Source organism: Oncorhynchus keta, chromosome 6, assembly GCF_023373465.1.
Source record: "Oncorhynchus keta strain PuntledgeMale-10-30-2019 chromosome 6, Oket_V2, whole genome shotgun sequence".
NCBI lineage: Eukaryota > Metazoa > Chordata > Actinopteri > Salmoniformes > Salmonidae > Oncorhynchus > Oncorhynchus keta.
The window spans coordinates 6135620-6207404 of record NC_068426.1 but is presented as its reverse complement, the minus strand read 5'-3'; the positions used below and the strand labels follow the sequence as shown (position 1 = coordinate 6207404).

Genomic DNA, 71785 nt, shown 5'->3' with positions numbered 1-71785 from the left:
CTCTAGTCCTCCCCAGTAGAACACTGTTGTAGTTCAGTCAGTCAGCTCTAGTCCTCCCCAGTAGAACACTGTTGTAGTTCAGTCAGTCAGCTCTAGTCCTCCCCAGTAGAACACTGTTGTAGTTCAGTCAGTCAGCTCTAGTCCTCCCCAGTAGAACACTGTTGTAGTTCAGTCAGCTCTAGTCCTCCCCAGTAAAACACTGTTGTAGTTCAGTCAGTCAGCTCTAGTCCTCCCCAGTAGAACACTGTTGTAGTTCAGTCAGTCAGCTCTAGTCCTCCCCAGTAGAACACTGTTGTAGTTCAGTCAGCTCTAGTCCTCCCCAGTAGAACACTGTTGTAGTTCAGTCAGCTCTAGTCCTCCCCAGTAGAACACTGTTGTAGTTTCAGTCAGCTCTAGTTCTCCCCAGTAGAACACTGTTGTAGTTCAGTCAGCCAGCTCTAGTCCTCCCCAGTAGAACACTGTTGTAGTTCAGTCAGTCAGCTCTAGTCATCCCCAGTAGAACACTGTTGTAGTTCAGTCAGCAGTCAGCTCTAGTCCTCCCCAGTAGAACACTGTTGTAGTTCAGTCAGCTCTAGTCCTCCCCAGTAGAACACTGTTGTAGTTCAGTCAGCTCTAGTCCTCCCCAGTAAAACACTGTTGTAGTTCAGTCAGTCAGCTCTAGTCCTCCCCAGTAGAACACTGTTGTAGTTCAGTCAGTCAGCTCTAGTCCTCCCCAGTAGAACACTGTTGTAGTTCAGTCAGTCAGCTCTAGTCCTCCCCAGTAGAACACTGTTGTAGTTCAGTCAGTCAGCTCTAGTCCTCCCCAGTAGAACACTGTTGTAGTTCAGTCAGTCAGCTCTAGTCCTCCCCAGTAGAACACTGTTGTAGTTCAGTCAGTCAGCTCTAGTCCTCCCCAGTAGAACACTGTTGTAGTTCAGTCAGCTCTAGTCCTCCCCAGTAGAACACTGTTGTAGTTCAGTCAGTCAGCTCTAGTCCTCCCCAGTAGAACACTGTTGTAGTTCAGTCAGTCAGCTCTAGTCCTCCCCAGTAAAACACTGTTGTAGTTCAGTCAGCTCTAGTCCTCCCCAGTAGAACACTGTTGTAGTTCAGTCCTCCCCAGTAGAACACAGCTCTAGTCCTCCACAGTAGAACACTGTTGTAGTTCAGTCAGTCAGCTCTAGTCCTCCCCAGTAGAACACTGTTGTAGTTCAGTCAGTCAGCTCTAGTCCTCCCCAGTAGAACACTGTTGTAGTTCAGTCAGCTCTAGTCCTCCCCAGTAGAACACTGTTGTAGTTCAGTCAGTCAGCTCTAGTCCTCCCCAGTAGAACACTGTTGTAGTTCAGTCAGCTCTAGTCCTCCACAGTAGAACACTGTTGTAGTTCAGTCAGTCAGCTCTAGTCCTCCCCAGTAGAACACTGTTGTAGTTCAGTCAGCTCTAGTCCTCCCCAGTAGAACACTGTTGTAGTTCAGTCAGCTCGTCCTCCCCAGTAGAACACTGTTGTAGTTCAGTCAGTCAGCTCTAGTCCTCCCCAGTAGAACACTGTTGTAATACAGTATGATTTACTGTTACTGCTACTGGTGGATCACTGACAAGCTGGCTGTGAGTGTGTGTAACTGAGTGTGTTACTGTGTGTGTATAACCTCACCTGTACCCGTAGCTCAGTGAGTTGTGAGAGGAGGTCCTGAAAGGCATGTCCGTCTGCTGCAGGCAGTTCAGAGGACAGCACAACCCCTACGTAGGACCCGGGTATCCCCGCCATGGTGTCAGGAAACATAAAGATCCCAGAGGTAGACAGAAGCACTGGGGTGTCTGGAGTCAGGGGGTACAGCCAGTCACACACCTGCAACACACACACACGTTAGGAAGGAGCACAGGGTGTCTGGCGTCAGAGGGTACAACCAGTCAGACACCTGCAACACACACACACACACACACACACACACACACACACACACACACACATACACATCCTCATCTGCACATCTATCACTCCGGTGTTAATTGCTAAATTGTCATTTCTTATCCACCACGGCCTATTTATTGCCTTACCTCCTTTGCGCACACTGTATACCGATTTTTCTATTGTGTTATTGACTGTAAGTTTGTTTATTTCATGTGTAACTCTGTGTTGTTGTTTGTGTCGCACTGCTTTGCTTTATCTTTGCCAGGTCGCAGTTGTAAATGAGAACTTGTTCTCAACTAGCCAACCTGGTTAAATAAAAGGTGAAAATAAATACATTTAAATAGAAACACACACACACACACACACACACAAACACGTTAGGAAGGAGCACTGGGGTTACTAGGATTACAGTGTGTATGCCAGAGGTATTCAGTGTGACCCTCGTCAGGGTCCAACCAAAACAACAACATGGACGTAGACTATATCACTGGTTGGCAGTTGGCATCGTCAGGGCTGGGAAACTGCTATTTGTTCGTTCAGACCCTATCCATGGTACATTACCACAGCCTGCAACACAACAGAACAGCAGAGTCATCTGTTAACTGGCCCCTATTGTACTGCTGGGACACTGAGCTACCCAGAACACAACAGGGTTAGACACCACAGGCCAGTCAACCCACATGCCTGGGTTTAACACGTCTGACTAGACCACATCCCAAATGGCACCCTATTCCCTACATAAGGGTTAGAGCAGTGGACTAGTAACCGAAAGGTTGCAAGATCAAATCCCCGAGCTGACAAGTTTCAAATCTGTCGTTCTGAACAAGGCAGTTAACCCGCTGTTCCCCTGAACAAGGCAGTTAACCCACTGTTCCCCTGAACAAGGCAGTTAACCCACTGTTCCCCTGAACAAGGCAGTTAACCCACTGTTCCCCTGAACAAGGCAGTTAACCCACTGTTACCCCTGAACAAGGCAGTGAACCTGTGTTGTTGCTGTTCCCCTGAACAAGGCAGTGAATGAGCTGTTCTCCTGAACAAGGCATTTTAACCCAAACTGTTAGGAAGGAGCACCCTGAACAAGGCAGTTAACCCGCTGTCCCCTGAACAAGGCAGTTAACCAGCTGTTCCCTGAACAAGGCAGTTAACCCGCTGTTCACCCTGAACAAGGCAGTGGGAACCCAGGGTTAGACACCAGGCCAGTCAACCCACATGCCAGTCAACCCATCCCAAATGGCTGTTCCCTGAACAAGGCAGTGAACCCTGACAAGTTTCAAATCCCTGAACAAGGCAGTTAACCCGCTGTTCCCCTGAACAAGGCAGTTAACCCACTGTTCCCCTGAACAAGGCAGTTAACCCACTGTTCCCCTGAACAAGGCAGTTAACCCACTGTTCCCCTGAACAAGGCAGTTAACCCACTGTTCCCCTGAACAAGGCAGTTAACCCACTGTTCCCCTGAACAAGGCAGTTAACCCACTGTTCCCTGAACAAGGCAGTTAACCCACTGTTCCCCTGAACAAGGCAGTTAACCCACTGTTCCCCTGAACAAGGCAGTTAACCCACTGTTCCCCTGAACAAGGCAGTTAACCCACTGTTCCCCTGAATAAGGCAGTTAACCCACTGTTCCCCTGAACAAGGCAGTTAACCCACTGTTCCCCTGAACAAGGCAGTTAACCCACTGTTCCCCTGAACAAGGCAGTTAACCCACTGTGCCCCTGAACAAGGCAGTTAACCCACTGTTCCCCTGAACAAGGCAGTTAACCCACTGTTGTCTTTTGGGTTAACGGATGATCTCTGCATGTGTGGTTCCCACCGTGAAGCATGGAGGAGGAGGTGTGATGGTGCTTTGCTAGTGACACTGTCAGTGATGCATTCTGCAGCATTCTGCAGCGATACGCCATCCCATCTGGCTTGCGCTTAATGGGACTATAATTTGTTTTTCAACAGGACAAGGACACAAAACACACCTCCAGGCTGTGCAAGGGCTATTTGACCAGGAAGGAGAGAGATGGAGTGGTGCATCAGATGAACTGGCCTCTACAATCACCCAACCTCAACCCAATTGAGATGGTTTAGCATGAGTTGGACCGCAGAGTGAAGGAAAAGCAGCCAACAAGTGCTCAGCATATGTGGGAACTCCAGGTGAGAGTGTAACACTCACAATTCCAGGTGGCTTCATCATGAAGCTGGTTGAGAGAATGCCAAGAATGTGCAAAGCTGTCACCAAGGCAAAGAGTGGCTACTTTGAAGAATATAAAATATATTTTGATTTGTTTAACACTTTGTGTTATTTCATCGTTTTGATGTCTTCACTATTATTCTACAATGTAGAAAATAGTAAAAATAAAGAAAAACCCTTGAGTAGGTGTGTCCAAAATTTTGACTGGTATGTTTTTACGTGGTCCTTGTAACCGGATTTAGTGACCAACAGTTTTTTTTACAAGGTCCGTAATTTCTCCGGATTTAGCGATCAATAGTTTTTACTGTGTAATTGGTTCCACGAGTGGAACCTCACCATCATCAGGACTAGAAAAACTTCTCATTCAGCAGAACCTCCCACCATCCTCCTCTCATCTGCCTAATGGAGATGCATGCATTGTGATCTCACCACTGGGAGAGAATTCTAGAATTCCATTTGGGTCTGGGAATTCTTCGTTGTCATAGAAACACCAAACAAAGACAAATGGACGGCAGGTTGCCTAGCGGTTAGAGGGTTGGCCCAGTAACTGAAAGGTCACTGGTTCTAATAACCAAGTTGACAAGGTGGAGAATATGTTGACGTGCCCTTGAGCAAGGCCCATATCACTAATTTGCTCCTGGGGTGCTATACTGCTATGGCTTGTAAAACAACACATGACAATAAAACTATGGTAGACCATCCCACGTGTGTGTCTGTCTGTCTGTCTGTCTGTCTGTCTGTCTGTCTGTCTGTCTGTCTGTCTGTCTGTCTGTCTAATGCTTGAGCACTGGGTTGACACGGTATCAATCTATGGCATCTGCCATTCGTCTCACTAATCCTGAACAAAGAGATATGGTTACACTTTGGTTAGTCTCACTCATCTGGAATAAGAGATATGGTCTATGATGTTGCTTGTTCTGAGACAAGGGGAAACAACTTCATCTGTAAACAACAGATCTTATCTGGAGATCGAGATCTGGGGCATATTCAGTAGGGCACAACGTACCAAAACCTTTTCAAAACGTACAAATATGAGGTTTCAGACCATTGGGTGACTAATGAACACAACCCTGAACAAGACTGAATCCAGACAACCTCGACCAGCCTAAAACAGTTAGATGAAACTACCTCAAGCTGCCACAACCACAGTCACCCTCAACCCTTTTCTCTACTGCTCTTCTACAAACAGGAGTTTCTTTTCAATTCATTATGCAGTTACTCTCCATACACCTGGTAATACGATAGGTGTGTTGGAGACAATATACTATTTTCTATTGGTATTTTAAACACACGCACACACAAGCCAACACCCACCCTCACCCTCTCTCTCATACACACACGCACACACAAGCCAACACCCACCCTCACCCTCTCTCTCACACACACACACACACACAAGCCAACACCCACCCTCACCCTCTCTCTCATACACACACGCACACACAAGCCAACACCCACCCTCACCCTCTCTCTCTCTCACACACACACACACACACACACACACACACACACACACACACACACACACACGTGGTTTCCTCACGTGTAGGAAGGCTGATGCTCCTCCGTTGTCTTTGAGCTGGCTGCTGAACCTGATGATGTGTAGATAACCCGGGTACGATGGGGCGCTCACCTGGCCATCTGACGACACGAAAAACATCTGCACCCCCCGAGGGAGGAACAAAAGCTCCTCTCCGTCCCCCCCTACCCCTCCCTCGGGCTGTGGAGGTCCCCCCACCATCTGCCCCCCCAGCCCCAGACCCCCTCCTCCGGCTGGGCTATAAGCCAGGCTGTGGTGCCCGTCGGTGGGCCGGGGGGTGTAGGCTGGGGGCTGCTCTCCTGGGAGCCCCAGGGACAGGGCAGGGAGGATGGGCAGGGAGGGGGCCATGGTGATGCATGTAGCCCCGGCAGAGAGGCTGTCTGTTGGGGTAGCCCCGGGTGGCAGTGTGGGGTAGAGATGGGGGTTGGAGGAACCAGGCAGCGGCACCAATGGCCCCAGGGTGGGGTAGAGGCACTGGGAAGAGAGATCCACTAGATCCACCAACGCTGGGCCTCCCTGGCCCGCCGTCCCCACCCCTGCTGTCTCCATGTTTGCTAGTCGGGTGCTGATGTTAGTTAGAGTCTCCCTCATCTTCTGCTGCAACTGCCTGGCCGTGTCCCAGGGGGCTCCCTGGTTCTGTGGCTCCCTGGTAGGGACCTCCAGGCCCAGGGTTAGGTGCTGCCGGCCCCTCCTGTACAGCTCCAGGGCCTGGGGCCCCTGCCCTGCCTGGTCAGCCGCCAGGCCCCTGGTCAGACACTCCAATGCACGGTCATACTGGTCCCTTATCAGCAGCAACTCTGCTGGCTCTGTCAACGACATGTCTTACTGCAGGCTGGAGATCTAGACAGAGGAAAGGAGAGGGGGATGAAGAGAGGAAGAGAGGGAAAGAGGGGAAATGAGAGGGAGGAAAAAAGGATGAGACAGGGATGAGAGGAGAAACATGGGAGGGAAGACAGCACAATGTGAGAAAAGAGGAGAAAAAAAAGGAAAAAAAGAGAAGAGTTGGTGAGATGAGGGCGAAGGACAGGAGGATGGAGAGGGGGAAATTAGAAGGGGAGAGAAGAGGGGGATAGAGGAGAGGTGGGGGGAAGAGAAGAGAAGGAAATCAATAAGAAGGCCATTTGTCACTATTACTGTTTTGTATCTCTGTGAAACCAGCCTGGTCTCATAGACTAGATGTAGCATAGTGAAAGTAAATCCGGAACACTCAAATTAGCATGATATGTTACGTTTGGTTACACAAGACAGATGGTTACTTATTAAGGCAACAATTAAAATAGGGTGGTTTGTCGGGGTAGATGGGTGGGCATATAACGCAAACGACTAGCAAGCCAAAGGTTGCGAGTCCGAATGTCATTACGGACAACTTTAGTAACTTTTCAACGATTTACTACTTTTTAGCTACTTTGCACGTTAGTTAACCCTTCCCCTAAACCTTTAACCTAAATCGAAAACTTAACCCCTAGCCTGGCTAACGTTAGCCACCTAGCTAGAATTCGTAACATATTGTACGTTTCACAAATTCTGGACATTTAATACGAATTGTAATTTGTAACATATCATACGAAATGGGTGATGGACATCCACAAATGAATACCTACTGTACCATATGAAACTCAACATATGGCGTGTATCGGGTTTTACATACAAAATAATACCAAATGCTATGGGACCATGTTAGTGAAACCGGTTGTCAAATACACTCCCAAAGAGAATGACATTAGGTGCTATTAAGACGACACAATATTCAAATCTCTCATTTGATATTAAAATAAAAACAATCCAACACATGCAGCACTTTATTAGGTATTAGAACTAGACATTACAGTTTAAAATTGTTTAGGAAGTAATCGTGACAGCTTTTTCCTCCAAATCTCTCAGCAAAGCTTTTAGGGGGTTTGTCTGGCTGGTTCCACCTGTATGACAACATTCAACAGATGTTTTTAAAGCGTGATGTTTCTTTCAACAATAATGAAAACTCTTTGAATAGTTATGTAGACTAATTCTTGTCATTTTGACAACAACAACAAAAAATGCAGTTTTCAAATAACGACAAAGTAGGCTACTGTTGTCCACATAACTACTCAACTTTACGGACAGTCGAACACAAACACAAACCCCAAATAAACCTACCTTTAGCGGCAAACCCGTGATTTCAAACTACTCCAGAAATGGAAATAAGACGACAATGTTAGTTAATGAGAAGTAACATTGTAGCCATTTATCAAAAAGACGTTTTTCTTTCTCGGATCAACGTGCGCTTATCCTGCTGTGTCTCGCTGTCCCCAAACATACGCACATCTGACATTCGCAAAACGCTGACAGGTTGAGGGTCGTCACTAGTTAACACAGCCACAAAGTCGTAAACCCCGCCTATTTATTTTTATTTTTACCTTCATTTTACCACGCAAGTCAGTTAACAAAAAATTGTTATTTCCAATTACGGCCTAGGAATAGTGGGTTAACTGCCTTTTCAGAAGTAGAACCACTTTTGTACCTTGTCAGCTCGGGGGTTTGAACATGCAATTCTCCGGTTACTAGTCCAACACTCTTACCACTAGGCTACCCTGCCGCCCCTTCTTCAAATCTGATTTAAAACTGAACGCCCAGTAGACTGTATTCACACACAAATTCCCAAATGACATTATGCTATAGAGGCATGCGATTATTCCCTGTTAAGGGTTCATAGACATTTTGGCAGATGGAATTTCATGACTTCTCCATGACCAATAATTAGTGTTGTCTCTATATAGCCTACATTAAAAAGTCAGCATATGTGTCTTATTGACACTAGAAGGCTGCTCGGCCCTACCAAGCAAAAAGGCAGTAACTGCTCATTGGGTCGAAAAATGAGTTAATGTCATTTTTTGCCACATTAAATACATGATTAATAATGTAGACAAGTACCCTGCCTCTATTGTATTGTGTTCAGGATAACTGTTAGCAGTAACTGCAGTGTGGACTATTAGACCAGGGCTGATGGTTAGGATACAATGTGGACTATTAGACCAGGGCTGATGGTTAGGCTACAGTGTGGAGTATTAGACCAGGGCTGATGTTTAGGCTACAGTGTGGACTATTAGACCAGGGCTGATGGTTAGGCTACAGTGTGGTGAGATAGAGCAGGGCTGATGGTTAGGATACAGTGTGGTGTATTAGACCAGGGCTGATGGTTTGGCTACAGTGTGGTGTATTAGACCAGGGCTGATGGTTAGGCTACAGTGTGGACTATTAGACCAGGGCTGATGTTTAGGCGACAGTGTGGACTATTAGACCAGGGCTGATGTTTAGGCTACAGTGTGGACTATTAGACCAGGGCTGATGTTTAGGCTACAGTGTGGACTATTATACCAGGGCTGATGTTTAGGCTACAGTGTGGACTATTAGACCAGGGCTGATGTTTAGGCTACAGTGTGGAGTATTAGACCAGGGCTGATGTTTAGGCTACAGTGTGGACTATTAGACCAGGGCTGATGGTTAGGCTACAGTGTGGAGTATTAGAGCAGGGCTGATGGTTAGGCTACAGTGTGGACTATTAGACCAGGGCTGATGGTTAGGCTACAGTGTGGTGAGATAGAGCAGGGCTGATGTTTAGGCGACAGTGTGGACTATTAGACCAGGGCTGATGGTTAGGATACAATGTGGACTATTAGACCAGGGCTGATGTTTAGGCTACAGTGTGGAGTATTAGACCAGGGCTGATGTTTAGGCTACAGTGTGGACTATTAGACCAGGGCTGATGTTTAGGCTACAGTGTGGACTATTAGACCAGGGCTGATGGTTAGGCTACAGTGTGGTGAGATAGACCAGGGCTGATGGTTAGGATACAATGTGGACTATTAGACCAGGGCTGATGGTTAGGCTACAGTGTGGTGAGATAGAGCAGGGCTGATGTTTAGGCGACAGTGTGGACTATTAGACCAGGGCTGATGTTTAGGCTACAGTGTGGTGAGATAGACCAGGGCTGATGTTTAGGCTACAGTGTGGACTATTAGACCAGGGCTGATGTTTAGGCTACAATGTGGACTATTAGACCAGGGCTGATGTTTAGGCTACAGTGTGGTGAGATAGAGCAGGGCTGATGTTTAGGCTACAGTGTGGTGAGATAGACCAGGGCTGATATTTAGGCTACAGTGTGGTGAGATAGACCAGGGCTGATATTTAGGCTACAGTGTGGTGAGATAGACCAGGGCTGATATGTAGGCTACAGTGTGGTGTATTAGACCAGGGCTGATGTTTAGGCTACAGTGTGGTGTATTAGACCAGGGCTGATGGTTAGGCTACAGTGTGGTGTATTATACCAGGGCTGATGTTTAGGCTACAGTGTGGACTATTAGACCAGGGCTGATGTTTAGGCTACAGTGTGGACTATTAGACCAGGGCTGATGTTTAGGCTACAGTGTGGTGTATTATACCAGGGCTGATGTTTAGGCTACAGTGTGGACTATTAGACCAGGGCTGATGTTTAGGCTACAGTGTGGACTATTAGACCAGGGCTGATGTTTAGGCTACAGTGTGGTGAGATAGAGCAGGGCTGATGTTTAGGCTACAGTGTGGACTATTAGACCAGGGCTGATGGTTAGGCTACAGTGTGGTGAGATAGAGCAGGGCTGATGTTTAGGCTACAGTGTGGACTATTAGACCAGGGCTGATGGTTAGGCTACAGTGTGGTGTATAGACCAGGGCTGATGTTTAGACTACAGTATGATGAGATAGACCAGGGCTGATGGTTAGGCTACAGTGTGGAGTGTTAGAGCAGGGCTGGAATAAAAGCCTGCACATCCAGTAGGTCTCCTGGACGACGGTTGGCCACCCCTGAAATTAAAGGTTATCACATTAACCAAATACTTGTATGTCTTTATACAATGATTCACTTATTCTATGAATCAGGGATACAATGGATACAGTAGGCTACTTCAAAGGAAGGCAGCTAACTAAAACATGGTATCTATAACTTTACAATGGATACAGTAGGCTACTTCAAATGAAGGCAGCTAACTAAAACATGTTATCTATAACTTTACAATGGATACAGTAGGCTACTTCAAAGGAAGGCAGCTAACTAAAACATGTTATCTATAACTTTACAAGACTAAAATATTCATGTTCCAGGGGAGATCTATGCACAGCATGGAAGTTATTTGTCAATTAGGCTTTTCTGAGAATATTTGTTTTATAGAACGGTGACAATGAGTCAATGGCATTAATGCTTAGGCCTACAGCTAAAAATACTGAATATAAACACAACATGTAACAATTTCAACTATTTTACTGAGGTACAGTTCATATAAGGAAAACAGTCAATAGAAATAAATGAATTAGGACCTAATCTATGGATTTTACATGACTGGGCAGGGGCACAGCTATGGGTGGGCATGGGAAGGCATAGGCCCACCCACTGGGGAGCCAGGCCCAGCCAATCCGAATGAGTCTTTGCCCACAAAAGGGCATTATTACAGGCAGAAAAACTCCTGAGTTTCATCAGGTGCCTGGGTGGCTGGTCTCAGATGATCCCGCGGATGAAGAAGCCGGATGTGGAAGTCCCGGGGTGGCGTGGTTATACGTGGTCTGAAGTTGTGAGGCCAAAATTCACTCAACTTATTGTGGGAAGCTTGTGGAAGGCTACCCAAAACGTTTGCCTCGAGTTAAACAATATAAAGGCAATGTTACCAAATACTAATTGACTGTATGTAAACTTCTGACCCACTTGGAATGTGATGAATTAAATAAAAGCTTAAATAAATCCTACTATTATTCCGACATTTCACATCATTAAAATGAAGTGGTGATCCTAACTGACTTAAGACAGGGATTGTTTACTAGGATTAAATGTCAGGAATTGTGAAAAACTGAGTTTAAATGTATTTGGCTAAGGTGTATGTAAACTTCTGACTTCAACTGTATGTTTTGAATTGGCTATATAGCTAGTCTATCATTATATAGGCTACCTGCTGTACACATGCAGATGCTGCACACAGAGAGACTCGCTGAAGGATAGGCCTAATTCTGATCATGGTCCAAATGTAGATTTTTTCAAAATCCATGATTTTCTGACCATAAGAAGGAACAGCACATCCTGCGCATTCAGGATGGCGCATTTCTACATCTGCTCATACTCCATCTGCTCAGCTCCATCTTCTCCATCTGCTCAGCTCCATCTTCTCCATCTGCTCATTCTCCATCTGCTCATTCTAGGCTCTATACAGTCGTGTATTAATTTCCACAAAGTTTTCTGCTTCAGTGTCTTTAAGATATTTTTGTCAGATGTTACTATGGAATATTGAAGTATAATTACAAGCATTTCATAAGTGTCAAAGGCTTTTATTGACAATTACATGAAGTTGATGCAAAGAGTCCATATTTGCAGTGTTGACCCTTCTTTTTCAAGACCTCTGCAATCCGCCCTGGCATGCTGTCAATTAACTTCTGGGCCACACTGAATGATGGCAGCCCATTCTTGCATAATCAATGCTTGGAGTTTGTCAGAATTTGTGGGGTTTTGTTTGTCCACCCGCCTCTTGAGGATTGACCACAAGTTCTCAATGGGATTTAAGGTCTAGGGAGTTTCCTGGCCATGGACGACAAATATCGATGTTTTGTTCCCTGAGCCACTTAGTTATCACTTTTGCCTTATGGCAAGGTGCTCCATCATGCTGGAAAAGAAATTGTTCATCACCAAACTGTTCCTGGATGGTTGGGAGAAGCTGCTATCGGAGGATGTGTTTGTACCATTCTTTATTCATGGCTGTGTTCTTAGGCAAAATTGTGAGTGAGCCCACTCCCTTGGCTGAGAAGCAACCCCACACATGAATGGTCTCAGGATGCTTTACTGTTGGCATGACACAGGTCTGATGGTAGCGCTCACCTTGTCTTCTCCGGACAAGCTTTTTTCCGGATACCCCAAACAATCTGAAAGGGGATTCATCAGAGAAAATGACTTTACCCCAGTCCTCATCAGTCCAATCCCTGTATCTTTTGCAGAATATCAGTCTGTCACTGATGTTTTTCCTGGAGAGAAGTGGCTTCTTTGCTGCCCTTCTTGACACCAGGCCATCCTCCAAAAGTCTTCGCCTCACTGTGCGTGCAGATGCACTCACACCTGCCTGCTGCCATTCCTGAGCAAGCTCTGTACTGGTGGTGCCCCGATCCCGCAGCTGAACCAACTTTAGGAGATGATCCTGGCGCTTGCTGGACTTTCTTGGGCGCCCTGAAGCCTTCTTCACAACAATTGAACTGCTCTCCTTGAAGTTCTTGATGATCCAATAAATGGTTGATTTAGGTGCAATCTTACTGGCAGCAATATCCTTGCCTGTGAAGCCCTTTTTGTGCAAAGCAATGATGACGGCACATGTCTCCTTGCAGGTAACCATGGTTGACAGAAGAAGAACAAGCACCACCCTCCTTTTGAACTCAATCAACATGACAGAGTGATCTCCAGCCTTGTCCTCATCAACACTCGCACCTGTGTTAAGGAGAGAATCACTGACATGTCAGCTGGTCCTTTTGTGGCAGGGCTGAAATGCAGCGGAAATGCTTTTGGGGGATTTAGTTAATTGGGGACTTTGCAATCATTGCAATTCATCTGATCACTCATAACATTCTGGAGTATATTCAAATTGCCATCATACAAACTGAGGCAGCAGACCTTGTGAAAATGAATGTGTCATTCTTAATTTGTCCACAACTGCAGTGTATGAAATATACTAATTAGAGAAGGGGGAATCAGGAGAACATTTAGATAGGCTACTTGCAATATAGCCTAATAAATCATTAAATTGTCTTTTATCACACAAACTTAAGGCAATAGCCATCTATTAGACATTTATACAGTGCTTTTTTTGTAAGACAAGCCATCATGTATTACAATGGTCAAATCGGGGACTGTGAGTATTTGTTTTAAATGTTTATTCAATTCTGAATCTGTTTCTCCCGTCCAGAGTGATTTATGAGCTGTTTTAACGAAGTGACTCGTGTCGGATTACATTACATAGCCACCGCTACTGAAGGCTGAAAAGTCCTGCCTATTTCCCTCTTATTTCATTCGCTGAGAGGCCGGTCATTTCTTGGCAGAAAAATAAGCATACGTGCGCAGCGCTCAAAGCATTTATAAAGTATAAACAGCACTCACATTGGGGACTGCAAAATTACTTTACTCATGATTAGTAAATGGCTTATTAATGTGTCAAATGAAGCACAACGCTGGAAATCTGCACCCACATACCTTAAGGGAAGAATTCGGCAGTACCTGTATGGTTAGTGAGAAAGTCCATATTGCAAATGTACGGTCCCTTACTAGACGTCCGAAATCGTTTGTAAAATTCGCGGACGGCGTCGGGCCGAGCGGCAGGGCCGGACCTACCAGGAAGTCATCAAATGAACGTTGTCGGACATTCGGTTTCCGTTTTACAAAAATAATAAGATTTATGTCATTTTTCCCATGTCCCGGAAATTCCCACAAGAGGGCATAAGCAATCATATGGCTATTGCTACAAAACATCACGATTCACAACGGGGCCTTATCTCGAAAACTGAAAATATTTAGAAGCCGAAACTCGGTGAGCGTAGGGGCGGCATAATGGGCAGTTGGCCCCGAACAAGATGGCGTCTAGGCCTCAACGGTTTTTGAGTTATGGCCATTTATCTGGGATTAAAGGTCCAAAATGAAAATAGAGAAATTATTTTTCCACTTCACGTCAAAGTCAAGGAGCCTCCGGTGTCAATAAAAAAAAGAACCAGCCATTTATCTATTGTCATTTAAGAGAAATCGCATAACGACACCTTGGTGATGTTCACGGATAGGTGTTTTTTTTTTTCAACGGTTACAGATCCAGTTGCAGGTTGTTCTTACGAATCTTTTTAAAGTGTGCTGCGGAGCTCTGCGAGATTTCTGTGATTTTCTATGATTTTCTGAAATAACACACACTCACTAAACCCTCCGTAAATAACTCAGTTCTTAACGTAAAGACTTAAAACTCGGGATTCTGTAAAGGCATACCCCAATCATGATATGAGTTTATTTATAGCTTCCTGTGCCAACCGGAAGTGCCTTTAATGGTGTCACAGTGGCAGTTTCCATGGGTTAAAAAGGTCAGATCTTTTCAAAACTTCATATGTGTGACTAGGTAACCCTCATGAACTGTAAATCAGTCATTTCTCCCAGCAGATGTCAAAGAAAAGCTCTCACACGCACACACAGCAAGGATGGAGTGAAAAAGTGTGGTTCTTAAAGACACAGAGAGCAGGCAATGGCATAAACATAATGTCTAGGCCGTGCCGAGTTCAACGAGATATCCCGCTTGACCGTAGCTCGCTCGGTCTGAGCGCAGCGACCATTAGAAAAGTAGGCCCAAAATGAAGCCTGCCCCACAACGTCATTTGCTTTTGGGTGACAGTGAGAGAACCGTTAGGGTGAGAAGCACAATTCGACCTCAGGTATGTTCCTAAGGTCCTTCCGATCCGTGCAAGCCTAACGTTGACAGTGTGGCATTAACCCTTAATAGTTAAAAGATGGTGTTTACTTCAAAAAGTTTGCATTGATTTCTCTCCCCATAGGAATACATTGCCTTTACCCCTAAATTCAACCTGAAGTCTATATGGGTTATGAATGCCGTATGAACCTGTCTTTGGTAACAGTCCATCAGGCCAGTATGAGGTCTACCTGTGTTGATTCTAAGCTTCCTGGACCAACCGGAAGTGGTTAAAACTCAGGATTCTGTAAAAGCATAGCCCAGTGAGGATATGTGTTGACTTATAGCTTCCTGTGCCAACCGGAAGTGCCTTAATTGGTGTCTCAGGGGCTGTTTCGAGGGGTTAAAAAAGTCAGATCTGTCCAAAACTTCATATGTGTGATTAGGCAACCCCCATGAACTGTAAATCAGTCATTTTTCCCATAAAATTTCAAAGGAAAACTAAATCACACAGACACACAACTTGGAAGGAGGGACGTATTGGGGGTTGTAGAGACAGACAGTGCCTCCAATAGTTAGCTTTGTTCGAGCTAAAAAGAACCGTCAGACCTAGAGTTCGAAACTTTAGAAACCTGTTCTAGACCTCGGGTCGATAGTGCGTGGTGAGTTAGGTGGCTCTAGAAGGTTCTCGGACCGAGAAATAGCCTCGTACATTTGCAATGATTTCAATTCATTTTGACCATTACGAAAATGGCGACATTTAGAAAAGTCTCAGAGACACAAGACTAGGTGCATTGGAACCGGCTCGGCCCATAGAGACGGACCCCAACGTTTCGGTCCGATCGCTCATTCAAGGACCCCATAGCAAGGCATGGAAAAAGTGGATTTTCAGCACCAATTAGGGTTTTACTCGGGCACCGAAGGACCTATCGAGCCGAAACTCGGGACTCGGGGTCGCCTCACATAGGCCTTCACATAATGTCTGACCTGGACCCGCAGCTAGAACGTAACTATGTGTTTTACGTTTTTATTATGTTTTAAACTAATGGCGCTGTGAATTATGGGCCTGCTCTGACATATGTGATAGTTGGCTTCTAAATGAGTTGGAAAAAGTGGGTTTGGTGTCAATTGGTATCAGTTTGGTGTCAGAATGACATCTAATTGACTGGTGGACACTGACTTGCTAGTTGACTTTTGTACATTAGCAATATGTTTAAACGGAGAGGGACCATCACCAAAATGGCATTCTGAAATCAACACAAAAAATGGCATCACCATAGTCTCCAGGCTGTGCAGAGTTCAACGAGACGCCCCGCTTGACCGTAGCTCGCTCTGAGTGCAGCGACCTTGAAAAAAAGAAGGCGCAAAAGGAAGCCTGGCCCTCAATGTCATTTGCTTTTGGGTGACAGTGAGAGAACCGTTAGGGTGAGAAGCACAATTCGACCTCAGGTACGTTCCTAAGGTCCTTCCGATCCGTGCAAGCCTAACCTTGACCGTGTGGCATTAACCCTTAATAGTTAAAAGAAGGTGTTTACTTCAAATAGTTTGCATTGATTTCTCTCCCCATAGGAATACATTGCCTGCACCCCTAAATTCAACCTGAAGTCTATATGGGTTATGAATGCCGTATGAACCTGTCTTTGGTAACAGTCCATCAGGCCAGTATGAGGTCTACCTGTGTTGATTCTAGGCTTCCTGGACCAACCGGAAGTGGTTAAAATCACCCTAAAATTGTTTTTCCATTACCTGCCTGCAGTTTGATAGACATAGTGCATTCAACCCTGTGTAAATCAGTAAATTCTTAACGTAAGGACTTAAAACTCAGGATTCTGTAAGTTTCTATGTCAATCAAGACATGGGTTTACTTATAGCTTCCTGTGCCAACCGGAAGTGCCTTTAATGATGTCACAGTGGCAGTTTCCAAGGGTTAAAAAGGTCAGATCTTTTCAAAACTTCATATGTGTGACTAGGTAACCCTCATGAACTGTAAATCAGTCATTTCTCCCAGCAGATGTCAAAGAAAAGCTCTCACACGCACACACAGCAAGGATGGAGTGAAAAAGTGTGGTTCTTAAAGACACAGAGAGCAGGCAATGGCATAAACATAATGTCTAGGCCGTGCCGAGTTCAACGAGATATCCCGCTTGACCGTAGCTCGCTCGGTCTGAGCGCAGCGACCATTAGAAAAGTAGGCCCAAAATGAAGCCTGCCCCACAACGTCATTTGCTTTTGGGTGACAGTGAGAGAACCGTTAGGGTGAGAAGCACAATTCGACCTCAGGTACGTTCCTAAGGTCCTTCCGATCCGTGCAAGCCTAACGTTGACCGTGTGGCATTAACCCTTAATAGTTAAAAGAAGGTGTTTACTTCAAATAGTTTGCATTGATTTTCTCCCCATAGGAATACATTGCCTTTACCCCTAAATTCAACCTGAAGTCTATATGGGTTATGAATGCCGTATGAACCTGTCTTTGGTAACAGTCCATCAGGCCAGTATGAGGTCTACCTGTGTTGATTCTAGGCTTCCTGGACCAACCGGAAGTGGTTAAAATCACCCTAAAAGTGTTTTTCCATTACCTGCCTGCAGTTTGATAGACATAGTGCATTCAACCCTGTGTAAATCAGTCAATTCTTAACGTAAGGACTTAAAACTCAGGATTCTGTAAGTTTCTATGTCAATCAAGACATGGGTTTACTTATAGCTTCCTGTGCCAACCGGAAGTGCCTTTAATGATGTCACAGTGGCAGTTTCCAAGGGTTAAAAAGGTCAGATCTTTTCAAAACTTCATATGTGTGACTAGGTAACCCTCATGAACTGTAAATCAGTCATTTCTCCCAACAGATGTCAAAGAAAAGCTCTCACACGCACACACAGCAAGGATGGAGTGAAAAAGTGCGGTTCTCAAAGACACAGAGAGCAGGCAATGGCATAAACATAATCTCTAGGCCGTGCCGAGTTCAACGAGATATCCCGCTTGACCGTAGCTCGCTCGGTCTGAGCGCAGCGACCATTAGAAAAGTAGGCCCAAAATGAAGCCTGCCCCACAACGTCATTTGCTTTTGGGTGACAGTGAGAGAACCGTTAGGGTGAGAAGCACAATTCGACCTCAGGTACGTTCCTAAGGTCCTTCCGATCCGTGCAAGCCTAACGTTGACCGTGTGGCATTAACCCTTAATAGTTAAAAGAAGGTGTTTACTTCAAATAGTTTGCATTGACTTCTGCAAATGCGCGTGCACTTGCAATATGATTCTATAGTGAAAAACATCACCTAATGGACATGATGAAATCAACACAACGAGTGATGGAAATGTACAACTATCACTGCTCGGCCATCCTGTGTCCATCAGACCAGTCAATTTTGCATTTTTGAGCATGTCAAATTTCATATGGTAAATGCACATTGAAACATATTGCAAATGCGCGCGCACTTGCAATATGATTCTATAGTGTAAAAACATCACCTAATGGACATGATGAAATCAACACAACGAGTGATGGAAATGTACAACTATCACTGCCCGGCCATCCTGTGTTCCCATAGCGAGCATTAATATCAGAATGACCGGTAAATGCATTTACAACCATATTTTTATTTTTGGGTTACCAGTTGCACAACAATGCACGTGCATTTGCAATATGATTCTATAGTGTAAAAACATCACCTAACGGAGATGATGAAATCAACACAACGAGTGATGGAAATGTACAACTATCACTGCTCGGCCATCCTGTGTTCATCAGACCAGTCAATTTTGCATTTTTGAGCAAGGTCAAATTTCATATGGTAAATGCACATTGAAACATATTGCAAATGCACGTGCACTTGCAATATGATTATATAGTGAAAAAACATCACAAAATGGACATGATGAAGTCAACACAACGAGTGATGGAAAGGAACAACTATCACTGCCCGGCCATCCCGAGTTCATCAGGCCAGTCAATTTTGCATTTCTGCAGGATTTTTGAGCATGTCAAATTTCTTACGTCATTTGGCCCACAAAAAATCCTTATGCACAATTTAAAAAAATATATAAAAAAATATGATAATAAAATTGGACAAAAGTATATTCATACAGTTCTTACACATGTGTAATTGACAAAAAAATTGAAAGAATTTCAAAAACGGTCCAGAAAGCACTTTTTAAGGGTGTGTGAAGTTTTTACAAAATTTTGACATTTTTGACTTTTGACTTTTGACTTCCTATGAAATCATATTGGAATTGGACAAAACATATTCCTTATGCGCATGTAAAAAAAAAAAAAATTATGATAATAAAATTGGACAAAAGTATATTCATACAGTTCTTACACATGTGTAATTGACAAAAAATCGAAAGAATTTCGAAAAACGGTCCAGAAAGCACTTTTTATGGGTGTGTGAAGTTTTTACAAAATTTTGACATTTTTGACTTTTGACTTTTGACTTCCTATGAAATCATATTGGAATTGGACAAAACATATTCCTTATGCGCATAAAAAAAAAAAAAAAAAAAAAAAAAAATTATGATAATAAAATTGGACAAAAGTATATTCATACAGTTCTTACACATGTGTAATTGACAAAAATCGAAAGAATTTCGAAAAACGGTCCAGAAAGCACTTTTTTATGGGTGTGTGAAGTTTTTACAAAATTTTGACATTTTTGACTTTTGACTTTGACTTCCTATGAAATCATATTGGAATTGGACAAAACATATTCCTTATGCGCATATAAAAAAATAAAAAAATTATGATAATAAAATTGGACAAAAGTATATTCATACAGTTCTTACACATGTGTAATTGACAAAAAATCGAAAGAATTTCGAAAAACGGTCCAGAAAGCACTTTTTTATGGGTGTGTGAAGTTTTTACAAAATTTTGACATTTTTGACTTTTGACTTCCTATGAAATCATATTGGAATTGGACAAAACATATTCCTTATGCGCATATAAAAAAATTATGATAATAAAATTGGACAAAAGTATATTCATACAGTTCTTACACATGTGTAATTGACAAAAAAATCAAAAGAATTTCGAAAAACGGTCCAGAAAGCACTTTTTAAGGGGTGATAAGTTTTTGAAAAAAGTTCATTTTTTCAAAATTTTACTTTTGACATTAATTTGGGTTACATATCCAATATGAAAAACCCCGGTGGAGCGCATTTGCCCCCTGTTGAATTTTTAAAGTGTTACAACTGGCAATTACCATATGGCATTTGCAATACACTTTGGATGAATCAACGCCGAATTGGGTGGTATTGGCCAATGTGTATATGGTTTGTCCGATGCCAATGACATGCCATTCATTTTTGTCCAATACAGGGGGTATTCCCTTACATAAACTAGTCCCGGCATCGTTCTATGACAGGAAACGTGGTTCCCCAGGTCTCAGGGTACCAGTGCTGTGGGAAAGGATGCTAGGCTTAGCAGAGACGGCTCAGATGTGATATGTCTAAAATGCCAGGGTTGGCTTTTTGTCCCAGTCTGACCCTGGTAGTCTACGCCAAGTACATGTTGACTGATGTCAACGTTATGTTCAACTATGGCTAGAGGTTTCAAATAAAACCGTTGTGGTGGGCGATATGAAGACACGCAACGAATTGTTCTTTGCTTTTCATTACAATCGGACAAATACGCCATCAGGGGAAAACAGAAAGATATCCACCACTCTAGTTCTGGAGCTTTTGCTGTTCTTTCTACGAGCGCGTGGTTTTCATTCCTTTTTAATGATCGATCATTTTGACTTTGTGGCTGTAGTAACTGTAGTGACGACCGCTGTATAGCACTTAAAAATCAAGGCTGTGTATTGTGTAGGCTAAGCCTGGTATGACGTTGATAACCACGTAAATCTTTTCCAGACAAGGTGTTTTAACGTAGTCTGAGCTATGCATAGTCAAAATTGCTTAGCGTCAAATTAGACATCATGGTAGACTACAAATCCCTGCTAGCCATCTTCAGCTGACACCTCTACTAACAGGAATTGTCAAAAAAAAAAAAAGAGGCGACAGTTCAGAAGTGTTCAAATTTAGGTAACAGGTCATCAAGAGTCCATTGACTTGAGTCTGCAGTCATGGCATTTGTAGTTGAGCCACATTAGATGTGGGTTAAATATAGGCAAATAATGATTAGTCCTCTTGTCCGAGAGTTCAGTCAGAGCAAGTCTACATGAAAACAGACATTAAGGGTCAAAATCCCCTGTCGGCTCTTACTGTAGTGAGCTGCAGCCATCTATATGGAGAAAGTTACAGTATGGCAGACAAGTGAGGATGCTATGAAACCGCACGCCCAATTTCAGTTTTTGATTTGTTAAAAAAATCCAATAAATGTCGTTCCACTTCATGATTGTGTCCAACTTGTTGATTCTTCACAAAAAAAAAAAATGTTTTATATCTTTATGTTTGAAGCCTGAAATGTGGCAAAGTTTAAAGGGGCCGAACACTTTCGCAAGGCACTGTAACTAAATGTAATACAGCCAAATCCCCAGAGCAGTGGAAAGAGCCCACAGCCATGACCAAACTGATAGAAGGAAAGCATGAAAGCTCCCGGTGTCAAGGCTGAGGACTGAGAAGCGGAGTAATGCAATGCCGAGGCCAAACTACAGGCAACTTGTTTCCTTTAATCACATGATGCAACATACAAGATGCAGCCAGAGGTCCATGATTGTGTGGCAGTGACCAAAAGCAAAAATGACTTCGTACAGTAAAAACAAAGATTCAACCACCCGTTCCGAAAAATAATAATAAAAGGTATTGGTTAAGTCCTGAGCTTACAGACTAGTACTAAAACACTTGAAGTAGGCATTCTAGAGTTAAGTCAACAAGTTACTATTATCATTGCGTTTACTTGATAGCTACCTACACAAATAGCTAGCTAGAACAAAGTGTTAATAAGATAAATTCATTTAAAAAGATTAAAAGCAATACAAATAAGTTATCCAGTAGGCATCTACTGAGCGAGCTAAGAGCTGTGTTGTCAGTCATTTCCCAGCCACTTCAGTAAAAAGGCAGATCCCCAGGAGGACTTAGCATAGACACGTTGCCAAACCTGCAGAGAGGAGAGCCAATCAGCAGATGTTCATGGTAGTATTAAAAAAAAATAACCTAAAAGTTTGGCAACAAGAAACAAGTGTTATTGGACAGGTTAAGGTAGTGAACACAACCCAGGAGTATTGCTGTGGCTAAAGACAGACATGGTTAAAAGGTTAGACACCATGGTTAAAGAATTATAGTAAAAAAATAAATAGTACAGATTACCAACTCACTTTGAGCCCTTGTACTTCTCCCTGATGGCCTGTTGGGGGCGACTGTAGGCACTGAGGTACATCTTGTGGAGGTCCTTGAGGCAGGGTACAATCTCTGCCAGGGTGTAGCCAGTGAAGGTGTACAGGGCATCAGGCTGGAAAAAACAGATGCCACACGGTGAGTGAAGCGAGTCAAACCAGTCCAACTAGGGAATCAGGTAGCCTAGCAGTTAGAGTAATGGGCATTAACCGAAAGGACGCTTTGCAAATACCCGAGCCGACAAGATGAAAAATATGCCGATGTGCCCTTGAGCAAGGAACTCCACCCTAACTTGCTCCTGCGTGCCATACTAGGACACACTGTCAAACATGTCACTGCACCAACCTGGTGTAGGACTTTCTAAACTCAACAACAAAAAATAAATCCCTTTCAGGACCCGGTCTTACAAAGATAATATATAAAAATACAAGTAACTTCACAGATCTTCATTGTAAAGGGTTTAAACACTTCATGCTTGTTCAATGAACCATAAACAATTAATGAACATCCACCTGGTCGTTAAGACACTAACAGCTTAGTGATAGGCAATTAAGGTCACAGTTATGAATACTTAGGACACTAATGAGGCCTTTCTACAGACTCTGAAAAACACCAAAAGAAAGATCCCCAGGGTCCCTGCTTGAACGCGTCTTAGGCATGCTGCAAGGAGGCATGAGGACTGCAGATGAGGCCAGGGCAATAAATTGCCATGTCCGTACTGTGAGACGCCTAAGACAGCGCTACAGGGAGACAGGATGGACAGACGATCGTCCTCGCAGTGGCAGACAACGTGTAACACCTGCACAGGATTGGTCCATCCGATCATCACAACTGCGAGACAGGTACAGGATGGCAACAACTGCCCGAGTTACACCAGGAACACACAATCCCTCCATCAGTGCTCAGACAGTCCAGCCTATTGTGGACAGAGGGCTTGTAGACCTGTTGTTGCTGGTGAGGACCTGCCTTACAACGGTGCCTATGGGCACAAACCCACTCACTGGACCAGGCAGGACTTGCAAAAAGTGCTCTTCACTGACGAGTCGCAGTTTTGTTTCACCAGGGGTGATGGTTGGATTCGTGTTTATCGTCAAAGGAATGAGCGTTACATCGAGGCCTGTACTCTGGAGAGGGATCGATTTGGAGGTGGCGGGTCCGTCATGGTCTGGGGCGGTGTCACAGAGTCGTCGGACTGAGCTTGTCGTCATTGCAGGCAATCTCAACACTGTGTTACAGGGAAGACATCCTCCTCCATGTGGTACCCTTCCTGCAGGCTCAACCTGACATGACCCGCAATGCCACACTGCTCATTCTGTGCGTGACTTCCTGAAAGACAGGAATATCAGTGTTCTGCCATGGCCAGCGAAGAGCCCAGATCTCAATCCCATTGAGCACATCTGGGACCTGTTGGATCGGAGGGTGAGGGCTAGGGCCATTCCCCCCCAGAAATGTCCGGCAACATGCAGGTGCCTTGTTGGAAGAGTGGGGTAACATCTCACAGCAAGAACGGGCAAATCTGGTGCAGTCCATGAGGAGATGCACTGCAGTATTTAATGCAGGTGGTGACCACACCAGATACTGACTGTTACTTTCGACCCCCCTTTGTTCAGGTACACATCATTCAATTTGTTATTTACATGTCTGTGAAACTTGTTCAGTTCTTGTCTCAGTTGTCAAATCTCATTGCATTCATACAAATTTACACATTAAGTCTGCTGAAAATAAAAGTTGACAGGGAGGACGTCATTTTTTTTGACGAGTCTACTTATGAGAACAATGTCTAAAAGGGAGATTACCACACCAGGATAAAATGCATGTATGAGTTGGTATTCTTGATTTAAGGTCAGAACAGGCACTAGTTCTAGGTGGTGGTGGGGGGTTACCCCAGAGTGATGATACAAGATACAACAGTCAGCATAAGACCAATGGCCATCAGAGTACAGCAGACAGGAATGTCTTACCCCAGAGTGATGATGCAACAGTCAGCATACAGCAGACAGGAATGTCTTACCCCAGAGTGATGATGCAACAGTCAGCATACAGCAGACAGGATTGTCTTACCCAGAGGGACTTGTTGAGGGTGTAGTTGGCCAGACAGAAAGCAGCAGCCGCCACCATAGAGGGGAAGTAGTGCAGGAATGGATCCACTTCCAACATGCTCAGCTCTGCCACATACTGAGAGTAGAGTGACATTAAAACAAAAGAACACTTGTTAACTGCAACAAAACACTCATGCACATTAAATTAATAATGTTGATAAGCCATTTAGTCAACTGGGGTGAAACACACTTCACATCAGGCCTGGGCAATTCCAGCTCTCAGGGACCTGATTGGTGTCACTCTCCCCCAGCAAACACACCTGATAAACAAATTGCATTTTTAACTGAAGATCATGATTAGTTGATTTGAGTCAAGTGTGTTCTAGGGCGAAAGTGTTTCACCAATCAGGACCCCGAGGACTTGGGTCTCCCTACAGGGTCAACTCATTGGGTTTTATTTAACCAGGTGAGAACACATTCTTACAAGAGTGATTAAACGATTGAACACTTGGGTCAGAGTACTGACTCATGTACCCTGATACCATGCTGCTAGCCTAAAGGCACATTTCAAAAACATGGCACAGCTATCAAGCAGTCAGACATGAGTATCCAGTTCTCTGTAAGTACCAGGGCAAGGCTCTCAGTCTTGAAGCAAACTGCTTGGACGGTGAGGAAATGGCGGAGGAACTGGTGTGTGGTGGGGGCGGTCATGTCGAATGCCAACACCTTCAGCAGGAAGTGTTCCATACGAAGCAGCTGCTTCTTGGTGTAAGTGTCATCTGTGATGTACACAAAGTCATCCACCTCCGGAGGGTAGATCTCCTCGTATTTACTACCAGAGAAAAGGGTTAACACTAAAAAAGCCCATTTACCGCAGCTGAAAGTGAACCACCTTTCCTACAGATTACTCGTGGCAGGACTACGCCAGAACTAGTATTGTAAACAGATAAAAGAGTTAGTTTACAAAAATTCTACTGAATTTGTAAGGTGACTTACGCAGCCAGCAGCAGTGCAGCGGTGCCCACCAGCTGCAGCTTGCCCCGGAGTACAGACATGCAGGAGAGGAAGCGGTCCATGTAGTTGACAGCCAGGTAGATAGTCTCCCCACACAGCTTGTACTCCTGGCCGACCTCCACCAGCCAGTCCACCAGGATGACACGCATGCAGTTGGTGATATCCGGCTGCTTCCGCATGTAGCCAGACTTCGGATGGCACTTAATCTGGAACAGAGGGTTAGAAAGACTTAACCACCTTCAGTTAGAGCAATTTTAAAAAACAGGCAAATCTAAAGAACGTTTATATGTAGCTGGTGTGAGGTTAACAGCAGGATAAAGTAAATATACAAAAAGCCAGCCAAGCTACAACTAAAGTGCTGGCGTGTGAAGCCACAATGGCTGCCATGCCTGATCCAGGTATTTTGGGGGGGGGGGTGAACTGTGCATTTCATTTAACAGATGCCCTTAAGTCAGAGGCATAGAAGACATTTAAACAAGTAGCCGTATTGCTTGAACGAGTGCGCACTTCACTCTTGCGTAAGTGTTTGTGGATGTCCTCAGAATATTCTGCCAGACACATGGCATTCTGAGTGGTGACAGCCTCGTTATCTGGCAGCGACTGCATAGAAGTGTCCATGCATGACCCTGCAAAACAAAGGTTTACTATTAAATGAGTCGGTGTTGTGAAAGTTGACATGGTGATGAGTCATGGCACCCTTGGTGTGTAATGGCACCAAAGGCCGACCTCACCTGAGCTCAGGTCCAGGAAGAGACGCAAATCTCTACGTTGCATAGCAGCGGTTTCCTCATCCACCGCCAGAGGCTCTGCAGCCACTAGTTCACCAGAGGCTGGGATGACGACCTCACATGGCTCATCCACATAGATGTCAGCGCTAGAGCTTGAGGGACAACCCAGGAGATTGGTGTGGGAATTGTCCAAAATAGAGCCACGTTTGGAAAAAATAACTCCCTAAACAAACAAAACGATGATTAGCCAATATGAAGAGACTTGACGCAGAAATAAAAATAAAATAAAAAACCTCAAAACTACTGACCTGACCAAAAGATCGACTGTGTTGTTCGTTTTCTGTTAAAACGCCGAGTATAGTCCTCTGTTTAGCCCGGTCCATACGGGATGAATCCATCCTATTTGAGGCCAGAACATTTTCTTGGCTACTAAGACGGGCGACAGAGCTGAAGTTCATCTTTATAAAATAAAAATAAAGTTGAAAAAAAAAAACTATAAGTAGAGGGTATTATAGATCAGGAGGGTTAAAAACAAACCTAAATGTACCTAGTGGATCTGTATAAACTGGCTGCCATGACTACCGGAGGGGTTTAACACGTTCGCAGGTCGCCTTGAATTATTATACACAAATAAAACTTCAGCTGGCTAGTTAGCTAAGCTATTATCGCAAAGACAACCAAAACAAAGTTTAAAAAAATATAAAAAATAAATAAATAAACAGTGTGTGTTGCAACTCGTGCACACACAATTTATTTATTTTTTATATTTTTTTTTATAACAACTCGTTATAGCCAACGCTTCAAATGTTTGGCTTTAAGGTAGCTTGCAATTGAACAGTTTCAATTGATATTTGTGTATATATATATATATATAAATGCCACAAACCTTAGTTGCGTGTTACACAGCCGATGATGCACAAACTAGAGAAGACAAAGTTATTTTAAATTATTTTGTCGTGGTATGACTAGCTACCTCCCAGCGGTTTATATTGGCCTGTGCATGCAGGTTTGTCTCATTCGGATGAACGCACTGATCAGCTGTTCCAGCTGTTGCTGTGTAAAACTCAGATGTTGATGTGTAAAACTCAGCTGTTTCAGATGTTACTGTGTAAAACTCAGCTGTTTCAGATGTTGCTGTGTAAAACTCAGCTGTTTCAGATGTTGCTGTGTAAAACTCAGCTGTTTCTGATTTACACAAATATCAATCGAAGTCCGAACCGCTCTCAGTCGCGCGGTCCAATCACAGCCGACAACGAGACCACGTGGTGACGTTTCCATCGCAATGTGAAGACGCTCTCAGTTGCGCGGTCCAATCACAGCCGACGACGAGACCACGTGGTGGCGTTTCCATAGCAACATGAAGACGCTCATAGTTTGCGCGCAGCAATATTAGTCTACAATCTCAAAAGAAAACGTTGCCATGAACTGAATGATCATTGATATTTTTATGATCAAAATCTATTAGTGTTTCAGAGAGGGAAAAAGATTTGCCTGGCTAGCCAGACTCATTTAGGGTTTCATTTAAACTGGCACCCGGTTGAACCGGGCAATGATCCGTCACGTGACCGAGCTGAAACCGGTGAGGGAGATGCACCCTGCTCGGGTCAGGTTGTCAACCAAGCAGCAATGCAACTTCTCTTTTCCATAAACTATATCTCGGAATGTTCTAATTCGTTCTCATTGGGAAGGAAGATGAAGCGTTTAAAAAAAAATCAAAAGCAATCGCTTTTAAATTTGAAAAACAGATTCCTACTTATTACTCCACATTCTAAAGTTAGTGAGTATGGCTGGGGGTGATTGGGTGTTGGACAATTTAGCATTTTTCAAATAAAGATTAAACCAAAGACCAGGTAGGTTTTCCAATGCCTCGCAACGAAGAGCACCGATTGGTAAAAAAAAACAGATATTGAATATCCCTTTGAGCATGGTGAAATTATTAATTACACTTTTGATGATGTATCAATTACACCCAGTCACTACAAAGATACAGGCGTCCTTTCTAACTCAGTTGCCGGAGAGGAAGTAAACCACTCGGGGATGTCCCCATGAGGCCAATGATGACTTTAAGGGTGTTTTCACATTCAGTCCTCTTTAAAGTAACCGATCTCAGTCCTCTTTAAAGTAAACTCTGGGGTAAAAAAGCAACATAAGTTCCCTGTCTATTCACACTTCCCTTGCCTTGAATGCTCAGCTCTCTTACCACTTCACTTCAACATGTTTGTGGTCTGAGTCCTCTTTGCATTCGCATTGCTATATTTAGAAAATAGCCAAGATATTTTTCCAACATTTACTCAATAGAGCCCCACAGTGGAGGGAAAAAGGCCACGTTAGCAACCGTGGGCGACACCGTGATACTACAAGCAGCTCAATACACCGGCGCAGTAGACATTTGAACAGGTCGTCGTACAGCCCAATCAGCCACGCAAAAAGGTCTTGAGTGGCAACAAATCTGCCCAATTAGCTGAATCGCTTTCACTACAACCACTGGTCCTCATATAGCAGGGGTGTCAAAGTCAAATGGACGGAGGGCCAAATAAAAAATTTAGCTACAAGCCGAGGGCCGGACTGTTCGAATGTTCATTGAACATTTTTTAAATGACGCATATAGTCTAGTGAACCTAATTGAACCTACTGAAAACCTAACAAATATATTCCAATATGATCAGATAAATAAAGCAATATTTTCTTATGGCTCTGTCAGTAATCTTTAATTTTCAACAGACACAAAAGACAAATTTCCTTTATATAAAAATCCCCATAACATGAACATTAAATGAAAAAAAAACGGTATTCAAGGCACCATCAGTAGCCTATATTTTCTATTTTAGCAAAAGTGGGCTAAATTTACTTCAAAGAAAAAAACAATAATAGCAATTTTCTATCATCCACTCAACTGAAATATTTTTAAAATATAATTGGATTGAAATACAATAAAATAAAGTGCAAAAATCTATTAATCAAAAACAACACTTTGTTTAAGGAGAAGTAACATGCAGTGAAAACAAATATTAAACTTTAACTTTTAAACTTGAACTGAGTAAAAACTCTAAATATGTGATTGCACAGTAATGTTCACTTGTTTGAGGTTGAGGGTGATACTTGGTGGTGTCCCATCTTTTCCACAAGTTCATCAATGTTCGGGGTAAGGCTCTGAGCTGAGGAAATCCTCAGAATTGAGTGGAGGTGTTCAGCAGTAAGTCGACTTCTGTGTGATGTTTTGTTCAAGTTCATCAAAGAAAACAGTTGTTCACACAGGTATGTGCTGCCAAACATAGACAACGTTTGAGCAGCCTGGATGCGCAGCTGGGGCATTGTGTCGGGAGGAAACGGGCGAACTCCGCAGCACCCACTGCCGCATATTTTGCCCTCAGTGCATCATTGCATTGGAGGTCAATCAACTCCATTTGGAGGTTTGGTGGTGAGCTTTCCACGTCAACAGCAAATGGGTTACCGAGCAGTTCCAACCTGCTTTTTTGTGCTTCAAAGTCAGCAAATCGGCGTCGAAAGTCAGCGGCAAGCATACCTATTTTATCAGCCAACTGTGCGCTCGGGAACGCACTGGTAGAGAGCTTCTCTTTCATGGTCTGGCAGCTGGGAAAGTGGCTCAAATTTTCTTTCCGCATCTGCGTCTCCCACAGAGTCAGTTTGGTTTTAAATGCCTTCACTGTACTGTACATATCAGAGATGACACGATCCCGACCCTGCAGCTGCAAGTTCATTGCATTCAGATGACTCGTAATGTCACACAGAAAAGCCATTTCACACAGAAACATTTCGTCTCAGAGTTGTGTTGTGTCTTGTCTTTCCCTTTGCTGTCCAAGAACAGACAAATCTCCTCACGAAGCTCGAAACATCTTTGAAGCACCTTTCCCTGGCTTAGCCATCGCACCTCTGTGTGATAAGGCAAATCACCATGCTCCGTTTCTAACTCCGTCAGAAATGCCTTGAACTGGCGGTGATTCAAACCTTTGGCTCTGATAAAGTTAACTGGGCGTGATGATGCTCATTACATGCTCCATTTTCAAGGCTTTACCGCACAACGCTTCCTGGTGTATGATACAATGATAAGCTGTCAGCTCACCTGTCGCGTTTTCCTCTTGCATCTTTTCCCGTATCTTCGCCACCAGTCCGCTCCTGTGTCCACACATCGCAGGTGCTCCGTCGGTTGTCAAACCCACGAGTTTTTCCCAAGGCAGCTCCATCTCATTTACACATCTTGACACCTCTTCATACAAATCATGCCCGTAGTTGTGCCATGCATAGGACGTAAAGCCAAAAACTCCTCTGTCACGCTTAGGCTGGAGTCCACTCCGCGGATGAAAATTGACAACTGGGCAATGTCAGAAATGTCGGTGCTCTCATCCACAGCCAAGGAATATGCAATGAAATATTTTCCCTTTTTCACAAGCTGCTCTTTTAGATTGATGGACAACTGGTCTACTCTCTCGGCAATGGTGTTTCTGCTCAGACTCACATTTAAAAAGAGTTGCCTTTTTCTGGGCAAACTTCGTCACAAACTTTAATCATGCAGTTTTTGATGAAATCCCCTCCGTAAATGGCCGGGCTGATTTAGCGATCTCTTCTGCCAAAATAAAACTGGCCTTGACAGCAGCCTGGCCTTGTGATTTGGCTTTTTGAACAGAGCCTGTCGAGATTTGAGGCCTCGTTTTAATTCCTCTGCCTTTTGTAGCCTTTGTTCCATGTCCATATTCTTGTTTTTGTCCGCGTGTTTCGTTTCATAATGTCGTCTCAGATTATACTCTTTCAGTACCGCCACACTTTCTCCACACAGAAGACACACAGGTTTTCCAGCTACCTCCGTGAACAAATACTCCGACTCCCACCTTGTTTGAAACCCCGGTTCTCAGTGTCCACCTTCCGTTTTGCCATTTTTGATGGGTATCTGAAAGTTAATTTTACTGTGATGCTGACAACTGCTGTGCCAATAAATATTGAAATGAAGCAACTGCTCGGTGCGTCACCGTTGCATTGTGGGAAATGTAGTATTGGTGCGTGTAAAAGATCTGCGGGCTGCCGGCTTGCTGCGGTCTGCGGGCCGGTTCTAATAATAAATCAAGATCATCCCAGGGGCCGTAAAAAACCTTCTCGCGGGCCGGATGTGGCCCGCGGGCCTTGACTCTGACATATGTGTCATATAGAGTACCACAGTAGGAGTCATAATACTGTAATGAAACCCGTAGGGAGCAGGTCACGAACCCTCGACCTTCTAGCCCGAGGTCCGGCGCGCTATCAACTGTGCTGCAAAAGCACGCTCGTGCGGCAGGAACGATTTCCGCGCTTATAAACCCAGGGTCATTACAATACCCAGAAAGTCTAATAGACACAGACCTTGTTTTAAGTTTCTAAAATCGCCCATGGGAAAAAATTAATGGGGGAAAAACGATTTCCCAAAAGCTAATAGTTAGCATTTAGTTCCAAAATAAGACATACTTATATTAATCAAAATATAATATTTACATGTAAAAATGACTGGTAACAGAATAAATGGCAAAAGAATAATAACAAATTAAATAATGCTTTAATTAAACATTTTATACTCAAATTTCTACCGCCAACCTGCACATCATCTTTTTGTTTTGTTTGTTGCACTAATGTGAGGGGCTACGGCAGGGGGAAGAGTTAACTAGGCAAGTGGGTTAAGAATTCTTATTTACAATGACGGCCTAGGAACAGTGGGTTAACTGCCTTGTTCAGGGGGCAGAACGACAGATTTTTAGCTTGTCAGCTCTGGGATTCTATTCAGCAACCTTCCAGTTACTGGTCCAATGCTCTAACCACTGGGCTAACTGACACCCCAATTTCCACAGTGTCATGTAGGGCTGCACGATTTTAACAACAAATCTAGGCCTTATTTTTTGTAAGAGGAAACATTGAGTGTTGCGACAGATTATAGGGTCCCACTCCCCTGGGAAACAACTGACCAACACTTTGGTCCCTACCCCGTTACAACAACACCTCCATAGAGATCGTATTACTATTCCAATTTCTTATTCTATGAATTCAAACAACGCTGTATTCAAAGTGCCCACTATTACATTCCAACTAGGCTATAGAGTTTGAATAGTTATTATATTTCCATGATTCCAACAGTTCACCAGTGTTTTGATCTAAATCGCAAGTGAAATCGTCGTTGAAATACTTGGTTAAAAAATAAAGGGTTGATTTGTTGTCAAAATCGTGCAGCCCTACGTGGCAGTGAGAATACGATCTCAAATGAGAAACTTTTGAAGTTTGATTGAACAGTATAAAACAATCAGAATAGAGAAAGCCCCATTGAAAACATGTAATTTAGGTACAGCCTTACAGTATATTAGGTACAGCCTTACAGTATATTAGGTACAGCCTTACAGTACATTAGGTACAGCCTTACAGTATATTAGGTACAGCCTTACAGTATATTAGGTACAGCCTTACAGTATATTAGGTACAGCCTTACAGTATATTAGGTACAGCTTTACAGTATATTAGGTACAGCCTTACAGTATATTAGGTACAGCCCTGCTAGCCACCTCACCCACAAAAGAGACACACATTTGATACACCCCCATAACCTCCTCTGACTGCAGCTGGAGAGGTTTGAACAGATAAGATTATGACGTTTTGAAATATGCCTGTTCTGATGTATATGGAAATTGATTTGTAAAATTACTGAAAGAAAATGTATGTCTCTTGACTTGACAAACTGTATTTTGTATTCATATGTTTTGCATTGAAAAAAAACATGATAATATATATGCTATTTATATCATCAACATCAATATAGCACGTTAACTTTCACATTTCATTTTGTCTGAGCATTTCCAGGTGTGCCACAAATCTATTTCATGCAGGTGTGTTAGTGTGTGTGTGTGTGTGAGAGAGAGAGATAATTCCATATATGACCAGCAGAGGGCAGCCTGCAGAAGGACTCCTCCCTGTCCTGCTCTCTCTCGGCGGACTGTCCTCGTTTGTTTTTGTTGTGTGAGAGGAAGGGAAGCATCAAGCCTACAGATTAAACATTTGTGGGGTATTTATAAATAATTTCCTCACTTAATTATATGATGTTGCTTTAGATCAGGTATCTATAACCGTATTATTTAATTAGCGTGATCCATCGTTTCGTGCAGAGACTCAGATCTATGACAGGGAAGTGAATGTCAAGCTAGTCGACTAGTTAGCTTCCAATTACATGCGAGTTAACTCACAACACCTTGCCAGCTACAGCCTAACGTTACATCAATAGATTACGGGACAGGCCACTTCTCTGGGCAACTGTTTTACGTTATCCATTTTCTACAAAATCGTGGGGGGATTAAATTTGATCTAAATCATGAGTGAAGAGGAGAGTTCCACCTCAACGGGTAACAACAAGGACTCGAGTATTTCGCTCCTACTAACCAAGGACGGACAGACGTACTACGTTGACAAAAGCGGTGTTGTCGACTGCAGAAATGTAGTCACGCCGCAAGAATCGGACAATAACATGTTCTCGTACGACATGGATGATGCCGACGAGGAGAGCGACGTTTTAGACACCTCGGACCCGCGTGACAGCGCTGCGAGTCCCGAAGAGCTCAACGAGGAAGACGGATTCGGGGAGAACGAGAACGTGTCGAAAACGTGCACGTACGACGGTTGTACGGAGACCACGACCCAGGTAGCCAAGCAGCGGAAACCCTGGATGTGTAAGAAGCACCGTAACAAGATGTACAAAGACAAGTACAAGAAGAAGAAAAGTGACCAGGCTATGTCCAGCGGGAAACAAGATGTAAGAGTTTACCTGGCCGACAGACAAACACGCAAACACACACCGGGTGTAATTCTTTCATCTGTTTTTCTATCATAGTCCAGGAAATACACAATATGTGCATGGTTTTGTTCCAGCCCAGTGCTGAATACATCTGATCCAACTCATCATTCGTTGAGTCAGGTTTGTTACGATAGGGCTGGAACAAAACCCTGGTGTGGTTCCTCAGGACTAGGACTGAAGAATACTGCTCTAGTCTAAAGGGTTATATATTGATCTGTACTGTGTGTGTGTTGATCAGGAGAGTTTGGAGGAGAGGCCTGTGTCTGTAAACAAGCAGCGTCTTGGCACCGTGGGGGACCGTCCGGCCAGACCCTCCCTCATCGAACAGGTGCTCAACCAGAAGAGACTGGTGGGTCACACAGACAGACACGTATAGACACGGCAGTTAACACATCTTAGGTTGTTGAAATGTGCAGCATATTTTCAGTCCCTGTAATGGCACCTACCAGTACCGTGAATTCAAACCATGTATTACGTCACACTAGCGTGTGTGTGTGTGTTTTGTCCCCAGTCTCTGCTGAGGAGTCCTGAGGTCATCAGGTTTCTACAGCAGCAGCAGCGTCTCCTGACCACCCAAAGTCACAGCCAATCACAGCCTGACTTCCAGGGCTGCTAACGGGACAACAGGGGAGGGGCCAGCCACTCTCTGTGTGTCCACCTCCAGACACGGGTTCTAGAATGTAGAATGTTCTGGAATTATGCTAAGTCATTCTGGAACTATTCCATCTATCACGATGGCAGGAGGACACAGTTGTTAGTACCTATCTAACTCATAGGGGTTAACCAACCCCTAACCTTAACACAACCCTGACATTACCCTAACTATCTTATGACTCGTTCACTTGATATATACGCATATTGTCAGGTGCACCACTCAGACTGGTGCAGGACCCCCCCAAAACCTCGGAGCAGCCGTTCTACGTGGTTTTCCCTCCCTGCTTTCTTACGCGATGAATCATGTGGGCCTGTACCCCCAAAAAACATACAGAAACTGAAATCCTAATGTACTGTACTGCCCATCCGGTGAGGTGATACAGCATGGCCATGTAGTGACGCCCAGCGAAAAGATATTCAGGCTCGTTTACCGGAGTAGGTAGTAAAGACGGAATGGAGACTGTATTCTTATCAACATCAACTGTGCTTCCAATCAATCCATTCATCAATCAATCCATCAATCAATCCATTCATCAATCAATCCATTCATCAATCAATCCATTCATCAATCAATCCATTCATCAATCAATCCATTCATCAATCAATCCATTCATCAATCAATCCATTCATCAATCAATCCATTCATCAATCAATCCATTCATCAATCAATCCATTCATCAATCAATCCATTCATCAATCAATCCATTCATCAATCAATCCATTCATCAATCAATCCATTCATCAATCAATCTGTTAAATAGAATTCATGAAGTTGGTAAACAAACCGCTCTAAATGTCACTGTCCGCTAGAAAAACAAAAGGGAACTCACTTGTTTTAATGTTGTTTTTTATTTTGTTTTGTCTGCTGTGTTAAACTGACGTTTTGGCCCAATTTTTAGATTCGATTTTGAAAACAAGACTGTAGTAAACAGATAGTAGATGTGACAGAGAATATAATTTTATACCCAAACTTCTGTTTAATAAATAGGTAGCATTGTGTGGTTGTTGTTAAGATGACAGATGTATCAAGTCTGAATTCACTGTATCGGATTGCTATCAGTTTTTCTGTGATTACATGTGACAATGACAATCATGCTTCAGTGTGTGTGTGTGGGGGGGGGCATAGCGTGATGTTTGAAGGGGAGGGGGCATAGAGTGATGTTTGAAGGGGAGGGGGCATAGAGTGATGTTTGAAGGGGGGCATAGCGTGATGTTTGAAGGGGAGGGGGCATAGAGTGATGTTTGAAGGGGAGGGGGCATAGCGTGATGTTTGAAGGGGAGGGGGCATAGCGTGATAGCGTGATGTTTGAAGGGGAGGGGGCATAGCGTGATGTTTGAAGGGGAGGGGGCATAGAGTGATGTTTGAAGGGGAGGGGGCATAGAGTGATGTTTGAAGGGGGGCATAGCGTGATGTTTGAAGGGAGGGGGCATAGAGTGATGTTTGAAGGGGAGGGGCATAGAGTGATGTTTGAAGGGGGGCATAGCGTGATGTTTTAGAGTGATGTTTGAAGGGGGGCATAGCGTGATGTTTGAAGGGGAGGGGGTAGAGTGATGTTTGCATAGCGTGATGTTTGAAGGGGGGCATAGCGTGATGTTTGAAGGGGGCATAGCGTGATGTTTGAAGGGGGGCATAGCGTGATGTTTGGAGGGGGGGGCATAGCGTGATGTTTGGAGGTGGGGGGCATAGCGTGATGTTTGAAGGGGAGGGGCATAGAGTGATGTTTGAAGGGGGGCATAGCGTGATGTTTGAAGGGGGGCATAGCGTGATGTTTGAAGGGGAGGGGGCATAGAGTGATGTTTGAAGGGGGGCATAGCGTGATGTTTGAAGGGGGGCATAGCGTGATGTTTGAAGGGGAGGGGCATAGCGTGATGTTTGAAGGGGGGGGGCATAGCGTGATGTTTGGAGGGGGCATAGCGTGATGTTTGAAGGGGGGCATAGCGTGATGTTTGGAGGCGGGGGTGATGTTTGGAGGTGGGGGGCATAGCGTGATGTTTGAAGGGGAGGGGCATAGAGTGATGTTTGAAGGGGGGCGTGATGTTTGAAGGGGGGCATAGCGTGATGTTTGAAGGGGAGGGGCATAGAGTGATGTTTGAAGGGGGGCATAGCGTGATGTTTGAAGGGGGGCATAGCGTGATGTTTGAAGGGGAGGGGGCATAGCGTGATGTTTGAAGGGGTGGGGGCATAGCGTGATGTTTGGAGGTGGGGGGCATAGCGTGATGTTTGAAGGGGGCATAGCGTGATGTTTGAAGGGGGGCATAGAGTGATGTTTGAAGGGGGGCATAGCGTGATGTTTGAAGGGGGGAGCGTGATGCTTGAAGGGGGGCATAGCGTGATGTTTGAAGGGGGGCATAGCGTGATGTTTGAAGGGGGGCAGGGTGCTAAAAAGCTACTATGTGACTGTCTGCTCGGTTTTTAAATCAAGGTTGGGGTCAATTCCAGTCAGGAAGTAAACCTAATTCCTAAGAGAATTGGAATTTTCAATTTACTTTCTGAATTGAAATGGGATTAACCACAACCTTGGTATAATCTATTTGTTGTGATGTGTAATCTGTAGTTTGGGGTAGAACCTGCAACCCTAACCACAGATCTAGGATCAGATTACCCTATGAACCAATCCTTAACCATTAAGTCCTATTTATACCAGGTTTGGGGTAGAACCTGCAACCCTAACCACAGATCTAGGATCAGATTACCCTATGAACCGATCCTTAACCATTAAGTCCTATTTATACCAGGTTTGGGGTAGAACCTGCAACCCTAACCACAGATCTAGGATCAGATTACCCTATGAACCAATCCTTAACCATTAAGTCCTATTTATACCAGGTTTGGGGTAGAACCTGCAACCCTAACCACAGATCTAGGATCAGATTACCCTATGAACCGATCCTTAACCATTAAGTCCTATTTATACCAGGTTTGGGGTAGAACCTGCAACCCTAACCACAGATCTACGATCAGATTACCCTATGAACCGATCCTTAACCATTAAGTCCTATTTATACCAGGTTTGGGGTCAATTCCATTTAAACTCAATTCTCCAAACCTGATTAATACCAAATGCAATTAGCTAAGCAAAAATGGTTATCCTTCATAGATGCGTAGTGACAAATTGCAGGTCTAGACACGTTTGCGTACGGTTGAAGTAGTTTCCCTAATAGTCATCTACTGGTAACATCTGACCTTGGATCAGTGGTTAGTACGGTTGAAGTAGTTTCCCTAATAGTCATCTACTGGTAACATCTGACCTTGGATCAGTGGTTAGTACGGTTGAAGTAGTTTCCCTAATAGTCATCTACTGGTAACATCTGACCTTGGATCAGTGGTTAGTACGGTTGAAGTAGTTTCCCTAATAGTCATCTACTGGTAACATCTGACCTTGGATCAGTGGTTAGTACGGTTGAAGTAGTTTCCCTTATAGTCATCTACTGGTAACATCTGACCTTGGATCAGTGGTTAGTACGGTTGAAGTAGTTTCCCTAATAGTCATCTACTGGTAACATCTGACCTTGGATCAGTGGTTAGTACGGTTGAAGTAGTTTCCCTTATAGTCATCTACTGGTAACATCTGACCTTGGATCAGTGGTTAGTACGGTTGAAGTAGTTTCCCTTATAGTCATCTACTGGTAACATCTGACCTTGGATCAGTGGTTAGTACTCCTCTCATCAGACTGCCTATGTAATGTCTATTAAACACTGTGTTTTGACAATGTGTCGAGTTTGTCTCGTTAACTGCTTTTTTTAAGAAGCACTAGTGCAACATCTAGTCTAGTTTTCTCTGAATAAATACATTTAGGCAGGGATTCAATCCAATTGCACAATTAGGCTACGATTGCACCTCTTTAAAAGCAATATTTCACTGTTGGCGGAGATCGGTGAACATGTCAAATCGGAAGTTACCAAGAATCAAATGTCAAGTGAGCTACATCGGATCGAATCCCGGATTTATTCACCGAGAAGGCTATTACAGAGGCTATTACAGAGGCTATTACAGAGGCTATTACAGATGTCATATGTTCATGAGCACAGTTCCTTCATGTATCGTAAATATACTACACACAAAACGACTTCATTGTATCGTAAATATACTACACATAAAACTACTTCATCTATCGTAAATATACTACACACAACTACTTAATGTATCGTAAATATACTACACATAAAACGACTTCATTGTATCGTAAATATACTACACATAAAACTACTTCATGTATCGTAAATATACTACACATAAAACTACTTCATGTATCGTAAATATACTACACATAAAACTACTTCATGTATCGTAAATATACTACACACAAAACTACTTCATGTATCGTAAATATACTACACATAAAACTACTTCATTGTATCGTAAATATACTACACATAAAACTACTTCATCTATCGTAAATATACTACACACAACTACTTAATGTATCGTAAATATACTACACATAAAACGACTTCATTGTATCGTAAATATACTACACATAAAACTACTTCATGTATCGTAAATATACTACACATAAAACTACTTCATGTATCGTAAATATACTACACACAAAACTACTTCATGTATCGTAAATATACTACACATAAAACGACTTCATTGTATCGTAAATATACTACACATAAAACTACTTCATCTATCGTAAATATACTACACACAACTACTTAATGTATCGTAAATATACTACACATAAAACGACTTCATTGTATCGTAAATATACTACACATAAAACTACTTCATGTATCGTAAATATACTACACATAAAACTACTTCATGTATCGTAAATATACTACACACAAAACTACTTCATGTATCGTAAATATACTACACATAAAACGACTTCATTGTATCGTAAATATACTACACATAAAACTACTTCATCTATCGTAAATATACTACACACAACTACTTAATGTATCGTAAATATACTACACATAAAACGACTTCATTGTATCGTAAATATACTACACATAAAACTACTTCATGTATCGTAAATATACTACACATAAAACTACTTCATGTATCGTAAATATACTACACACAAAACTACTTCATGTATCGTAAATATACTACACACAAAACTACTTCATGTATCGTAAATATACTACACATAAAACGACTTCATGTATCATAAATATACTACACACAACTACTTAATGTATCGTAAATATACTACACATAAAACTACTTCATGCATCGTAAATATACTACACATAAAACTACTTCATGTATCGTAAATATACTACACATAAAACGACTTCATTGTATCGTAAATATACTACACATAAAACTACTTCATGTATCGTAAATATACTACACATAAAACTACTTCATGTATCGTAAATATACTACACACAACTACTTCATGTATCGTAAATATACTACACATAAAACTACTTCATGTATCGTAAATATACTACACATAAAACTACTTCATGTATCGTAAATATACTACACATAAAACGACTTCATGTATCGTAAATATACTACACACAAAACTACTTCATGTATCGTAAATATACTACACATAAAACTACTTCATGTATCGTAAATATACTACACATAAAACTACTTCATGTATCGTAAATATACTACACATAAAACTACTTCATGTATCGTAAATATACTACACACAAAACTACTTCATGCATCATAAATATACTACACACAAAACGACTTCATGTATCGTAAATATACTACACATAAAACTACTTCATGTATCGTAAATATACTACACATAAAACTACTTCATGTATCGTAAAGATACTACACATAAAACTACTTCATGTATCGTAAATATACTACACATAAAACTACTTCATGCATCGTAAATATACTACACACAACTACTTAATGTATCGTAAATATACTACACATAAAACGACTTCATGTATCGTAAATATACTACACACAACTACTTAATGTATCGTAAATATACTACACATAAAACTACTTCATGCATCGTAAATATACTACACATAAAACTACTTCATGTATCGTAAATATACTACACATAAAACTACTTCATGTATCGTAAATATACTACACATAAAACGACTTCATGTATCGTAAATATACTACACATAAAACTACTTCATGTATCATAAATATACTACACATAAAACGACTTCATGTATCGTAAATATACTACACACAAAACTACTTCATGTATCATAAATATACTACACATAAAACGACTTCATGTATCGTAAATATACTACACACAGAACTACTTCATGTATCATAAATATACTACAAAACAAAATCCTTTCAATTCAAAAAAAAAATATTTAATGAAGTAATCAGAAAGGCAGTCAGAAACAACAGTAAATAATGTTTATAATGTTTATAATGTTTCCAAAAACACAATTTTATACACTGACATATACGTATCTATTAGTAACTACTGTTTCCTTTGATCTCAAATGCTACCCTACTGCACTATATAGGGAATAGGGTGCCATAGGGCTCTGGTCTAATGTAGTGCACTATATAGGGAATAGGGTGCCATAGGGCTCTGGTCTAATGTAGTGCACTATATAGGGAATAGGGTGCCATAGGGCTCTGGTCTAATGTAGTGCACTATATAGGGAATAGGGTGCCATAGGGCTCTGGTCTAATGTACTGCACTATATAGGGAATAGGATGCCATAGGGCTCTGGTCTAATGTAGTGCACTATATAGGGAATAGGGTGCCATAGGGCTCTGGTCTAAAGTAGTGCACTATATATAGGGAATAGGGTGCCATAGAGCTCTGGTCTAAAGTAGTGTACTATATAGGGAATAGTGCTCTGGTCTAAAGTAGTGCACTATATCAGGAATAGGGTGCTATAGCGCTCTGGTCTAAAGTAGTGAACTATATAGGGAATAGGGTGCCATAGGGCTCTGGTCTAAAGTAGTGCACTATATAGGAAATAGTGCTCTGGTCTAAAGTAGTGCACTATATAGGGAATAGGGTGCTATAGGGCTCTGGTCTAAAGTAGTGCAGTATATAGGGAATAGGGATCTGGTCTAATGTAGTGCACTATATAGGGAATAGGGTGCCATAGGGCTCTGGTCTAAGGTAGTGCACTATATAGGGAATAGGGTGCCATAGGGCTCTGGTCTAATGTAGTGCACTATATAGGGAATAGGGTGCCATAGGGCTCTGGTCTAATGTAGTGCACTATATAGGGAATAGGGTGCCATAGGGCTCTGGTCTAATGTAGTGCACTATATAGGGAATAGGGTGCCATAGGGCTCTGGTCTAATGTACTGCACTATATAGGGAATAGGATGCCATAGGGCTCTGGTCTAATGTAGTGCACTATATAGGGAATAGGGTGCCATAGGGCTCTGGTCTAAAGTAGTGCACTATATATAGGGAATAGGGTGCCATAGAGCTCTGGTCTAAAGTAGTGTACTATATAGGGAATAGTGCTCTGGTCTAAAGTAGTGCACTATATCAGGAATAGGGTGCTATAGCGCTCTGGTCTAAAGTAGTGAACTATATAGGGAATAGGGTGCCATAGGGCTCTGGTCTAAAGTAGTGCACTATATAGGAAATAGTGCTCTGGTCTAAAGTAGTGCACTATATAGGGAATAGGGTGCTATAGGGCTCTGGTCTAAAGTAGTGCAGTATATAGGGAATAGGGATCTGGTCTAATGTAGTGCACTATATAGGGAATAGGGTGCCATAAGGTGCCATAGGGCTCTGGTCTAAGGTAGTGCACTATATAGGGAATAGGGTGCCATAGGGCTCTGGTCTAATGTAGTGCACTATATAGGGAATAGGGTGCCATAGGTCTCTGGTCTAATGTAGTGCACTATATAGGGAATAGGGTGCCATAGGGCTCTGGTCTAATGTAGTGCACTATATAGGGAATAGGGGGCCATAGGGGGCACACAACACTGTCTTTGAGTGAGTTAAAGAGTATTTAAACTGAGCTGTGTGGTTGAATACAGTATCTGTAGATTACAGTGAACAAAAAGGTGATTGAATGATAGTTGAAACCACAGTCTAATGACACTGAAGGGCTAGATTAAATCCATTCTGCCTTAACCCACAACTGCCTCGCAGCATCATTGTTTTTTGTTTAGGCGTTGTGGGAGAGGTGTACCGCGTTGGAGCTGCCGAAGCAGCAACGGGCTCCCGGCGTTGTACCTGTGCAGGACATTGCCTTTGAATGCGTCTAGTTGCACTAGTAATGACCTCATGTAGCCGTGTTACAAGTTGGAACACTGGATCGCTTGTTGTAATCTACGCCTCGATTGGCTGATGTAAAAATCCTTATAATTGCTTCATTTCAGTGTTATTATTATTTCAACTATAGCCTACACTTTTCTCGTTCTGAACTTCTAACGCAGGTGGGATTGATTAAAGATGTGTTATTTTAGACAGCTCCCATCACAGTTACACACCTCTGACATCACCTAAACAAAGAAAACACAATGAAACGGATATAGCGTTGTCGGTTGACGCTGGATAGCGCCCGTACAGTAAAACTAGACAGCAGAGTAGCTAAAACAATGCAATATAGGCATCTGCATCACTGACACATTTTACATTGACTAACTGAAAGCTACAGTAACTTCTGTATGTATGATTGATTGTCATCAACTTCAATAACATTCGTAATGTTAAGTGACGGTTGATTCCTGTCAGGAAGAAAAGGCTGCTATTTCAATAGCGTCAGTCGAGATAAGCATAGATCCATTAAGATGTGTGTGTGTGTCAGGATACAGAGGATATGTGTGTGTGTGTGTATGTTTTAGGACAGACCACATCTGTGTGTGTATGTATGTGTTAGGACACGGAGGAGATGGGGTTATGAGGAGAGCCCATCTGTGTGAGGACTTTGTCCAGCCACTGCAGAGGGCCGTGCAGGTGCACCTCTATCCAGCAGGGGGTGCTGGTGACATCCTGTCGGTGGTACTCTGCACCCCAGCCCTGCATAGAAGAAGAGGAAGTAAACACAACGTTTTCAGAGACGTGTTCAACTGGACGTTTTGGAACCTTCGGATAGAAATATGTTATGTAGAACAAACATGCCTCTCAGACAAAGTATCACATCTGCTCTATTCATGGAATTTCTATGTGCAACATTCGATAACGTTTGGCAATTGAATGTGGCCCAGATTGTATAGATTAGTGCACACTGTAGCAAAACATCGCAAAAGGGTTTGGCAACATAAAACAAAAAAAGTTTCTTATTGAACAAGTTCAGGTAGTCCCTCCCTGTAGTTCCTCCCTGTACTCCCTCCCTGTAGTTCCCCCACTGTAGTCCCTCCCTGTAGTTCCTCCCTGTAGTCCCCCTGTAGTCCCCCTCTGTAGTCCCCCCCTGTAGTTCCCCCCTGTAGTTCCTCCCTGTGTTCCCCCCTGTGTTCCCCCCTGTGTTGCTCCCTGTGTTCCCCACTGTGTTCCTCCCTGTGTTCCTCCCTGTAGTCCCTCCCTGTAGTCCCTCCCTGTGTTCCTCCCTGTAGTCCCTCCCTGTGTTCCTCCCTGTAGTCCCTCCCTGTGTTCCTCCCTGTAGTCCCTCCCTGTGTTCCTCCCTGTAGTCCCTCCCTGTGTTCCTCCCTGTAGTCCCTCCCTGTAGTCCCTCCCTGTAGTTCATCCCTGTAGTCCCCCTGTAGTTCCTCCCTGTAGTTCCCCCCTGTAGTTCCTCCCTGTAGTCCCTCCCTGTAGTTCCTCCCTGTAGTCCCTCCCTCTAGTTCCCCCTGTGTTCCTCTCTGTAGTCCCCCCCTGTGTTCCTCCCTGTAGTCCCTCCCTGTAGTTCCCCCCTGTAGTTCCCCCCTGTGTTCCTCCCTGTAGTCCCTCCCTGTGTTCCTCTCTGTAGTCCCCCCCTGTGTTCCTCTCTGTAGTCCCCCCCTGTGTTCCTCCCTGTAGTCCCCCTGTAGTCCCCCCCTGTGTTCCTCCCTGTAGTCCCTCCCTGTAGTTCCTCCCTGTAGTCCCTCCCTCTAGTTCCCCCCTGTGTTCCTCCTGTAGTCCCTCCCCCTCCCCCCTGTGTTCCTCCCTGTAGTCCCTCCTCCCTGTAGTCCCTCCCTGTAGTCCCTCCCTGTAGTCCCTCCCTCTAGTTCCCCCCTGTAGTCCCCCCCTGTAGTCCCTCCCTGTAGTCCCCCCCTGTAGTCCCCCCTGTAGTCCCCCCCTGTGTTCCTCCCTGTAGTCCCTCCCTGTAGTCCCCCCCTGTAGTTCCCCCCTGTAGTCCCCCCCTGTGTTCCCCCCTGTGTTGCTCCCTGTAGTCCCTCCCTGTGTTCCCCCCTGTGTTCCTCCCTGTGTTCCTCCCTGTAGTCCCTCCCTATAGTCCCTCCCTGTAGTCCAGTCCCTCCCTGTAGTCCCTCCCTGTGTTCCTCCCTGTAGTCCCTCCCTGTAGTTCATCCCTGTGTTCCTCCCTGTAGTCCCTCCCTGTGTTCCTCCCTGTAGTCCCTCCCTGTGTTCCTCCCTGCAGTCCCTCCCTGTAGTCCCTCCCTGTAGTTCATCCATGTGTTCCTCCCTATAGTCCCTCCCTGTAGTCCCTCCCTGTGTTCCTCCCTGTAGTCCCTCCCTGTAGTCCCTCCCTGTGTTCCTCCCTGTAGTTCCTCCCTGTAGTCCCCCCTGTAGTCCCTCCCTGTAGTTCCTCCCTATAGTCCCTCCCTGTAGTTCATCCCTGTAGTCCCTCCCTGTAGTCCCCCCCTGTGTTCCTCCCTGTAGTCCCTCCCTGTAGTCCCTCCCTGTAGTCCCCCCTGTAGTCCCTCCCTGTAGTCCCTCCCTGTAGTCCCCCCCTGTAGTCCCTCCCTGTAGTCCAGTCCCCCCCTGTGTTCCTCCCTGTAGTCCCCCCCTGTGTTCCTCCCTGTAGTCCAGTCCCTCCCTGTGTTCCTCCCTGTAGTCCCTCCCTGTAGTTCCCCCTGTAGTTCCTCCCTGTAGTCCCTCCCTGTAGTCCCTCCCTCTAGTTCCTCCCTGTGTTCCTTCCTGTAGTCCAGTCCCTCCCTGTGTTCCTCCCTGTAGTCCCTCCCTGTAGTTCCCCCTGTAGTTCCTCCCTGTAGTCCCCCCCTGTAGTCCCTCCCTGTAGTCCCCCCCTGTAGTCCCCCCTGTAGTCCCCCCCTGTGTTCCTCCCTGTAGTCCCTCCCTGTAGTCCCTCCCTCTAGTTCCTCCCTGTAGTCCAGTCCCCCCCTGTGTTCCTCCCTGTAGTCCCCCCCTGTGTTCCTCCCTGTAGTCCAGTCCCTCCCTGTAGTCCCTCCCTGTAGTCCAGTCCCTCCCTGTAGTCCCTCCCTGTGTTCCTCCCTGTAGTCCCCCTCCTGTAGTCCCCCACCTGCCCCCACCTGTCCGTTTCTGTGGCAACTTGAGAATCTTGTGTACACATTTGCGTATATACGTGCACGCGGGGTGTGTGTGTTGGTGTACGTGTGTGTAACAAGATACGACCGTGACCAATATGTGTGTGTGCAGTGGTCTTGGAACACTCTCACTCCAGGCGGGAGCCAAATATCAGAACAACATGGTGTTGAGTTACCGTGGAAACAACGCTTTCAACATAATGACTTCTTTCAAATTTGTACAAATCATAAAACCATTTAGAAATATTTGGCAAACATAAAAAAAGATATTGAATGCCATCTGAAGTTTGTAGGCTGTTCACTATTACATCATTCTTTCTTGAAGCTCCTAAACAATGTCGTTTCTACAGAGCCAAGTATCAGAATAACATGGTGTTGAGTTACCGTGGAAACAACGTAGACATCTCAGTTCTTGTCTCTTCGCTCACAGACATCTGTTTAAATGTGAGTTTCAGTGCTACATTCACTGCCCATGCAGACTCTCTCATAACCCCACCCTATTAACACCTGACCCTTCACCATCTGACCTCTAACCCCACACTCTAATACCTGACCCTTCACCATCTGACCTCTAACCCCTGACCCCAGTTACCTTGACAAAGCTCATGCGTATAGTACACATCTTGGTGAGTTCGTAGACCACCTCGAAGCCGTGGTTGACGGACTGAGAGAGGAGCTCGGCGAACAGCTGGTTGTTGAAGATCTTCAGACTACAGCCGCTGGGGATCTTACACACGGTGGTGGCATGGAAACCATGCTGATAGTTACAGTTACGACTCTGGACGAAGATACTGCTGTCACTCAGACACTCGGCGTACACCTCACCACCCACGTAGTAGAGATGGACACCTGGAGGGGGAGGGAGGGAGAGAGAGGGGGGAGAGAGAGAGAGGAGAGTTAGGAATCTGGATGAAGATACTGCTGTCACTCAGACACTCGGCGTACACCTCACCACCCACGTAGTAGAGATGGACACCTGGAGGGGGAGGGAGCCAGAAGGGTTAAAATCCTTGAGCTCATTGCTATCTGCAATCATCTTGGCAGAGAAGAGGCCATACGGAGAGACATGAATAAGTTGAAAATAAAATCACTCCAATAATATCATTATTTTCTAGCAGTAGCCTACAATAACAGTTTGCGTCTTTGAAAACTGACTATATTTATGGTTCACTCCCTGGTTCCTAGCAGAGTTTCTCAGTTGACACTATCATTCCAGTGTAATGTCTCTAAAGCCAGCTATCATTCCAGTGTAATGTCTCCAAAGCCAGCTATCATTCCAGTGTAATGTCTCCAAAGCTAGCTATCATTCCAGTGTAATGTCTCTAAAGCTAGCTATCATTCCAGTGTAATGTCTCCAAAGCCAGCTATCATTCCAGTGTAATGTCTCTAAAGCCAACTATCATTCCAGTGTAATGTCTCTAAAGCTAGCTATTATGACACTATCATTCCAGTATAATGTCTCGAAAGCCAACTATCATTTCAGTGTAATGTCTCCAAAGCTAGCTATCACGACACTATCATTCCAGTGTAATGTCTCTAAAGCTAGCTATCATGACACTATCATTCCAGTGTAATGTCTCTAAAGCTAGCTATCATGACACTATCATTCTAGTGTAATGTCTCTAAAGCTAGCTATCATGACACTATCATTCCAGTGTAATGTCTCTAAAGCTAGCTATCGTGACACTATCATTTCAGTGTAATGTCTCCAAAGCTAACTATCATGACACTATCATTCCAGTGTAATGTCTCTAAAGCTAGCTATCATGACACTATCATTTCAGTGTAATGTCTCCAAAGCTAGCTATCATGACACTATCATTCCAGTGTGATGTTTCTAAAGCTAGCTATCATGACACTATCATTCCAGTGTAATGTCTCTAATGCTAGCTATCATGACACTATCATTCTAGTGTAATGTCTCCCAAAGCTAGCTATCATGACACTATCATTCCAGTGTAATGTCTCTAAAGCTAGCTATCATGACACTATCATTCCAGTGCAATGTCTCCAAAGCTAGCTATCATGACACTATCATTCCAGTGCAATGTCTCCAAAGCTAGCTATCATGACACTATCATTCCAGTGTAATGTCTCTAAAGCTAGCTATCATGACACTGTCATTCCAGTGTAATGTCTCCAAAGCTAGCTATCATGACACTATCATTCCAGTGTAATGTCTCTAAAGCTAGCTATCATGACACTATCATTGCAGTGCAATGTCTCTAAAGCTAGCTATCATGACACTATCATTCCAGTGTAATGTCTCTAAAGCTAGCTATCATGACACTATCATTCCAGTGTAATGTCTCTAAAGCTAGCAATCATGACACTATCATTCCAGTGCAATGTCTCTAAAGCTAGCTATCATGACACTATCATTCCAGTGTAATGTCTCTAAAGCTAGCTATCATGACACTATCATTCCTGTGTAATGTCTCTAAAGCTAGCTATCATGACACACCTAGCTGAGTGTTTCATCCCTTGCCAAGACAGAGTGGTAATGGTCTCCTTATAAACCAGCCGTGTCTGGATAGATTCACTTCACTTCTGTGTGTGTGTGTGTGTGTGTGTGTGTGTGTGTGTGTGTGTGTGTGTGTGTGTGTGTGTGTGTGTGTGTGTGTGTGTGTGTGTGTGTGTGTGTGTGTGTGTGTGTGTGTGTGTGTGTGTGTGTGTGTAATAGGGGGACTGAGGGATGTGGGAGGAGGCCCAAACTTGGCTCCTCTCCGACCTCTCCTAGTTCTCAACACAACACATGTTTTTGACAGCAGCCCATGGCAACGTTTTATCTTTATCCAATGTTGGCACGGCAACTATGATCTGACACCATGAGAAAAGCCAAAAGGCCAGGCTGTCCCAGGTCATATGGGCCTCTTTCACTCACTCACTCACACACACACACACACACACACACACACACACACACACACACACACACACACACACACACACACACACTCACACTCACACTCACACTCACACAGCACACACACACACACACACACACACACTCACACTCACACTCACACACACACACAGAGAGAGAGACCTACAACAGCCATGATACATGGTTTGTCGCCAGTCTAAGTGAGAGACCAGCAGGACTTTTCCTCTGTTACTGAACTCTCTTTAATAAAATAAGAAGACATGTTACTATGTCTGCATCCCAAATGGCTTCCTATGGCTTCAAATGTCTCCATATAGCTATATATGGCTTCAAATGGCTCCATATGGCTTCCTATGGCTTCAAATGGCTCCATATCGCTTCCTATGGATCCCTATGGCTCCCTATGGCTCCAAATGGCTCCATATCTTCAAATGGCTCCTATGACTTCCTATAGCTCCCTATGACTTCCTATAGCTCCCTATGGCTTCAAATGGCTCCATATCACTTCCTATGGCTTCAAATGTCTCCATATAGCTATATATGGCTTCAAATGGCTCCATATGGCTTCCTATGGCTTCAAATGGCTTCAAATGACTTTCTATGGCTCCCAGAGGTCTCTGGGTCAAAAGGAATACACTATATAAGGGATTGAGTACCAGTGCACAGTGGCAGATGACTAGTTGTTTACATTGTGAAACAAACACTCATAATGAATGAACACTTTATTTAAAATGGGTCATTTTCACTATGTTCCTTTGCCTGTGTGCCTCTGTATGTGCGTGTGTGTGTGTGTGTGTGTGTGTGCGTGTGTGTGTGCTTTCCGCCTCTGCGTGTGCCTTCTCACCTTTTCCTATGTGCCTGCGTGTGTGTTCGATGGTTGAGTTGCGGTTGACGTTAGACAACAGGCCGAGACAGAAGCGGTTCTTGTTGTTGGAGGGGTCGGTGAAGCCGTCCACCAGGACACTACGGGACGAGGCGTGGAACGTCTCTCCAACACGATTATTCAGCTCGTAGTACGCCACTGAACACCAGTACTCTGGCTCCTCATAACACACAGGCCGCAGATCTATACAGAGAGGAAGGGGTTAAGGCGTCCACATGCTTCCAGGCCCAAACAGTTGAAAAATAACGCACCAAATCTCTTAGTTAGATGTACAATTGCGTGACTAAGATCTCCATGGCAAAAAAAAAAAAACGTAAAAATTAACGGCATATTTCTTGAGTTATCTTTGATTAATTATGACTAGGAAGTGTATACTGGCTACGGCGTCTCTTGCCGCGTTTTTTCTCGTTTTTTAAGGGAGTATGCGAGTACACTTGTTCGGTTCGGCTGCCGAACTGAAGCATGCTGACTGAGGCATGCTGACTAATGTATGCTGACTGAAGCATGCTGACTGAAGCATGCTGACTGAGGCATGCTGACTGAAGCATGCTGACTGAAGCATGCTGACTGAAGCATGCTGACTGAGGCATGCTGACTGAGGCATGCTGACTGAAGCATGCTGACTGAAACATGCTGACTGAGGCATGCTGACTGAGGCATGCTGACTGAGGCATGCTGACTGAGGCATGCTGACTGAAACATGCTGACTGAGGCATGCTGACTGAGGCATGCTGACTGAAACATGCTGACTGAAACATGCTAACTGAGGCATGCTGACTGAGACATGCTGACTGAAACATGCTGACTGAAACATGCTGACTGAGGCATGCTGACTGAAACATGCTGACTGAAGCATGCTGACTGAGGCATGCTGACTGAGGCATGCTGACTGAAACATGCTGACTGAAGCATGCTGACTGAGGCATGCTAACTGAGGCATGCTGACTGAAGCATGCTGACTGAGTCATGCTAACTGAGGCATGCTGACTGAGGCATGCTGACTGAAGCATGCTGACTGAAACATGCTAACTGAGGCATGCTAACTGAGGCATGCTGACTGAGGCATGCTGACTGAGACATGCTAACTGAGGCATGCTGACTGAGGCATGCTGACTGAGGCATGCTAACTGAGGCATGCTGACTGAGGCATGCTGACTGAGGCATGCTGACTGAGGCATGCTGACTGAGGCATGCTGACTGAGGCATGCTGACTGAGGCATGCTGACTGAGGCATGCTAACTGAGGCATGCTAACTGAGGCATGCTGACTGAGGCATGCTGACTGAAACATGCTGACTGAGGCATGCTGACTGAGGCATGCTGACTGAAGCATGCTGACTGAGGCATGCTGACTGAAACAGGTATTCAGACCCTTTGCTATGAGACTCTAAATTGAGCTCAGGTGCATCCTGTTTCCATTGATCATCCTTGAGATGTTTCTACAACTTGATTGAAGTCCACCTGTGGTATATTTAATTGACTGGACATGATTTGGAAAGGCACACACCTGTCTATATAAGGTCCCACAGTTGACAGTGCATGTCAGAGCAAAAACCAAGCCTTGAGGTTGAAGGAATTGTCCGTAGAGCTCAGAGACAGGATTGTGTCGAGGCACAGATCTGGGGAAGGGTACCAAAACAAGGACTCAAGGAAACAAGATTCTCTGGTATGATGAAACCAAGACTCAACTCTTTGGCCTGAATACCATACGTCACTTCTGGAGAAAACCTGGCACCATCCCTACGGTGAAGCATGGTGGTGGCAGCATCATGTCTGGAGGAAACCTGGCACCATCCCTAAGGTGAAGCATGGTGGTGGCAGCATCATGTCTGGCACCAACCCTACGGTGAAGCATGGTGGTGGCAGCATCATGTCTGGAGGAAACCTGGCACCATCCCTACGGTGAAGCATGGTGGTGGCAGCATCATGTCTCGAGGAAACCTGGCACCATCCCTACAGTGAAGCATGGTGGTGGCAGCATCATGTCTGGAGGAAACCTGGCACCATCCCTGCGGTGAAGCATGGTGGTGGCAGCATCATGCTGTGGGAATGTTTTTCAGCAGCAGGGACTAGGAAATTAGTCAGGGTCGAGGGAAAGATGAACGGAGCAAAGTACAGAGAGATCCTTAATGAAAACCAAATACAGGTGCGCCAAGCTTGTAGCGACATACCCAGGAAGACTCAAGGCTGTAATCACTGCCAAATGTGATTCAACAAAGTACTGAGTAAAGGGTCTGAATACTTATGTAAATATGATATTTAAGTTTTTTTATTTTGAATACACTTGCAAAATTGTCTAAAAACCTGTTTATGCTTTGTCATTATGGGGTATTGTGTCTATAATTATTAGGGGGGAAAAAAACTATTTTAGAATAAGGCTGTAATGTAACAAAATGTGTAAAAAGTGGTCTGAATACTTTCCGAATGCACTCGGTGGGACAACCACATTTCACAGTCATAGTAAGTACATGTTTCTTCAATAAAGACGATATCAGCAGAGCCAGTAGTAGTAGGAAAAGACAAGTGCTAGGATTAGTTTAAGGATATATATATATTTTTTTACCTATGTGCGGAGCTGAGAAGGTGAGCTTGTGTGTGGAGTCTCCAGGCTTGACATCCTCAGTTGGGACTGTCTCCATCATGCTATAGGGGGGAGGTGGGGTCTCTGCAGGGAGGAAGGGAACGGGGGTGGAGTGGAACAGAGGGGGGAGTAGAGGGGTGGAGGGGTACAGAGGGGGGCGGAGGGGAACAGAGGGAGTAGAGAGGTGGAGGGGAACAGAGGGAGGCGGAGGGGGACATGGAGGGAGTAGAGGGGTGGAGGGGAACACAGGGGGGAGGAGGGAGTAGAGGGGTGGAGAGGAACAGAGAGGGGCGGAGGGGAACAGAGGGGGGGCAGAGGGGAACAGAAGGGGGAGGAGGGAGCAGAGGGGGGAGGAAGAGAAATTACAACACATCAAAAGTAAAATAATATATACATAGCTACAAAAGGATTATACTAATAGGACAAATTACTATTTGATCTTTATTAAGATGATTACTGCAATGGTACTGTATTACACTACCAGTAGTAGTACTGTATTACAATATTAGTAGTAGTACTGTATTACAATATTAGTAGTAGTAGTGTATTACACTACCAGTAGTAGTACTGTATTACACTACCAGTAGTAGTACTGTATTACTATATTAGTAGTAGTACTGTATTACAGTATTAGTAGTAGTACTGTATTACAATATTATTAGTAGTACTGTATTACACTACCAGTAGTAGTACTGTATTACAATATTAGTAGTAGTACTGTATTACAATATTAGTAGTAGTACTGTATTACACTACCAGTAGTAGTACTATATTACAATATTAGTAGTAGTAGTGTATTACAATATTAGTAGTAGTACTGTATTACACTACCAGTAGTAGTACTGTATTACAATATTAGTAGTAGTACTGTATTACAATATTAGTAGTAGTACTGTATTACACTACCAGTAGTAGTACTGTATTACTATATTAGTAGTAGTACTGTATTACACTACCAGTAGTAGTACTGTATTACAATATTAGTAGTAGTACTGTATTACAATATTAGTAGTAGTACTGTATTACAATATTAGTAGTAGTACTGTATTACACTACCAGTAGTAGTACTGTATTACAATATTAGTAGTAGTACTGTATTACAATATTATTAGTAGTACTGTAGTACACTACCAGTAGTAGTACTGTAGTACACTACCAGTAGTAGTACTGTATTACAATATTAGTAGTAGTACTGAATTACAATATTAGTAGTAGTACTGTATTACAATATTAGTAGTAGTACTAGTGCCATTGAAATTAGCCTAAATATTGTTCTGGTATCGATGGCTCCATCTTACCGTCCAAACACTTTGTATGCAGTCGGCAATACACTTGTACACTTAGCCATTTCCTAGACCTTAGCCATTTCCTAGACCTTAGCCATTAGCCATTTCCTAGACCTTAGCCATTAGCCATTTCCTAGACCTTAGACCTTAGCCATTTCCTAGACCTTAGCCATTTCCTAGACCATAGCCATTTCCTAGACCTTAGCCATTTCCTAGACCTTAGCCATTTCCTAGACCTTAGCCATTAGCCATTTCCTAGACCTTAGTCATTTCCTAGACCTTAGCCATTAGCCATTTCCTAGACCTTAGCCATTAGCCATTTCCTAGACCTTAGCCATTAGCCATTTCCTAGACCTTAGCCATTTCCTAGACCTTAGCCATTCGCCATTTCCTAGACAAGGTGGTGAAAAATTGTGTTTCCTAAAAGAAAGAAAGCATATTTTTCAGCGTTTTTCCCCCCAGCCTTGTCACCATTAAATCTAGTTTAGGATGAAATCGACACCTATGCAGCCTGAATTTATAATGTTTCAGGTATGAACCGGTACAAGGGGGATACGAGTGCATTGCCGGACATTTGCATGGCAAGATGGAAACGACTCAATATCGCCACCAGCTGGCATTTGGGCTACATTGCAGTAATAAGCTCAATAGAGATAATAGCAGCCTAAAGCAATACAGTCATCGCATTTCTACCTATAATGTGGTATGGGACGGCTATAGGACTGTAGTAGTAGTTTTGTAGTATTAAGTATACGTATGCATTTAGTAGGTGTACCTGTGATGTGGTAGGGGCTGGTAGGTTCGGCTGAGCTGCTGGGAGAGTTGGGGTAGCTGGCGGAGGTGGGGGACTGGGTGAGAGAGGATGAGGAGGTGGAAGAAAAGGAGGCGCAAGGGAGAGGAGGGAAGGAGTCCGGGTATGTAGCGTTCTGGGGCATCAGGGGCTCGTTGTGGAGCGAGGCATTCCGGAATTTAGCCAGTAGACTGTGCTGGGGGTTAAACTCACTGTGGCGGGGGACCAACACTGGGGGAAGCACTGAGAGGGGTAGGGGACAGAGAGACAGACAGAGAAAGGGAGAGACAGAGAAAAGTGGGGAGAGAGAAAAAGAGAGATCGACAGTGAAAGAGACAGACAGGCAGAGAATGGGGGAGAGCGAGAGAGAGACAAACAGACAGAGACAGAGAGAGCAAGAGAGAGAGAGAGAGAGAGAGAGAGAGAGAGAGAGAGAGAGAGAGAGAGAGAGAGAGAGAGAGAGAGAGAGAGGAGAGAAACAGAGAGAGAACGAGGAGAGAAACAGAGAGGGGAGAGGAGAGAGAAACAGAGAGAGGAGAGAAACAGAGAGAGAACGAGGAGAGAGAGAGACAGAGACAGAGAGATTGATCGGTCAGTACAGTTCTTCTCATATCAAATAACTGTAAATCCAGTTTGTCTCTGAACAGAACACAGTGCGGCTGTGATCAGGTTTCATCCCACATCCCTCTACTGACCTTTATCTCAGATAATTAAAACACAGGAACAATAGAGAGACAGACAGACCACAGAGATGTGTCTGAAATGGTACCCTATGAGGGCCCTGGTCAACAGTAGTGCGCTATTTATTGAATAGGGTGCCAATCCCGACTCAAGACTGGGTTAGATCACACAGGACAGTCTACTGAGTCTGGCAAAATCCCATCTCTGATTTACATCTCTGATTTACATACTGTATATTGTAAAACGGTTTGCAATCAGTAAAAGGTAAGAAGAGTCTAGGCTACGTGTGACGTATTATATCATCCCGTATTGTAATACACCTGGTGTCTCTACCTGTCTGTAGGGGTTAATATAGCTTCATACCTGGTGTCTCTACCTGTCTGTAGGGGTTAATATAGCTTCATACCTGGTGTCTGTAGGGGTTAATATAGCTTCATACCTGGTGTCTCTACCTGTCTGTAGGGGTAGGGGCTGGTACCTGAGCTTAATATAAGCTTCATACCTGGTGTCTGTAGGGGTTAATATAGCTTCATACCTGGTGTCTCTACCTGTCTGTAGGGGTTAATATAGCTTCATACCTGGTGTCTGTAGGGGTTAATATAGCTTCATACCTGGTGTCTCTACCTGTCTGTAGGGGTTAATATAGCTTCATACCTGGTGTCTCTACCTGTCTGTAGGGGTTAATATAGCTTCATACCTGGTGTCTCTACCTGTCTGTAGGGGTTAATATAGCTTCATACCTGGTGTCTGTAGGGGTTAATATAGCTTCATACCTGGTGTCTCTACCTGTCTGTAGGGGTTAATATAGCTTCATACCTGGTGTCTGTAGGGGTTAATATAGCTTCATACCTGGTGTCTCTACCTGTCTGTAGGGGTTAATATAGCTTCATACCTGGTGTCTGTAGGGGTTAATATAGCTTCATACCTGGTGTCTCTACCTGTCTGTAGGGGTTAATATAGCTTCATACCTGGTGTCTCTACCTGTCTGTAGGGGTTAATATAGCTTCATACCTGGTGTCTCTACCTGTCTGTAGGGGTTAATATAGCTTCATACCTGGTGTCTGTAGGGGTTAATATAGCTTCATACCTGGTGTCTGTAGGGGTTAATATAGCTTCATACCTGGTGTCTCTACCTGTCTGTAGGGGTTAATATAGCTTCATACCTGGTGTCTGTAGGGGTTAATATAGCTTCATACCTGGTGTCTCTACCTGTCTGTAGGGGTTAATATAGCTTCATACCTGGTGTCTCTACCTGTCTGTAGGGGTTAATATAGCTTCATACCTGGTGTCTGTAGGGGTTAATATAGCTTCACACCTGGTGTCTCTACCTGTCTGTAGGGGTTAATATAGCTTCATACCTGGTGTCTCTACCTGTCTGTAGGGGTTAATATAGCTTCATACCTGGTGTCTGTAGGGGTTAATATAGCTTCATACCTGGTGTCTCTACCTGTCTGTAGGGGTTAATATAGCTTCATACCTGGTGTCTGTAGGGGTTAATATAGCTTCATACCTGGTGTCTGTAGGGGTTAATATAGCTTCACACCTGGTGTCTCTACCTGTCTGTAGGGGTTAATATAGCTTCATACCTGGTGTCTCTACCTGTCTGTAGGGGTTAATATAGCTTCATACCTGGTGTCTCTACCTGTCTGTAGGGGTTAATATAGCTTCATACCTGGTGTCTCTACCTGTCTGTAGGGGTTAATATAGCTTCATACCTGGTGTCTGTAGGGGTTAATATAGCTTCATACCTGGTGTCTGTAGGGGTTAATATAGCTTCATACCTGGTGTCTCTACCTGTCTGTAGGGGTTAATATAGCTTCATACCTGGTGTCTCTACCTGTCTGTAGGGGTTAATATAGCTTCATACCTGGTGTCTCTACCTGTCTGTAGGGGTTAATATAGCTTCATACCTGGTGTCTCTACCTGTCTGTAGGGGTTAATATAGCTTCATACCTGGTGTCTGTAGGGGTTAATATAGCTTCATACCTGGTGTCTCTACCTGTCTGTAGGGGTTAATATAGCTTCATACCTGGTGTCTCTACCTGTCTGTAGGGGTTAATATAGCTTCATACCTGGTGTCTGTAGGGGTTAATATAGCTTCATACCTGGTGTCTCTACCTGTCTGTAGGGGTTAATATAGCTTCATACCTGGTGTCTGTAGGGGTTAATATAGCTTCATACCTGGTGTCTGTTGGGGTTAATATAGCTTCATACCTGGTCTCTACCTGTCTGTAGGGGTTAATATAGCTTCATACCTGGTGTCTGTAGGGGTTAATATAGCTTCATACCTGGTGTCTGTAGGGGTTAATATAGCTTCATACCTGTCTGTAGGGGTTAATATAGCTTCATACCTGGTGTCTGTAGCTTCACACCTGGTGTCTCTACCTGTCTGTAGGGGTTAATATAGCTTCATACCTGGTGTCTGTAGGGGTTAATATAGCTTCATACCTGGTGTCTGTAGGGGTTAATATAGCTTCATACCTGGTGTCTGTAGGGGTTAATATAGCTTCATACCTGGTGTCTGTAGGGGTTAATATAGCTTCATACCTGGTGTCTGTAGGGGTTAATATAGCTTCATACCTGGTGTCTGTAGGGGTTAATATAGCTTCATACCTGGTGTCTGTAGGGGTTAATATAGCTTCATACCTGGTGTCTGTACCTGTAGGGGTTAATATAGCTTCATACCTGGTGTCTGTAGGGGTTAATATAGCTTCATACCTGGTGTCTGTAGGGGTTAATATAGCTTCATACCTGGTGTCTGTTGGGGTTAATATAGCTTCATACCTGGTGTCTGTAGGGGTTAATATAGCTTCATACCTGGTGTCTGTAGGGGTTAATATAGCTTCATACCTGGTGTCTGTAGGGGTTAATATAGCTTCATACCTGGTGTCTCTACCTGTCTGTAGGGGTTAATATAGCTTCATACCTGGTGTCTGTAGGGGTTAATATAGCTTCATACCTGGTGTCTCTACCTGTCTGTAGGGGTTAATATAGCTTCATACCTGGTGTCTGTAGGGGTTAATATAGCTTCATACCTGGTGTCTGTAGGGGTTAATATAGCTTCATACCTGGTGTCTGTAGAGGTTAATATAGCTTCATACCTGGTGTCTGTAGGGGTTAATATAGCTTCATACCTGGTGTCTGTAGGGGTTAATATAGCTTCATACCTGGTGTCTGTAGGGGTTAATATAGCTTCATACCTGGTGTCTGTAGGGTTAATATAGCTTCATACCTGGTGTCTGTAGGGGTTAATATAGCTTCATACCTGGTGTCTGTAGTGGTTAATATAGCTTCATACCTGGTGTCTGTAGGGGTTAATATAGCTTCATACCTGGTGTCTGTAGTGGTTAATATAGCTTCATACCTGGTGTCTGTAGGGGTTAATATAGCTTCATACCTGGTGTCTGTAGGGGTTAATATAGCTTCATACCTGGTGTCTGTAGGGGTTAATATAGCTTCATACCTGGTGTCTGTAGTGGTTAATATAGCTTCACACCTGGTGTCTCTACCTGTCTGTAGGGGTTAATATAGCTTCATACCTGGTGTCTGTAGGGGTTAATATAGCTTCACACCTGGTGTCTCTACCTGTCTGTAGGGGTTAATATAGCTTCATACCTGGTGTCTGTAGGGGTTAATATAGCTTCACACCTGGTGTCTCTACCTGTCTGTAGGGGTTAATATAGCTTCATACCTGGTGTCTGTAGGGGTTAATATAGCTTCACACCTGGTGTCTCTACCTGTCTGTAGGGGTTAATATAGCTTCATACCTGGTGTCTGTAGGGGGTAATATAGCTTCATAACTGGTGTCTCTACCTGTCTGTAGGGGTTAATATAGCTTCATACCTGGTGTCTGTTGGGGTTAATATAGCTTCATACCTGGTGTCTCTACCTGTCTGTAGGGGTAAATATAGCTTCATACCTGGTGTCTGTAGGGGTTAATATAGCTTCACACCTGGTGTCTCTACCTGTCTGTAGTGGTTAATATAGCTTCATACCTGGTGTCTGTAGGGGTTAATATAGCTTCACACCTGGTGTCTCTACCTGTCTGTAGGGGTTAATATAGCTTCATACCTGGTGTCTGTAGGGGGTAATATAGCTTCATACCTGGTGTCTCTACCTGTCTGTAGGGGTTAATATAGCTTCATACCTGGTGTCTGTTGGGGTTAATATAGCTTCATACCTGGTGTCTCTACCTGTCTGTAGGGGGTAAATATAGCTTCATACCTGGTGTCTGTAGGGGTTAATATAGCTTCACACCTGGTGTCTCTACCTGTCTGTAGGGGTTAATATAGCTTCATACCTGGTGTCTGTAGGGGGTAATATAGCTTCATACCTGGTGTCTCTACCTGTCTGTAGGGGTTAATATAGCTTCATACCTGGTGTCTGTTGGGGTTAATATAGCTTCATACCTGGTGTCTCTACCTGTCTGTAGGGGTAAATATAGCTTCATACCTGGTGTCTGTAGGGGTTAATATAGCTTCACACCTGGTGTCTCTACCTGTCTGTAGTGGTTAATATAGCTTCATACCTGGTGTCTGTAGGGGTTAATATAGCTTCACACCTGGTGTCTCTACCTGTCTGTAGGGGTTAATATAGCTTCATACCTGGTGTCTGTAGGGGGTAATATAGCTTCATACCTGGTGTCTCTACCTGTCTGTAGGGGTTAATATAGCTTCATACCTGGTGTCTGTTGGGGTTAATATAGCTTCATACCTGGTGTCTCTACCTGTCTGTAGGGGTAAATATAGCTTCATACCTGGTGTCTGTAGGGGTTAATATAGCTTCACACCTGGTGTCTCTACCTGTCTGTAGGGGTTAATATAGCTTCATACCTGGTGTCTGTTGGGGTTAATATAGCTTCACACCTGGTGTCTCTACTTGTCTGTAGGGGTTAATATAGCTTCATACCTGGTGTCTGTAGGGGTTAATATAGCTTCACACCTGGTGTCTCTACCTGTCTGTAGGGGTTAATATAGCTTCATACCTGGTGTCTGTAGGGGTTAATATAGCTTCATACCTGGTGTCTGTAGGGGTTAATATAGCTTCACACCTGGTGTCTCTACCTGTCTGTTGGGGTTAATATAGCTTCACACCTGGTGTCTCTACCTGTCTGTAGGGGTTAATATAGCTTCATACCTGGTGTCTGTAGGGGTTAAATTAGCTTCATACCTGGTGTCTGTAGGGGTTAATATAGCTTCATACCTGGTGTCTGTAGGGGTAAATATAGCTTCATACCTGGTGTCTGTAGGGGTTAATATAGCTTCATACCTGGTGTCTGTAGGGGTAAATATAGCTTCATACCTGGTGTCTGTAGGGGTAAATATAGCTTCATACCTGGTGTCTGTAGGGGTTAATATAGCTTCATACCTGGTGTCTGTTGGGGTTAATATAGCTTCATACCTGGTGTCTGTTGGGGTTAATATAGCTTCATAACTGGTGTCTGTTGGGGTTAATATAGCTTCACACCTGGTGTCTCTACCTGTCTGTAGGGGTTAATATAGCTTCACACCTGGTGTCTCTACCTGTCTGTAGGGGTTAATATAGCTTCACACCTGGTGTCTCTACCTGTCTGTAGGGGTTAATATAGCTTCATACCTGGTGTCTGTAGAGGTTAATATAGCTTCATACCTGGCGTCTCTACCTGTCTGTAGGGGTTAATATAGCTTCATACCTGGTGTCTGTTGGGGTTAATATAGCTTCATACCTGGCGTCTCTACCTGTCTGTAGGGGTTAATATAGCTTCATACCTGGTGTCTGTACCTGTCTGTAGGGGTTAATATAGCTTCATACCTGGTGTCTGTAGAGGTTAATATAGCTTCATACCTGGCGTCTCTACCTGTCTGTAGGGGTTAATATAGCTTCATACCTGGTGTCTGTTGGGGTTAATATAGCTTCATACCTGGCGTCTCTACCTGTCTGTAGGGGTTAATATAGCTTCATACCTGGTGTCTGTAGAGGTTAATATAGCTTCATACCTGGCGTCTCTACCTGTCTGTAGGGGTTAATATAGCTTCATAACTGGTGTCTGTAGGGGTTAATATAGCTTCATACCTGGTGTCTGTAGTGGTTAATATAGCTTCATACCTGGTGTCTGTAGGGGTTAATATAGCTTCATACCTGGTGTCTGTAGGGGTAAATATAGCTTCATACCTGGCGTCTCTACCTGTCTGTAGGGGTTAATATAGCTTCATACCTGGTGTCTGTTGGGGTTAATATAGCTTCATACCTGGTGTCTCTACCTGTCTGTAGGGGTTAATATAGCTTCATACCTGGTGTCTGTAGGGGTTAATATAGCTTCATACCTGGTGTCTGTAGTGGTTAATATAGCTTCATACCTGGTGTCTCTACCTATCTGTAGGGGTTAATATAGCTTCATACCTGGTGTCTGTAGTGGTTAATATAGCTTCATACCTGGTGTCTGTAGTGGTTAATATAGCTTCATACCTGGTGTCTCTACCCGTCTGTAGTGGTAGGGGTTAATATAGCTTCATACCTGGTGTCTCTACCCGTCTGTAGTGGTAGGGGTTAATATAGCTTCATACCTGGTGTCTCTACCCGTCTGTAGTGGTAGGGGTTGATACAGATGTCTTTCTGTTTGGATCCGAAGGCGAATTCGCAGCACTCCAAGGCCTTGAGTTCGTGATGAGACTGTAGGTCGGGCCACCTCCACACTCTGCAGTAGATGACGTGGGGGAGACCCTTCCTGTGAGACACCTGGAGACGACCGTCCAGAGACCGAGGGATGGTCACACACTTACCTGTTGGAGGAGGTAGAGAGAGAGATTGGATCAGAGGTGTTACAGAATAAGCTACAAGAAAGGTGAAGGGAACAGTTTAGGAACAGGTTGGTTCCTATGGATGTGTACTTCCTGTCTGTTATGGACACTGGGGAGTGACGTGTTTCCTGGTCCTAGTTGTGACATAATCTCTGGATAAACACTCTTTGATCTGGTCACACACACACACACACACACACACACACACACACACACACACACACACACACACACACACACACACACACACACACACACACACACACACACACACACACACACACACACACACACACACACACACACCACACTCTCACACACACACACACACACACACACACACACACACACACACACACACACACACACTCTCACACACACACACACACACACACACTCTCTCATACACACACACACACACACACGTGGCGCTGAATTGTTTAGCTGTTTTACGTGCTCCTGACCAGTTCTGATATTTTTTGCGCTCCTCATAACTTTTTAAATGTTTTTTTTGTCTTTTCTTACATAATGTTTCCTGTGATGAAAAGATCTTCTGGACATCAGAACAGAGATCACCAACCTCCGTTTGGTTGAACATTTCTACTTTCAACAGGTCGACAGCGCAGGACTTCCTGCTCATCCCAATCCAGGCCCTAAAATCCCCGAGGCCCGGAGGCGAAAAGAGATGGGCGACATAGAGGCCGACGTGCGGCCGTCCTGATGAAACTATGGCGACGCGTAAATAATAAATAAAGTAAATATAATATAATGGAGTAAATAAAGCCCCTCTGTCGTCGAACTGATCCGTTCGAGACCATCCTATGAACTGGACCTGAAGAATTGTAACATCCTACGCTTCCTGGGAGTCGTGGCGAAACAAGGACATGGATAATATACATCTAGCTGTTTTTTTTCTGTCCATCGGTAGGACAGAACGGCATTATTACAAGGGGGGTCTAACATCTCTAACATTAAGGATCGCTGCTCACCTCAGACAGAATACCTCATTGAGGTATTCTGTCTGAGGTGAGCAGAGATCCTTAATGTAGACTATTTACCGAGAAGAGTTTTCATCTATATTTTTCGTAGCTGTTGATTTACCCAGCTGCGAGCTGCCCAGTGACACAAGCCTACCAGACGAGCTAAATGTCTTCTATGCTCATTTAGAGGCAAGCACTGAACCATGCTTGAAGGCACCAGCTGTTCAGGACGACTGTGTGGTCACGCTCTCTGTGGCCGATGTGAGTAAGACCTTTAAACAGGTCAACGTTCACAAGACCGCAGGACCAGACAGATTACCAGGATGAGTACTCAGAGCATGCGCTGACCAGCTGGCAAGTGTCTTCACTGGTATTTTCAACCTCTCGCTAATCCAGTCTGTAATACCAACATGTTGCAAGCAGACCACCATAGTCCCCGTGCCCAAGAACACCTAGGTAACCTGTTTAAATGACTAACGTCCTGTAGCGCTCACATCTGTGGCCATGAAATGCTTTGAAAAGCTGATCCTGGTTCACATCAACACCATAATCCCAGACACACTGGACTCACTCCAACTCACATACAACTGATCCAATCTCTATTTCCCTCCACACTGCCCTTTCCCACTTGGACAAAAGGAACACCTACATGAGAATGCTATTCATTGACTGACTACAGCTCAGCATTCAACACCATAGCGCCCTCCAAGCTCATCACCAAGCTAAGGACCCTGGGACTGAACACCTCCCTCTGCAACTGGATCATGGACTTCCTGTCGGGAAGCCCCCAGGTAGTAAAGGTAGGCAACAGCACATCCGCCACACTGACCCTTAACACGGAGGCCCCTCAGGGGTGAGTGCTCAGTCCCCTCCTGTACTCACTGTTCACCCACGACTGCGTGGCCAAGCACAACTCCAACACCATCATTAAGTCTGCTGATGACATAACAGTGGTAGGCCTGATCACAGACGGTGATGAGACAACCTATAGGGAGGAGGTCAGAGACCTAGCAGTGTGGTGCCCGGATAACAACCTCTCCCTCAACGTCAGCAAGACCAAGGAGCTGATCGTGGACTACAGGAAACGAGGGGTCGAGCAGACCCCCATTTACATCGACAGGGCTGTAGTGGAGCGAGTCGAGAGCTTGAAGTTCCTCGGTGTCCACATCACTAAGGATCTATCATGGTCCAACCACACCAACACAGCAGTGAAGAGGGCACGACAAAGCCTCTTCCCCCCCAGGAGGCTGAAAAGATTTGGCATGGGGCCCTTCAGATCCTCAAAATGTTTTACAGCAGCACCATCGAGAGCATCTTGACTGGCTGCATCACCGGTTGGTATGGCAACTGCTTGGCATCCGACCATAAGGTGCAACAGAAGGTAGTGTGTACAGCCCAGTACATCACTGAGGCTGAGCTCCCTGCCATCCAGGACCTCTATACCAGGCGGTGTCAGAGGAAGTCCCTAAGAATGGTCAAAGACTCCAGCCACCCCAGTCATAGACTGTTCTCTCTGCTACAGCACGGAAAGCGGTACCAACGCACCAAGTCTGGAACTATCAAGACCCTGAACAGCTTCTACCCCCCCAAGCCATAAGCCTTCTAAATATACCGAACAAAAATATAAATGCAACATGCAACAATTTCAACGATTTTACAAAGCTTCAGTAAGAAAATAAGGAAATCAGTCAATTGAAATAAATGCATTAGGCCCTAATCTTGGATTTCACTCAGTCATAGGTGGGCCTGGTAGGGCATAGGCCCACCCACTAGGGTGCCAACCAATCAGAATGAGTTTTTCCCCACAAAAGGGCTTTATTACAGACAGAAATACTCCTCAGTTTCATCAGCTGCCCATGTGGCTGGTTTCAGACAATCTAACAGGTGAAGAAGCCGGATGTTGAGGTTCTGGGCTGGCGTGGTTACATGTGGTCTGAGGTTGTGAGGCCTGTTGGAAGTGCTGCCATATTCTATAAAACAACGGTGGTGGTGGCTTACTGTATTGTATGGTAGAGAAATTAACATTCATTTTCCCCTGGTGGATTTTTCTCCAGCTCTGGTGGACATTCCTGCAGTCAGCATGCCAATTGCACACTTCCTCAAAACTTGAGACATCTGTAGAATTATGTGGTGTGACAAAACTGCACATTTTAGAGTGGCCTTTTATTGTCCCCAGCACAAGGTGCACCTCTGTAATGGTCATGCTGTTTAATCAGATTCTTCATATGCCTGTCAGGTGGATGGATTATCTTGGCTGTGGAGAAATGCTCACTAACAGGGATGTAAACACATTTGTGTTTACAACATTTGAGAGAAATAAACTTGTTTCACATATGGAACATTTCTGGGATATTTTATTTTCAGCTCATGAAACATGGGACCAACACTTGACATATTGCGTTTTATATCTTTGTTCAGTGTAGTTAGTTAAATAGTTAACCAATAACTACCCACTAACCTTTTTGACTGATCACATACGCTACTGCTACTGTTTACTATCACTAACTTTATTCCTATAACATAAATATATTATGTTCATATCTACCTCACTTACCTCATACCCCTGCACATCAACTAGGTACTGGTACCCTGGGTATGTAGCCAAGTTATTACCTGGTACTTCCTGTATATAGTCATCATTGACTCAGTACTGGTACCCTGGGTATGTAGCCTAGTTATTACCTGGTACTTCCTGTATATAGTCATCATTGACTCAGTACTGGTACCCTGGGTATGTAGCCAAGTTATTACCTGGTACTTCCTGTATATAGTCATCATTGACTCAGTACTGGTACCCTGGGTATGTAGCCAAGTTATTACCTGGTACTTCCTGTATATAACCTAGTTATCATCGACTCATTACTGGTACCCTGGGTATGTAGCCTAGTTATTACCTGGTACTTCCTGTATATAACCTAGTTATCATCGACTCAGTACTGGTACCCTGGGTATATAGCCAAGTTATTACCTGGTACTTCCTGTTTATAGTTATCATTGACTCAGTACTGGTACCCATTGTGTATATAGCCAAGTTATTACCAGGTACTTCCTGTATATAGTTATCATCAACTCAGTACTGGTACCCCGTGTATATAGCCAAGTTATTACCTGGTACTTCCTGTATATAGTTATCATTGACTCAGTACTGGTACCCCGTGTATATAGCCAAGTTATTACCTGGTACTTCCTGTATATAGTTATCGTCAACTCAGTACTGGTACCCCGTGTATATAGCCAAGTTATTACCTGGTACTTCCTGTATATAGTTATAATTGACTCAGTACTGGTACCCCGTGTATATAGCCAAGTTATTACCTGGTACTTCCTGTATATAGTTATCATTGACTCAGTACTGGTACCCCGTGTATATAGCCAAGTTATTACCTGGTACTTCCTGTATATAGTTATCATTGACTCAGTACTGGTACCCCGTGTATATAGCCAAGTTATTACCTGGTACTTCCTGTATATAGTTATCATTGACTCAGTACTGGTACCCCGTGTATATAGCCAAGTTATTACCTGGTACTTCCTGTATATAGTTATCATTGACTCAGTACTGGTACCCCGTGTATACAGCCAAGTTAGTACCTGGTACTTCCTGTATATAACCTAGTTATCATTGACTCAGTACTGGTACCCCGTGTATAGAGCCAAGTTATTACCTGGTACTTCCTGTATATAGTTATCATTGACTCAGTACTGGTACCCACTGTGTATACAGCCAAGTTAGTACCTGGTACTTCCTGTATATTACCTAGTTATCATTGACTCAGTACTGGTACCCCGTGTATACAGCCAAGTTATTACCTGGTACTTCCTGTATATAGTCATCATTGACTCAGTACTGGTACCCATTGTGTATACAGCCAAGTTATTACCAGGTACTTCCTGTATATAGTTATCTTCGACTCAGTACTGGTACCCCGTGTATATAGCCAAGTTATTACCTGGTACTTCCTGTATATAGTCATCATTGACTCAGTACTGGTACCCACTGTGTATACAGCCAAGTTATTACCTGGTACTTCCAGTATATAGTCATCATTGACTCAGTACTGGTACCCACTGTGTATACAGCCAAGTTATTACCTGGTACTTCCTGTATATAGTCATCATTGACTCAGTACTGGTACCCACTGTGTATACAGCCATGTTATTACCTGGTACTTCCTGTATATAGTCATCATTGACTCAGTACTGGTACCCACTGTGTATACAGCCAAGTTATTACCTGGTACTTCCTGTATATAGTCATCATTGACTCAGTACTGGTACTCACTGTGTATACAGCCAAGTTAGTACCTGGTACTTCCTGTATATAACCTAGTTATCATTGACTCAGTACTGGTACCCCGTGTATATAGCCAAGTTATCATTGACTCAGTACTGGTACCCCGTGTATACAACCAAGTTATTACCTGGTACTTCCTGTATATAACCTAGTTATCATTGACTCAGTACTGGTACCCCGTGTATATAGCCAAGTTATTACCTGGTACTTCCTGTATATAGTCATCATTGACTCAGTACTGGTACCCCGTGTATACAGCCAAGTTATTACCTGGTACTTCCTGTATATAGTCATCATTGACTCAGTACTGGTACCCCGTGTATACAGCCATGTTATTACCTGGTACTTCCTGTATATAGTCATCATTGACTCAGTACTGGTACCCCGTGTATACAGCCAAGTTATTACCTGGTACTTCCTGTATATAACCTAGTTATCATTGACTCAGTACTGGTACCCCATGTATATAGCCAAGTTATTACCTGGTACTTCCTGTATATAGTCATCATTGACTCAGTACTGGTACCCTGTGTATACAGCCAAGTTATTACATGGTACTTCCTGTATATAGCCACGTTATTACCTGGTACTTCCTGTATATAGCCAAGTTATTACCTGGTACTTCCTGTATATAGTCATCATTGACTCAGTACTGGTACCCCGTGTATACAGCCAAGTTATTACCTGGTACTTCCTGTATATAGTCATCATTGACTCAGTACTGGTACCCTGTGTATACAGCCAAGTTATTACATGGTACTTCCTGTATATAGCCACGTTATTACCTGGTACTTCCTGTATATAGCCAAGTTATTACCTGGTACTTCCTGTATATAGTCATCATTGACTCAGTACTGGTACCCCGTGTATACAGCCAAGTTATTACATGGTACTTCCTGTATATAGCCACATTATTACCTGGTACTTCCTGTATATAGCCAAGTTATTACCTGGTACTTCCTGTATATAGTCATCATTGACTCAGTACTGGTACCCCGTGTATACAGCCAAGTTATTACCTGGTACTTCCTGTATATAGTCATCATTGACTCAGTACTGGTACCCTGTGTATACAGCCAAGTTATTACATGGTACTTCCTGTATATAGCCAAGTTATTACCTGGTACTTCCTGTATATAGCCAAGTTATTACCTGGTACTTCCTGTATATAGTCATCATTGACTCAGTACTGGTACTCACTGTGTATACAGCCAAGTTATTACATGGTACTTCCTGTATATAACCTAGTTATATTGACTCAGTACTGGTATATAGCCAAGTTATCATTGACTCAGTACTGGTATATACAACCAAGTTATTACCTGGTACTTCCTGTATATAGTCATCATTGACTCAGTACTGGTACCCTGTGTATACAGCCAAGTCATTACCTGTTACTTCATTGTGATTTATTTTTACTTTTTTACATGTTATTACCTTTTCCTGTATATGTCTCTATTTTCTTTCTCTCTGCATTGTTGGGAAAGGCCCTGTATATAGTCATCATTTCACTGGTTGGTCTACAGCCAAGTTATTACCTGGACAAATAAAATGTGATTTGACTCAGTACTGGTACCCCATGTATATAGCCAAGTTACTGGTACTTCCTGTATATAGTCATCATTGACAGCTGAGGGCCTTATTACATGGCTTCCTGTATATCCATTACCTGGTACTTCCCCTTCTTCTTCCTGTTATAGTTTCTTGACCAGACTGAGTCCGTGTATACAGCCTTACCTGGTACTTCCTGTATATAGTCATCATTGACTCAGTACTGGTACCCTGTGTATACAGCCAAGTTACTGGTACTTCCTGTATATAGCCACGTGGTCTCCTCTTCATCCCCTTGTTTCCATAGCCAGAAGCCTCTTCACTGCAGGGCTGGTGAAGTCAAAAGTACTGGTACCCCGTGATGGATTACATGGACTTCCTGTATATGCCACATGATGACCTGGGAGGTTATTACCTGGGTGTATATGTCATCATTGATGGATGGAGGGATTACCTGGTGTATATAGTCATCATTGACTCAGATGGATGGAGGGATTACATGGTGCTCCTGTAGAGATGGATGGAGGGAGGTTATTACCTGGTACTTCCTGTATATGTCAGAGACTCAGTACTGGAGGGAGGGATGGTACTTCCTATGTAGAGATGGATGGAGTTATTACCTGGTACTTCCTGTATATAGTCATCATTGACTCAGTAGATGGATACAGGAGTTACTCATTGTGATTTATTTTTTATTTTTTACATGTTATTACTTTTCTATTGTGTCTCTATTTTCTTTCTCTCTGCATTGTTGGGAAAGGCCCTGAGTAAGGCATTTCACTGTTGGTCTCCACCAAGATGGACAAATAAAATGGAGGGAGACTGGGGTGCTATCTCCAGCTCCTCCAGCTCCCTTCTTCTTCTTTGGATGGAGGGACAGCCTTCTCTGCCCACTTCTCCTCTTCATCCCCTTGTTTCCATCCCAGAAGCCTCTTCACTGCAGGGCTGGATGGAGGAAAAGAGGGAGGGTGGAATGAAGAGATGGATGGAGGGAGAGGGTGATGGAGATGGGGTGCAATGTAGAGATGGATGGATGTAGAGATGGATGGAGGGAGGGAGGGTGCTATGTAGAGATGGATGGAGGGAGGGTGGCTATGTAGAGATGGATGGAGGGAGGGTGGTGCAATGTAGAGATGGATGGGAGGGGATGGTGCTATGTAGAGATGGATGGAGGGAGGGAGGGTGCTATGTAGAGATGGATGGAGGGAGGGAGGGTGCAATGTAGAGATGGATGGAGGGAGGGATGGTGCTATGTAGAGATGGATGGAGGGAGGGTGGGTGCAATGTAGAGATGGATGGAGGGAGGGATGGTGCAATGTAGAGATGGATGGAGGGAGGGGGTGCAATGTAGAGATGGATGGAGGGAGAGGGTGCTATGTAGAGATGGATGGAGGGAGGGTGGGTGCAATGTAGAGATGGATGGAGGGAGGGAGGGTGCAATGTAGAGATGGATGGAGGGAGGGAGGGTGCAATGTAGAGATGGATGGAGGGAGGGTGCTATGTAGAGATGGATGGAGGGAGGGAGGGTGCAATGTAGAGATGGATGGAGGGAGGGAGGGTGCAATGTAGAGATGGATGGAGGGAGGGTGCAATGTAGAGATGGATGGAGGGAGGGAGGGTGCAATGTAGAGATGGATGGAGGGAGGGTGCAATGTAGAGATGGATGGAGGGAGGGAGGGTGCAATGTAGAGATGGATGGAGGGAGGGAGGGTGCTATGTAGAGATGGATGGAGGGAGGGAGGGTGCAATGTAGAGATGGATGGAGGGAGGGAGGGTGCAATGTAGAGATGGATGGAGGGAGGGTGGGTGCAATGTAGAGATGGATGGAGGGAGGGAGGGTGCAATGTAGAGATGGATGGAGGGAGGGTGCTATGTAGAGATGGATGGAGGGAGGAGAACCACCACTTCGGGTGAAAGAGGGAGGGAATGTGATGAGAGGAGGTGAGAGAGGGGGGGAATGTGATGAGAGGAGGTGAGAGAGGGGGGGAATGTGATGAGAGGAGGTGAGAGAGGGGGGACAGGGAGATAGAAGAGGAGTGTGATGGATGGATTGTTTCCCAGATGGCTAAAGGAGAGCAGGAACGAGTGATCAGGGATGGAGCTCGAAGAGGAGTGTGAGGAGTCTATGTAAACAGAAACTGGGGTTCATTAGTTCCGTTGGTGCTTCCTGAAGAGACCAGGAGTAGGGAGGAAGTCTGGAACGGCGGTGGGAATGTTGGAATAATCCCTGTCTCTTTCTCCCTCTCTCTCTCTCAGCAGAAATACGGTCAGAATGGTAGCCGACGGTCATGAATGTTATTCCTCGTGCAGGTCAGGTTTCAGTCATCTGACCAGAGAAGAGAGAGATGAAATTAGGCGCTAATTTAACAGAAACAAAGAGCTGTTCAGCAGGGCTGTGAGTCATATGAACCAGAGGTTAAATACAACAGAAGACTTAGGAGAGAATTAGGACTAGGACACTGAATCAAGTCTATGGGGACTATAGGGATGTCTATGACCTTCAGAAAGTCTTCATACCCCTTTGACAAATTACACATTAGCCTGAATTCAAAATGGATTCAATAGATTTTTTTCTCTCTCACCCATCTACACACAATGCCCCACAATGACATCACAATACCCCATAATGATGTCACAATACCCCATAATGACGTCACAATACCCCATAATGACATCACAATACCCCATAGTGACGAAGTGAAAACATGTTTTTACAAGTTGCCGGAGAGGAAGGAAACTGCTCAGGGATTTCTATCTGCATTGTGTCCCACCAACCACCAACCCCTCTTTTTACTCTACTGCTACTCTCTGTTCATCATATATGCATAGTCACTTTAACCATATCTACATGTACATACTACCTCAATCAGCATGACTAACCAGTGTCTGTTTGTAGCCTCTCTACTGTATATAGCCTCTCTACTGTATACAGCCTGTCTTTTTACTGTTGTTTTATTACTTTACTTACCTATTGTTCACCTAATACCTTCTTTGCACTATTGGTTAGAGCCTGTAAGTAAGCATTTCACTGTAAGGTCTACACTTGTTGTATTCGGTGCACGTGACAAATAAACTTTGATTTGATGAGGCCAATGGTGACTTTAAAACAGTTACAGAGTTTAATGGCTCTGATAGAAGAAGAATGAGGATGGACTAATTCACCTTTCAGCATGACAATAACTTAAAACACAAGGCCAAATCTTCACTGGAGTTGCTTACCAAGAATACATTGAATGTTCCTGAGTGGCCTTGTTACAGTTTTGAGTGAAA

The 71785-nt window shown here is 44.0% G+C and overlaps 4 protein-coding genes and 1 long non-coding RNA gene across 8 annotated transcripts in view; 1 reads left to right on the top strand and 4 right to left on the bottom strand.

Annotated features, from left to right (window-relative positions):
• sparta (spartin a) overlaps window positions 1–7936 on the bottom strand; it is a 16996-nt gene extending 9060 nt beyond the window's left edge. For 2 of the 4 annotated variants that reach the window (XM_035771573.2, XM_052520359.1), the window contains exons 1-3: window positions 7733–7936; window positions 5588–6439; window positions 1626–1820 (exon numbers count right to left, since the gene is read on the bottom strand). In XM_035771573.2, the coding sequence (XP_035627466.1) occupies window positions 1626–1820; window positions 5588–6418 (1026 nt within the window). In that variant the 5' untranslated portion in view covers window positions 6419–6439; window positions 7733–7936. The remainder of the gene's footprint in view (window positions 1–1625; window positions 1821–5587; window positions 6440–7732) is intronic. The other 2 variants (XM_035771574.2, XM_052520360.1) reach the window with 1 other exon arrangement.
• A 13654-nt stretch (window positions 7937–21590) lies between these two features.
• ccna1 (cyclin A1) lies at window positions 21591–27099 on the bottom strand. The gene is made up of 9 exons (XM_035771572.2): window positions 26942–27099; window positions 26364–26513; window positions 26059–26278; window positions 25835–25953; window positions 25310–25533; window positions 24941–25145; window positions 24336–24449; window positions 22256–22389; window positions 21591–22038 (listed from the first exon to the last, which is right to left on the bottom strand). The coding sequence occupies exons 2-9, from the start codon at window positions 26511–26513 to the stop codon at window positions 21987–21989; spliced, it is 1218 nt and encodes a 405-aa protein (XP_035627465.1). The 5' UTR covers window positions 26942–27099; the 3' UTR covers window positions 21591–21986.
• A 4943-nt stretch (window positions 27100–32042) lies between these two features.
• Window positions 32043–35268, top strand: rfxap (regulatory factor X-associated protein). The gene is made up of 3 exons (XM_035771571.2): window positions 32043–33823; window positions 34104–34214; window positions 34377–35268. The coding sequence occupies exons 1-3, from the start codon at window positions 33386–33388 to the stop codon at window positions 34479–34481; spliced, it is 654 nt and encodes a 217-aa protein (XP_035627464.1). The 5' UTR covers window positions 32043–33385; the 3' UTR covers window positions 34482–35268.
• Window positions 35269–37714: 2446 nt separating this feature from the next.
• On the bottom strand, window positions 37715–40004 carry LOC127930643 (uncharacterized). The gene is made up of 3 exons (XR_008138596.1): window positions 39875–40004; window positions 37964–38653; window positions 37715–37898 (listed from the first exon to the last, which is right to left on the bottom strand). It is a non-coding gene; the product is annotated as an uncharacterized LOC127930643 (long non-coding RNA).
• Window positions 40005–40849: 845 nt separating this feature from the next.
• smad9 (SMAD family member 9) lies at window positions 40850–61386 on the bottom strand. Its single transcript, XM_052520363.1, has 6 exons — window positions 61359–61386; window positions 54219–54476; window positions 52140–52241; window positions 49539–49760; window positions 46400–46656; window positions 40850–43447 (listed from the first exon to the last, which is right to left on the bottom strand). Exons 2-6 carry the CDS (start codon window positions 54376–54378, stop codon window positions 43304–43306), a joined length of 885 nt encoding a protein of 294 aa, XP_052376323.1. The 5' UTR covers window positions 54379–54476; window positions 61359–61386; the 3' UTR covers window positions 40850–43303.
• Window positions 61387–71785: the final 10399 nt, after the last annotated feature.

Bases quoted from the DNA above. Each gene is read 5' to 3' on its own strand.
- ccna1 (XM_035771572.2), bottom strand. From the start codon at position 26,513: ATGAACTTCAGCTCTGTCGCCCGTCTTAGTAGCCAAGAAAATGTTCTG. The intron at 26,279-26,363 runs GTCAGTAGTTTT...TTGTTTGTTTAG, and splicing joins ACAGTCGATCTTTTGGTCAG to GGAGTTATTTTTTCCAAACG. The intron at 22,390-24,335 runs GTAAGACAATCC...TGTTTTTTCCAG, and splicing joins CCCTCAACAAGTCCCTCTGG to CCTGATGCCCTGTACACCTT.
- rfxap (XM_035771571.2), top strand. From the start codon at position 33,386: ATGAGTGAAGAGGAGAGTTCCACCTCAACGGGTAACAACAAGGACTCG. The intron at 33,824-34,103 runs GTAAGAGTTTAC...TGTGTTGATCAG, and splicing joins TGTCCAGCGGGAAACAAGAT to GAGAGTTTGGAGGAGAGGCC. The intron at 34,215-34,376 runs GTGGGTCACACA...TTTTGTCCCCAG, and splicing joins TGCTCAACCAGAAGAGACTG to TCTCTGCTGAGGAGTCCTGA.
- smad9 (XM_052520363.1), bottom strand. From the start codon at position 54,378: ATGCCCCAGAACGCTACATACCCGGACTCCTTCCCTCCTCTCCCTTGC. The intron at 52,242-54,218 runs GTACACCTACTA...TCCTCCCTGCAG, and splicing joins CAGCCCCTACCACATCACAG to AGACCCCACCTCCCCCCTAT. The intron at 49,761-52,139 runs GTAAAAAAATAT...CTCTCTGTATAG, and splicing joins CTTCTCAGCTCCGCACATAG to ATCTGCGGCCTGTGTGTTAT.